General features: G+C 46.5%; 1 protein-coding gene and 1 non-coding gene across 5 annotated transcripts; both read left to right on the top strand.

Moving 5' to 3' along the window:
- Positions 1-22,954: 22,954 nt before the first annotated feature.
- AK2 (adenylate kinase 2) lies at positions 22,955-43,856 on the top strand. 4 transcript variants are annotated; one of them, XM_055397557.2, is made up of 7 exons: positions 22,960-23,121; positions 31,737-31,862; positions 34,155-34,265; positions 34,395-34,489; positions 39,607-39,679; positions 40,769-40,964; positions 42,983-43,856. In XM_055397557.2, the coding sequence occupies exons 1-7, from the start codon at positions 23,023-23,025 to the stop codon at positions 42,985-42,987; spliced, it is 705 nt and encodes a 234-aa protein (XP_055253532.1). In that variant the 5' UTR covers positions 22,960-23,022; the 3' UTR covers positions 42,988-43,856. The 4 variants fall into 4 exon arrangements, with proteins under 4 accessions (XP_088700833.1, XP_088700827.1, XP_055253532.1 ...); XM_088844701.1 differs by lacking the exon at positions 42,983-43,856 and having other exon boundaries at positions 22,958-23,121; positions 40,769-42,959; XM_088844706.1 differs by lacking the exons at positions 22,960-23,121; positions 42,983-43,856 and adding an exon at positions 23,151-23,626 and having other exon boundaries at positions 40,769-42,964.
- A 4,006-nt stretch (positions 43,857-47,862) lies between these two features.
- TRNAG-CCC (transfer RNA glycine (anticodon CCC)) lies at positions 47,863-47,935 on the top strand. Its single transcript has one exon. It is a non-coding gene; the product is annotated as a tRNA-Gly (tRNA).
- The last annotated feature ends 6,835 nt before the right edge of the window (positions 47,936-54,770 follow it).

Raw genomic sequence — 54,770 nt, 5'->3', positions numbered from 1 at the left:
ACTTCTTCCTTAGTCTCTTGGAAACTCACTCCGTAGACAGTCCCTCTTGAGACAGTCCCTCTCCAAGAACCCAGCGACTTTGTTGTGAGAAGCCAAGCCACGTGAACCGGCCATGTGTTGTCCCTCCGGGTTAATTTCAGACATGTACAGAAATAAACAGCAGCTTGCAGCAAGCAGCAGTGAGCGGTAACTGGAAGCAGGGTCTCAATTTACCAGCAGTTAGGGCTAAGGTCGGAGAAGGCAATGGCAAACCACTCCAGTACTCTTGCCTAGAAAATCCCATGGATGGAGGAGCCTGGTAGGCTGCAGTCCATGGGGTCGCTAAGGGTCAGACACGACTGAGCAACTTCACTTTCACTTTTCACTTTCACACATTGGAGAGGGAAATGGCAACCCACTCCAGTGTTTTTGCCTGGAGAATCCCAGGGACGGGGGAGCCTGGTGGGCTGCCGTCTGTGGGGTCGCACAGAGTCGGACACGACTGAAGTGACTTAGCAGCAGCAGCAGCAGGGCTAAGGTCACTAGTCTTGCTTGCCTAGTCAAGAACAAAGGCGAGGAGGCAGAAGGTAAAGTAAAAAGTTTATTGAAAAGAAAAGTATATGTAGAAAGGCACATGGGCGAGTTCACAGAGAGAGAGTCTGCCTTTGAAAGTTTAACTCCTTTATACAGGGGCAGTTTTTCGGGTCTTCGTCTTCCCTCAGGCCAATCGCCTTGCTGCGTCCCCCACCCACCCAGTTAATTTGTCTCCGGGACCCTCCCCTGGGGTGCCTGCACACCTTAGCCAAGATGGATCTCAAAGTGAAGGCTTCTGGAAGGAGCAAGACTCATTATGGTCTGGAATTATCCCCTGATTTTTGACTCCAAGAAGCCTTTCTGCACCTGTGTAATGTCTTCCTTACCCTTTACTCTGGATGTGAGAGTTGGACTGTGAAGAAGGCTGACCGCCGAAGAATCGATGCTTTTGAACTGTGGTGTTGGAGAAGACTCTTGAGAGTCCCTTATACTGCAAGGAGATCCAACCAGTCCATTCTGGAGGAGATCGATCCTGGATGTTCATTGGAGGGACTGATACTAAAGCTGAAACTGCAATACTTTGGCCACCTCATGCGACGAGTTGACTCACTGGAAAAGACTCTGATGCTGGGAAAGGTTGGGGGCGGGAGGAGAAGGGGACGACAGAGAATGAGATGGCTGGATGGCATCACGGACTCTGTGGACATGAGTTTGAGTGAACTCCGGGAGTTGGTGATGGACAGGGAGGCCTGGTGTGCTGTGATTCATGGGGTCGCGGAGAGTCGGACACGACTGAGCGACTGAACTGAACTGAACTGAACTGAACCCTTTACTCAGACAGGGTTTTTGTCTCTCTCCACAAACAAGACAGTTTGTGGAAAATTCTTAAAGAGATGGGAATACCAGACCACCTGACCTGCCTTTTGAGAAACCTGTATGCAGCTCAGGAAGCAACAGTTAGAACTGGACATGGAATAACAGACTGGTTCCAAATAGGAAAAGGAGTACGTCAAGGCTGTATATTCTCACCCTGCTTATTTAACTTATATGCAGAGTACATCATGAGAAATGCTGGGCTGGATGAAGCACAAGCTGGAATCAAGATTGCCAGGAGAAATATCAATAACCTCAGATATGCAGATGACACCACCCTTATGGCAGAAAGTGAAGAAGAACCAAAGAGCCTCTTGATGCAAGTGAAAGAGGAGAGTGAAAAAATTGGCTTAAAGCTCAACATTCAGAAAACTAAGATCAGGGCATCTGGTCCCATCACTTCATGGCAAATATATGGGGAAACAATGGAAACAGTGACAGACTTTATTTTCTTGGGCTCCAAAATCACTGCAGATGGTGACTGCAGCCATGAAATTAAAAGACACTCCTTGGAAGGAAAGTTACGACCAACCTAGACAGCATATTAAAAAGCAGAGACATTACTTTGTCCACAAAGGTCTGTCTAGTCAAGGCTATAGTTTTACCAGTGGTCATGTATGGATGTGAGAGTTGGACTATTAAGGAAGCTGAGCACCAAAGAATTGATGCTTTTGAACTGTGTTATTGGAGAAGACTCTTGAGAGTCCCTTGGACTGCAAGGAGATCCAACCAGTCCATCCTAAAGGAGATCAGTGCTGGGTGTTCATTGGAAGGACTGATGTTGAAGCTGAAGCTCCAATACTTTGGCCATCTGATGGAAAGAACTGACTCATTTGGAAAGACCCTGATGCTGGGAAAGATTGAAGGCGGGAGGCGAAGGGGACGACAGAGGATGAGATGGTTGGATGGCATCACGGACACAATGGACATGAGTTTGAATAGGCTCTGGGAGTTGGTGATGGACAGGGAGGCCTGGCGTGCTGCAGTGCATGGGGTCGCAAAGAGTCAGACATGACTGAGCGACTGAACTGAACTGAAGTGAACTGTCCTTGCCATGATTATTCCCTTGAGGTATTTACAAGAGGTAAAGACTGGCTATTTACCTGTTTCTGTTGTTACTTCCATTTCTGAAAGCAAACAGGAGGCTGATTATAAATTCCTCAACTGGAGCCCACAGATCTCTTATCTCAGGAAATGCAAACAGAAGGGTGGCTGATTATAAATGTCCAAACTGGAGCCCGTCTATCTCCTACCTCAAGGTGACATTGTCCATTGATCCTTCAAGCCATCCATGCTCAGGCGCCAGCCCCATGAATGAAGCAGCCTCCAGGTAATTCCAGCCCCACCCATTTGCATCTTCCCAGCAAAGGGTCCAGAAGTCATGGAGCAATGTATTAGTTATCTATCGCCGTATAACAAATTATCCCCTAAATGCTACAGCTTAAAACAACAAACATTTGTGATCTCACAGTTTCTGACAGTTAGGAATCCGAGAGGAGCACCTCTAGATGATTCTGACTCAGGGTCTCTCATGAAGTTGCAGTCAAGCTGTCGGCTTAGGGCTGCAGTCATCTCTCTCTGGGTCATCAGGAGGCCTCAGTTCTTCCCTAGATGGGTCTCTCCATATATGAGTGTCGTCACTCACGGCAGCTGGCTTCTTGCTGGAAGAGAGAGGCACAGCCTCTGAGTGTATTCAACACAATTACCAGGTTTCCTCAGGGAGGAGTCTGCCGAATTCAAAGCCATTTCTATTAGCTTTATTGGGATGTGCTGGGAAAATTCTCTGTATTATATTTCATTGGGAGAAATAGCAGGGTTTTGACTTGAGAGTATTAAATCTGGAAAAGGTCAATCAAAAAGAGGGAGAGAGGCAAAAACCACAGTATCTTTTATAACCTAGACTCCAAAGTGACATCCTGTCACTTCTGCCATATACTGTTGGTTACACAAACCAATCTGATGGAAAGTGAGAGGGGACTACACAACAACGTAAAAACCCAGAGGCAGGGGTCATTGGGAACCATCGTGGAGGCTACCTAAGGCAAGCAGAACCTAGGCATCTCCCCTGTGCCTGTAACATTCTTGACCCACAGAATCCTTGAGCATGATCAAATGCTGATTGCTTGCCCCCATGAAGTTCAGGGTGCCCTATTGCACAGTCGTAGGCTTCCCCAGAGGCTCAGCAATAAAGAATCTGCCTGCAATGCAGCAGATGCAGGTTCAGTGTTCCTGGGTTGGGAAGATCCCCTGGAGAAGGAAATGGCAACCCATTCCAGTATTCTTGCCTGGAAAATTACATGAACAGAGGAGCCTGGAGGGCTACAGTCCACGGGGTTGCAAAGAGTGGGACGCATCTTAGCAACTAAACAACAAGATAATGAGAACAGAGCCAAGAGAATTATTCATCTAGTTCCAGGTGCCACTAGAGGGCGTCTGACTGCTCATTCCCCGTGGTTGTCAACTGTTCTGTTCTGTTCAATCGCTCAGTCGTGTCCGACTCTTTGCGACCCCGTGGACTGTAGCCTACCAGGCTTCTCCATCCATGGGATTCTCCAGGCAAGAATACTGGAGTGGGTTACCATTTCCTTCTCCAGGGGATCTTCCCGACCCAGGGATCGAACCCGGGTCTCCCTCATTGGAGGTAGATGCGTTAACCTCTGAGCCACCAGGGAACTGAGTCTCTGCCATTTGCCAAAATAAAGGGCACTGGAGAGAAATGACCAAGGAGGTGACCAGGTAGCAAATGGGCAAGAAGACGAAGAAAGGCTAATTCTGCCCATGTCCATGGGCCCTGGGATTGGGGCTGCACAGAGCAGACGCTCGGGGGCAGCAGGCCAGTGGGGGTTAAGAGCAAGCCTTGTCAGGGAGTTCGGGGCTGCCAGCAGAGGAAGTTATTTGTCACAGAGTCCTTGAACAGCATGGCCTTGCGGAGGGGCGGGGGGAGCGCCTCCACGCACCGTGTCTGTAGATAATGAATGAGTTGAGCAACTGTGATGACGGGAACACAGCCATGCTATAAGCAGTCACCGAGGGGTCAGCCAAGGGTCAGCAAGAGACACCTAAGGAAACAAGTCTTTTTTTTTTTTTTCCTTCTCATTCCTCCACCAGAGGGCAGGGAAGAGACAGATCAGAGTACACCAGTCTCCTCTCCTGCCACAGGTCCTGCCTGCTGCAACTTTGAATCCAATAGAGACTGATCTTTAAAAAAGGAAAAACCAAGGTAATGCCTCAAACTAAAGACTGCACTAAAAACTAGGGAATTCCCTGGCAGTCTAGTGGTTAGGAGGCTGGACTTCCACTGCAGGGAGAGGGAGTTCTATCCCTGGTTGGGGAATTGAGATCTGGTATGCCCTTGGGGCAGACAAAAAAAATAGGAAAACAGGAGAGAGAGAGAGAGACTGCACTAAAAACCAAAAATGGCTGAAAGTTTTGGAACCAGCTGGCAACGTCATAGGAGGTGGGGGAAGGCAAGAGCCCATCAGGAAAGGAGGAGTGATAGATTAGAGCTGGTATTTTTTTTAACTGTCTGGTTGCTGCTGCTACGTCACTTCAGTCGTGTCCGACTCTGTGTGACCCCATAGACGGAAGCCCACCAGGCTCCCCCGTCCCTGGGATTCTCCAGGCAAGAACACTGGAGTGGGTTGCCATTTCCTTCTTTGCCTTTAAATGTTGATATTCCTCAAACTAGTGGCTGAAGCCATTATTACTGTTGCTGTTCTTGACTCCTCCTATTTCACCTCATTCATTCACTCACTTTTTCACTCCCCTTTCACTTCATGTATTCACTCACTCATAAGCGTGTATTGTGTGCCAGGCACCGTGCCAGGCACAGTATTATGATAAGTACAGTGAATTAGAAGTACAGTCAGTTGTGATCCTGTCCATTCAACTTTCAAATATCTCCTAAGCCTTTTTTGTCCACTTTTCCGACCCTCGATGTCTCTGCCTTGGCTCAAGCCTCAGTAGCTCCCTTTGGATTATACTTCTGGCTCTGACCTCTTACCATCCAGTCTATTCTCCACCCTTCCCAAGAGAGACCTTTCCAAAAGACAAATAGGATTATCACTCCCTGATGAAGACAGCTCATTGTCCCCCAGCGCCCATCGTTCCTTTAGTAAGAGTCTCTACATTTTAAATGAACGTATGTCTGTCTAGAATAAAAACTATGTTTCCTGGCACTCTGGCTGCCAGGGGTGGCCATGAGACTACATTCTGGATGAAGCAATGAATGACGGTGATATGTGCAAGTTGGAGGTGATGCCTTTCAAGGAAAGGGGTGTGTCTTCCATAGTCCCTTCATTCCTCCTGCTGGCTGAAATGCAGAAGTGATGATCGGGAGCTGGAGCTGCTCTCTTGGACCACTAGAAGGAAGCAGTATATTAAAGGATGTCTGGGCAACAGGAGGGAAGGAGCCAGGCAGGGTCCCTGAGGATTGTGGAACCACCATGCCCACTCTGCCTTACTTACTCGGGTTTTTACATGAGCGACAAGTAAACTTCTATCTTGTTTAACCCATAGTTATTTTGGAGTCTTTGTTATAGTAGTTTAGCCTGTTTTCTAACTAATAAACATTCCAACTCAAACTCTTCCTATGGCTCCTACTGTTTTCAGGTTAAGTCCAAGCAAGTGAACCCGGAACTTAGGGCTCTGAGATAAAAAGCGCCTGTCAGACTAGTTTCTCACCTTATCTCTTCCTCCTCTTTAGTGTAAACTATGTTTCACTCACACCAAACTACTTGCACTTACTAAGTGCACTAAACTGATTCATGCTTCGAGGCCTTTGCTGAAACAGTTCCCTCTTCCTGGAATGCCCTTCCTGCTTCTTCTTTGCTGCCTCCTTCCTGCTCATCCTTCAGGACTCAGTTCTGGAGTCATGTCCTTTGTAAAGTTATCCCAGAACACCCACCCCAATCCCAGACTATTCACCTCTACTAAATGCTTCCTTAGTACATTGTGTATATTTCTCTGGTGTCTGGTAGACTAGAAACTTCAGCAGGGCAGGGACTTCCCTGGTGCACCTGCCAATGGAGGGGACGCGGTCCTATCCCTGGTCTGGGAAGATTCCACATGCTGCGGGACAACTGCGCCCATCCACCACAACTACTGAACCTGCGTGGCCTAGAGCCGGTGCTCTGCAACAAGAGAAGCCACTGCTACGTGAGGCCTGCACACGGCAACTAGAGAGTAGCCCCCGCTCACCACAACTAGCGAAAGCCCGTGCACGAAGCCACGAAGAGTCCGTGTACCACAACAAAGACCCAGTGCAGCCAAAAGTAAAAAAAAAAAAAAAATTAAGCATAAAAAAAGTCAGCAGGGCAGTGAGAGCTCCTGTCTGGTTTGCACTAAATGTCCAGTCCCCAGCATATCAGAAGAGCATACGCATCAGATGAATGGATGCCTAAATTAACCAGCCCACCTCATCCGTCACACTGTACTATCTTCCTCTGCTCTCTTGTCTGTGTCCACTGTCATCCGAGGTCCCTAACACAGGGACCACAGGGTTCTGACCACTAGGCACAGTGGGTGCTCAGTAAATGTTGTTCTAGGAGCAATTCCAACCCACTGCCCTCGGTTCTGCGTCATCATTTTCCAACAGAACTTCTGGCTCATTTCTCACAGGCAGTATCCAATGCGCAGCCCTCCCTCCAAAGTGTGTATTGGTTGCTTTTAACAATATAAGCCTTTTCTTGGTAGGCTGAGAGCATTTATGGAAATTAACATTTGGCCACAGTGACCTCAAAGCGCTGCGAGCTGAAAGGCTTTGCTGGTTGAAGTGGCTTGGGCTTAGCCAGTTCGTTAGAAAACTACATCTCAGCATTATGGTTTGGATGGCAAAGGGACAGGAAGCAAGTTACAAAGACTGGGAAGTGGGTACCAGGTCAGGGGAGGTTGTGAAGCTCCAGGAAGGCACAGAAGAAGGGTGGGTATGCTCTGGTAGATAGGGGGTGGGTAATTGAAATTCAAAGTCCATGGTAAGTAGGTCTTGGTTTACTTGGCAAGAGCCTCTTGTCCAGCCACTTTGTTTTAACCCCAGTGAGGGATAGATCAGTTTGGATGGACTTGGTTTCGCTATAGTAAGAAACAACAGGGGCAACCTCAGTAGCCTGAAACAACAAAATAAATTTCTTTTTTTATATAAATCTATTTATTTTTGGTTGTGCTGGATCTTCACTGCTGTGCACAGGCTTCCTCTGTTTGCAACGAGCGGGGGCTACTCTTCATTGCAGTGTGCGGGCTTCTCATTGCAGCGGCTTCTCTTGTTGCAAAGCACAGGCTATAGGCTCTAGGTGCCTGGGCTTCAGGAATTGCAGCCCGTGGGCTCAGTAGCTGCAGCTCAGGCTCCAGAGTGCGGGCTCAGTAGTTGTGGCACAAAGGCTTAGTTGTTCTGCAGCATGTGGAATCTCCCTAGACCAGGGGTCAAACCTGTGTCCCCAGCACTGGCAGGTGGACTCCTATCCACTACACCACCAGGGAAAGTCCACAAAATAAATTTCTTGCTCATACTCTACACTCATGTGCATCAAATAGGGGTTTTACCTCAAGGCAGGTTCTCAGAGACCTAGTCCAAGAGAGGATCCATCTCAACACAGGCTTCCGTGTCTACAAAGGCAGAACAAAGAGAACATAGAAACCCTGCACTGGCTCTCAAAAGCTCTGCCCTGAAGTGCCATGTATGTCACTTCTGCCCACATTTCATTGGCCAAAGCAAGTCCTACGCTCTTGCTGGAGTTTCACAAAGCAGGGATATGTAACAGGGAGAGGCAGAAAGTATCTGCGACCGACAGTGATCTATCACCAAAGAAAATGCCATTTGGTGGGAGCTTTCACTAACTGCAGGATTTCAAGCAAGCAATCAACCAGGCTGGAACTTGATTTTCCCAAACAGAAAACAGGATAGTGACAGTTCTGACACAGCCCGAGAAGTGTGATGACTCAGTAAAATTATATGCAGAAAGTTGAACACAGGGCTTGGGATAAATACTTGCTCAATAAATGATTCTTCAGGGAATTCCCTGGTGGTCCAGAGGTTAAGACTCCATTGCTAAGGGCCTCAAATCAATCCCTATGTTAGAGAATTAAATCCTGCAAGCTTTGAGGCCAAAAAATAAAAAAAAAAGATTTTAAAGTTAAATTATGGAGAACCATGATGGCCAAAAAGCGAGAGTGAAATGGAAGCCCTGTGATCATGCAGGATCACTGAAGCTAGAACAGTAAGAACCCTGAGCTGCATTTCTCTCTCTTTTTTTTTTTTTTTCATACATGTAGCAGCTGGGATCAAAGGCTGCTGTTCTGCCTTGAGAAGGTCTTTGACCTTTATGGGCCCAAGCAGGCATAGCTGACCTCTTGGCCTGCTTTGGTTCTTGCCAGCTGGGCCAATGTGGCCTGTGAAACAGAACCGTGATTGTGGCCAGCCAGCCAGGCCCTCTGGAGGTCAGCATTGGATTTGGGAGTTTCAAGGAGAGCTCTCAGACTGACTGAAGCCTGGTCCTCCTAGGCCTAAGAAATTAACTCTGAGATGTATATTTTGTGCTAGTTACCTGCACCAGGCAGGCACATAACCAGCCCCTGTCTAAGCAGTCAGCCAGGAGCCAGGAGGAGATGGGGGCTTCTCACACCTAGCAGAACCCTCTTTCTGTGGGGGAGCAGCAGCTTACATCTCAGTGTGGATTTGGGAGGCCTCAGCTCCCTGTACCTCTATCTGGGAACATGCATAATGTCTCCTGCTTAGTGGACTTCTAATAGATAGACTTCCATGGGTGCTAAGTCACTTTGGGCATGATTGACTCTTTGTGACCCTATGGACTGTACGCTGCCAGACTTCTCTGTCCATGGGATTCTCCAGGCAAGAATACTGGAATGGGTTGCCATGCCCTCCTCCAGGGAATCTTCCCGATGCAGAGACTGGACCCACGTCTCAAGCCTCCTGCATTAGCAGCGGGGTGCATTGGCCACCAGGAAAGCCCAGGTTTCCATACTCTGGGCCATTAAAGAAAAGTTGGCATTCTTCAGTTCTGCCGGTGTTTTCATTAATCCTTTCAGTCTCCTGATGGAACACCCCAGCCAGGCCAAAAGTTTGCATTCTAGAGCAGCTCCTCTGAGAGCAATACCGGGGAGAAACTGGAGGCTATAAGAGGTCAGCCAGAGAGCAGCTGAGATAATCCTGGTGAGAGGGGAAGGTGGCCTGAACCAGGATGGAGCCAGAGGGATGGAAGGAAGGACACAGACATGAGAGGTGTTAAGGAGATAGGGCAGATACAACTTGCTGACCACTTAGATCTGGGGGAGGGGGAGGAGGGATAGGACTGAGGCAGGCTGACTCTCAGGACTGCCTTGCTGCTGCTGCTGCTAAGTCACTTCAGTCGTGTCCAACTCTGTGTGACCCCATAGACGGAAGCCCACCAGGCTCCCCCGTCCCTGGGACTCTCCAGGCAAGAACACTGGAGTGGGTTGCCATTTCCTTCTCCAATGTGTGAAAGTGAAAAGTGAAAGTGAAGTCGCTCAGTCGTGTCTGACCCTTAGCGACCCCACGGACTACAGCCTACCAGGCTCCTCCATCCATGGGATTTTCTAGGCAAGAGTACTGGAGTGGCTTGCCATTGCCTTCTCCGCAGGACTGCCTTAGGAAAGATTTTTTAAATTTGGCACCAAAAGTACCTTGACAGAAAAATCTGACCTGAAAGACGTTCTGACTTGAAGAATATGAGCCTCTATTATAATCTTAAGGCATCTCATATATTTTACTGCAGAAATATTCATGTATTTTATTACGTGGGGCTGCCCCCAACCACAATCACAGCGTTACACAATGCACTGCTCTACCCCGTGACACCTTTGTCTAAAGTCCAAAAGAACTCCAAATTCTGAATCACATTTGGCCCTAGATAAGGGACTGCAGGCCTATAAAAATAGCAGTGGCAGCAGCTGACCGCCACACTAGGCTCCTCCTGAGAGGGCCTGCAGGGCTATCCTTGTCCCCGTTTGCTTTCCAGTCATCAGTCACAGAGGTCTCTCCTTTGAGCTCCTTGTAACTCTCTCAAGGCCTCTTCTAATCCAGCAGTCACCAGTGTCCACTGCCCACCAGCCCCGAGTGGGCAGCTATACATTCTAAAGCCCCTACCGCACACTGGGTAAGGAGGGGGCCAAGGGTGTCTTGGTCTCTGGCCTTGGTGGGGGGGTAGGGCGCTGAGATCCTCTGGTTTCTTTGCCCCCACCCCACCCAACACTCCAGTCCCCAGAAAATTGATAGCTCTTCATCTGCTCCAAGATTTCCCACACCTCCTCTCATTGACACTCCTTACGCCACTGGCCCCCAAGGTTCCCCATATTTATGAAAATGCTTGGTTCTGGCAGTGGGGAGCTAACTTTGCTTCTTCTATTTTTCTTTTCCCTTAGGCAGGACCTCAACATTTAGCATCCTCAAATGAGACTCATTCTCTTTTGCTCTTTGGCTTCCTTACTGTCATCCCTAGCATGAAGGTACAAAAACTACAGAGGCAGAAAGAGATTGGTTGATACTAAAAATGACACTCAGGCTAATAAACAGGTTACCTCTTTCTAGAAGACACCTTCCCTTCCACTTGGCCACTCCTCAGGTTACCAGCTCACTGTCTCCCTCCTTTCCTGGACCAGCCACAAGAATGAAGAATCTTGACTCACACTTCCCCCACCTCAAACTACTCCCTTGTTAAAGGTAATGGACAAACTCCTTGAGACCAGTTCCAAGGAGCTTTTCTCAGTCTTCATTTTGATTCCTTCAGGAAGCAGATTATATTATTGTTCATGAATGTTCACTGCTCCTCCTACTGGGACCCTCCCAGTGAGAGAAATATATCCCAGTCTCCTTGGCTGCTGTATGGCGAGGAGACTTGCTTTTGCAAATAAAATGTGAGTACATGTGACCTGTGACACTTCCACAGCCTGTGCTATTTCTGGGCAGAAGCTTTAAGACCCAACATCATTGTCCTTTTTTAGTGCTGTGCTTCAGTTAAGTTCAATTTCTCAGTCATGTCCGACTCTTTGCGACCCCATGGGCTGCAGCACGTCAGGCTCCCCTGTCCATCACCAACTCAAGTATTAGTTCAGTTCAGTTCAGTCGCTCAGTCGTGTCCGACTCTCTGCGACCCCATGAATCACAGCACGCCTGGCCTCCCTGTCCATCACCAACTCCCGGAGTTCACTCAAATTCATGTCCATAGAGTTAGTGATGCCATCCAGCCATTTCATTCTCTGTCGTCCCCTTCTCCTCCCACCCCCAACATTTCCCAGCATCAGAGTCTTTTCCAGTGAGTCAACTCGTCGCATAAGGTGGCCAAAGTATTGCAGTTTCAGCTTTAGCATCAGTCCCTCCAATGAACACCCAGGATTGATCTCCTTTAAAATGGACTGGTTGGATCTCCTTGCAGTCCAAGGGACTCTCAAGAATCTTCTCCAGCACCAGTTTAAAAGCATCAGTTCTTCGGCGATCAGCTTTCTTCACAGTCCAACTCTTATATCCATACATGACCACGGGAAAAACCATAGCCTTGACAAGACGGACCTTGGTTGGCAAAGTAATGTCTCTGCTTTTTAATATACTATCTAGGTTGGTCATAACTTTCCTTCCAAGGAGTAAGCGTCTTTTAATTTCATGGCTGCAATCAGCATCTGCAGTGATTTTGGAGCCCAAAAAATAAAGTCTGACACTGTCTCCACTGTTTTTCCATCTATTTCCCATGAAATGATGGGACCAGATGCCATGATCTTTGTTTTCTGAATGTTGAGCTTCAAGCCAACCTTTTCACTCTCCTCTTTCACTTTCATCAGGAGGCTTTTGAGTTCCTCTTCACTTTCTGCCATAAGGGTGGTGTCATCTGCATATCTGAGCTTATTGATATTTCTCCCGGCAATCTTGATTCCAGTTTGTGCTTCTTCCAGCCCAGCGTTCCTCATGATGTACTCTGCATCTAAGTTAAATAAGCAGGGTGACAATATACAGCCTTGACGTACTCCTTTTCCTATTTGGAACCAGTCTGTTGTTCTATGTACAGTTCTAACTGTTGCTTCCTGACCTGCATACAGGTTTCTCAAGAGGCAGGTCAGGTGGGCTGGTATTCCCATCTCTTTCAGAATGTTCCACAGTTTATTGTGATCCACACAGTCAAAGGCTTTGGCATAGTCAATGAAGCAGAAATAGATGTTTTTCTGGAACTCTCTTGCTTTCTCCATGATCCAGCGGATGTTGGCAATTTGATCTCTGGTGCCTCTGCCTTTTCTAAAACCTGCTTGAACATCTGGGAGTTCACGGTTCACATATTGCTGAAGCCTGGCTTGGAGAATTTTGAGCATGACTTTACTAGCATGTGAGATGAGTGCAATTGTGCGGTAGTTTGAACATTCTTTGGAATTGCCTTTCTTTGGGATTGGAATGAAGACTAACCTTTTCCAGTCCTGTGGCCACTGCTGAGTTTTCCAAATTTGCTGGCATATTGAGTGCAGCACTTTCACAGCATCATCTTTCAAGACTTGAAATAGCTCAACTGGAATTCTATCACCTCCACTAGCTTTGTTCGTCATGATGCTTTCTAAGGCCCACTTGACTTCACATTCCAAGATGTCTGGCTCTAGGTCAGTGATCACGTTATCGTGACTATCTTGGTCGTGAAGATCTTTTTTGTATAGTTCTTCTGTGTATTCTTGCCACCTCTTCTTAATATCTTCTGCTTCTATTAGGTCCATGCCATTTCTGTCCTTTATCGAGCCCATCTTTGCATGAAATGTTCCCTTGGAATCTCTAATTTTCTTGAAGAGATTTCTAGTCTTTCCTATTCTGTTGTTTTCCTCTATTTCTTTGCATTGATCTCTGAGGAAGGCTTTCTTATCTCTCCTTGCTATTCTTTGGAACTCTGCATTCAGATGCTTATGTATTAAATATTATTTCCCCTAGCCACCAGGCCCCACACTAGGGTCAAAAGATGCAGCCAGAGCAGTCTTTCTGTCAGGGAGTTCATTCACAGTCTGACGCAGCAATCACAATAAAAGCAGAAAATCACAACAAATCACGACAGGTGCAAGAAAAAAAAGGAGTATCAGCTGTTGCATTGGTAAAGAACATGACTGCCAGTGAAGGAGGTGCAGGAGATGAGGTTTCAATCCCTGGGTCAGGAAGATCCCCTGGAGAAGGAAATGGCAACCCACTCCAGTATTCCTGCCTGAAAAATCCCACAGGCAGAGGGACCTGGCTGGCTACAGTCCACGGGGTTGCAAAGAGTCAGACATGACAGAGCGCATACAAATTCAGCACACATGAACATGCAGCACGCTGTGGGGGCCAGAGCGTCAGGACAATTAACTCAGAGTGTGAGGCTGTGGTCAAGTGCCCAGGAAGACGTCACAGAAGGGGAATAAGTAACTGGGCTTTATTTTAAAATTATGGTCGCGCTGGGTCTTCGTTGCAGTGCACGGACACGGGATTCTCTCTAGTTATGGCACACTGACTTAGCTGTCCCATGAAGTGTAGGATCTTAGTTCCCCGACTGGGGATGGAAGGTGATTCCCCTATATTGGAAGGTGATTCTTAACCATTGGACCACGAGGTAAGTCCCTCAAGTTTTCCTCTTAACTCTCTAATCATTCCCTTAATCGTTTGCAGGCTACCTTTTTCTCCTTAAAGTTTGGTTTCCCCGATTTAGTTTTCATTCCCCTTCTCCTCTCTCTACCCTCTCCCAAGACAAACTCATCTGCTCCCTGGATTTGATGCAGGTAGTAATAGTTTAGACACTGTGATAAATAACATGACATCCATTATCTAATTCCCCCTTCATGGATCACAGCTTCGTTGTGGTGAATAACTTGTGGACTTGCATAACTCAATGAAGTTATGAGCCATGCTGTGCCGGGCCACCCAAGTTGGATGGGTCATAGTGAAGAGTTCTGATAAGACGTGGCCCACTGGAGAAGGAAATGGTAACCGACTCCAGTATTCTTGCCTGGAGAACCCCATGGACAGTATGAAAAGGCAAAAAGATATGACACCAGAAGATAAGCCCCCCAGGTCAGAAGGTGTTCAATATGCTACTGGGGAAGAGTGAAGAGCAATTACTAATAGTTCCAGTAAGAATTAAGCAGCTAGGCCAAAGCAGAAATGATGCTCAGCTATGGATGTGTCTGGTGGTGAAAGTAAAGTCCAAATACTATAAAGAACAATATTGCACAAGAACCAGGAATGTTAGGTCCGTGAATCAAGATAAATTGGAAGTGGTCAAGCAAGAGATGGTAAGACTGAACACTGACATCTTAGGATCAGTGAACTACAATGGATGGGAATGGGTGAATTTAATTCTGACCATTGTATCTACCACTGAGGGGCGTACTGACCCTGGAAAAGGTCAGTTTTCATTCTAAACCCAAAAATGTACACTGCCAAAAAATGTTCAAACTACCATAAAATTGCATTCACTCCATTTGCTAACAAGGTTATATTCAGAATCCTTCAAGCTAGGCTTTAGCAGTTCATGAACTGGCTAGCTTGTCCAGATGTACAAGTTAGGTTTTGAAGAGGCAGAGGAACTAGAGATCAAATTGCCAACATTCATTGGAACATGGAGAAAGCAACGGAGTTCCAGAAAATCATATACTTCTGCTTAACTGACTACGCTAAACTTTTGACTGTGTGGATCACAAAAAACTGTGGAAAATTCTTAAAGAGATAGGACTACCAGATCAACTTACTTGTCTCCTGAGAAACCTGTATGTGGGTCAAGAATAAAGTTAGAACTGGGCATGGGACAATGGACTAGTTCAAAATGGGGAAAGGAGTACAAGGCTGTATATTGTCACTCTGCTTATTTAACTTACATGCAGAGTCAGTTCAGTTCAGTTCAGTCACTCAGTCGTGTCCGACTCTTTGCAACCCCATGAACTACAGCACGCCAGGCCTCCCTGTCCATCACCAACCCCCAGAGTTTACTCAAACTCATGTCCATTGAGTCAGTGATGCCATCCAACCATCTCATTCTCTGTCATCCCCTTCTGTTCCTGCCTTCAATCTTTCCCAGCATCAAGTCTTTCCAAATGAGTCAGCTGTTCACATCAGGTGGCCAAAGTATTGGAGTTTCAGCTCCAACATCTGTCCTTCCAATGAATACTCAGGACTGATTTCCTTTAGGATGGACTGGTTGGATCTCCTTGAAGTCCAAGGGACTCTCAAGAGTCTTCTCTCACAGTTCAAAAGCATCAATTCTTGCGCTCAGCTTTCTTTATAGTCCAACTCTTCATACATGACTACTGGAAAAACCATAGCCTTGACTAGACAGACTTTTGTTGGCAAAGTAATGTCTCTCTGCTTTTTAATATGCTGTCTAGGTTGGTCATAACTTTCCTTCCAACGAGTAAGCGTCTTTTAATTTCATGGCTGCAGTCACCATCTGCAGTGATTTTGGAGCCCAAGAAAATAAAGCCTGCCACTGTTTCCCCATCTATTTGCCATGAAGTGATGGGACTGGATGCCATGATCTCAGTTTTCTGAATGTTGAACTTTAAGCCAACTTTTTCACTCTCCTCTTTCACTTTCATCAAGAGACTCTTTAGTTCTTCTTCACTTTCTACCATAAGGGTAGTGTCATCTGCATATCTGAGGTTATTGATACTTCTCCCGATGACCTTGATTCCAGCTTGTGCTTCATCCAGCCCAGTGTTTCTCATGATGTACTCTGCATATAAGTTAAATAAGCAGGGTGACAACATACAGCCTTGAGGTACTCCTTTTTCTATTTGGAACCAGTCTGTTGTTCCATGTCCAGTTCCAACTGTTGCTTCCTGACCTGCATACAGATTTCTCAAGAGGCAGGTCAGGTGGTCTGGTGTTCCCATAGCTTTCAGAATTTTCCACAGTTTATTGTGATCTACACAGTCAAAGGCTTTGGCATAGTCAATAAAGCAGAAATAGATATTTTTCTGGAACTCTCTTGCTTTTTTGATGATCCAGCGGATGTTGGCAATTTGATCTCTGCAGAGTACCTCATGCAAAATGCTGGGCTGGATGACTCACAAGCTGGAATCAAGATTGCTAGGAGAAATATCAGCAACCTCAGATGTGCAGATGATACCTCTCTAATCATAGAAAATGAAGAGGAACTAAAAAGTCTTTTGGTGAGAGTGAAAGAGTAGAGGGAAAAAGCTGTCTTGAAACTTAACAGTAAAAAAACTAAGATCATGGCTCCAGTCCCATTGTGTGGGCATGCTGTGTGCTTTGAGACCTCATGGACTGTAGCACATCAGGTTCCTCTGTTCATGGAATTTTCCATGCAAGAATACTGGAATGGATTCCCATTTTTTCCTCCAGAGGATCTTCATGAGCTAGGGATCAAACCTGTGTCTCCTGCAATGGCAGGTGGATTCTTTACCTCTGAGCCACCTGGGAAGCCCAATCCCATCATTTCATGGAAAATAGAAGGGGAATAAGTGAAAGCAGTGACAGGTTTTCTTTTTGGGGGCTCCAAAATCACTGCAGATGGTGACTGCTGCCATGAAATTAAAATATGCTTGCTCCTTGGAGGGAAAGCCACGAAAAATCTAGACAGAGTATTAAAAAGCAGAGACATCACTTTGCCGACAAAGGTCTGTACAGTCAGAGCTATGGTTTTTCCAGTAGTCATGTATGGGTGTGACAGTTGGACCATAAAGAAGGCTGAGCACTGGAGAATTGATGGTCAAATTGTGCTGCTGCAGAAGACTCTTGAAAGTCCTTTCGACTACAAGGAGATCAAATCAGTTAATCCTAAAGGAAATAAACCCTGAATATTCATCAGAAGGATTGCTGCTGAAGCTGAAGCTCCAATACTTTGCCCACTTGATGTGAAGAACTGACTCACTGGAAAAGACCCTGATGCTGGGAAAGACTGAAGGCCAAAGGAGAAGGGGGCAACAGAGGATGATAGCATCACCGATGCAATGGACATGAGTTTGAGCAAACTCTGGGAGATAGTGGACGACAGATGAGCCTGGCATGCTGCAGTCCATGGGGTTACAAAGCATGGACTTAGTGACTGAACATCAGCAACAAACTATCTATGTAATAGATAAATTAGTAACAAAGTTCAATGTTTACTGTGCTCCTGTGAGGCAGGTATGATCATCCTCACTCTGCAAAGAGAAACTGAGGCCCAGAGAGGTTAAGTATCTTGCCCAAATCCCATAAGGTGCCTTTAGCAGCAGAAGTCACAGCACCCAGATAAACGTGGCTTGAAATGAGGAGTTTCTCTCTCATCACAGGGGACCTAGAGGAAGGTAGTGGTAGGTATCAGGTTGTTTAACTGAGCAACTCACTGATGTCTGACTCTGGGTCAGTTTCTCTGAGTTTTGGTTCCTACCTAATTGTCCCAGGATGGCTATTAAGCTAAGCATTGCATGCTTCCCTAATATACAAAGGCAAGCAGGAAGGGACATTTTCCTCCTGGACATCTTTCTTTTTACTGTAGAAGAAAGCCTTCCATAAAAGCCCCCATCAAATTCTGAGTCCCTGCCTCTTCACCCTCTTTTTGTTTTTTTCTCTTACCCTCTTGTGGCAGCTGCAGCCAGACTGACCCTCTCTCAGCTCAGTAGGATCAGGGTTTTGATGCCTAACCTAAACAGTGAAGGAGTTTATTGAATAATGTGGGGGGTTTACAAATTCCAAATGTAGACAGGAACCAAAAGCAGTTAGGCTAAGAACACAGTCAAAGATGTGACAGGAAAAGCCTGGTTGGATAGCCACTACTGGCCATTGGCTACACACTGCTGTGGGACTCTCCCCTCCACTCCAAGAACAGGCCCTGCCACTTCACTTCTCTCTCTCTCAAAGGTCAAAGTCCTGGGCAGAAGTATCCCACTAATCAGGCCTGGTCATGTGCTCATTTCCCAGTTGCCAGGAAGGCAAGCAAGATTCCACCCTTTCAGCTTTGTAGGTGAGAGCTGGCTCCTTCTTCCTCAAGCCCTTTGCAGGACAGAATTTCCACGGCATAAAAGAGATGTTCTGCAGAGTACCAAGGTTCCCCTCAACTTTCCATAGTCTCTCTTGCCTCCAGGGCTTTACATACACTTTCCTCCTATTCCCCTCCGTCTTCTCCAGGCAAATCCTCCTCATTCTTTTTCTTTGGCTTCACCAGGTATTAGTCGTGTCACACAGGATCTTTCATTGCGGCATGCAAACTCTTAGTTGCAGCATGTGGGATCTAGTTCTCTGACCAGGGATTGAACCTAGGCCCCCTGCATTGGGAGCGTAAAGTCTTAGCCAGTGGACCACCAGGGAAGTCCTCCTCCACATTCTTGAGATTTCATGTCTTAGATGTCACTTCCCTTCAAATCTGGGCTAGGTGCTCCCACCCCATTGTGTTTCTGCTGCAGACTATACTTTCCCCAGCACAGCCTCCATCACCTTGCTGAAATCACCATCTTGTCTTTTCTCCCCACTAGACTGCAACTTTTATGACTGCTCTCTTCGTCCCACCACCAGATCCCTAGCACCCAGCACAATACTGGGCACATAACATATGCTCAATAAATGTATATTGAATGAGTCAAGTAAGGAATGAATGACATGAATTAATGGCACCACCGTCCCCCTAATTACCTCAGACACTGTCATCCCCATCTGGTCTGGTGTCAAGTCCCATTAATCTTACCTACATACTCCAATCCCATATTATCTCTTTCCTGAACCTTTACCATGGCTACTTCTGACTTGACATCTGTCACTTCTGCATGCCCGACAGCTCTTCCCTCTTATTTTGGAAACTGTCAACATTTGTTTTTGAAGAACTACTTCTCCCTCTTTGCAGTCTTGAGGGAACTGTCAGTCAAGGTACTCTCCACCTTTGGCAATAGGTGAACATGAGATCCAAAACAAGCCAGGACTTTAAATGTTGAGTGGATTGACACAGGTATAGAAGACAGTTGAACTGAGTCATTCCAATCATAGCATCCTTGAGAAACTGTTTGCTGAGTTTAGTACTTAGGGGGTAGAACTTGGTTCTCATCCAAGTTTAGAACCAAAAGAGAGAGAGCTACAGAAGTAGGGCAGAGGGAGGTCAGAATGTCAGCTTTGCTCCTGACAAAGTTGCTGGGAACCTACCTTTAGGTCTGATTGACATGTGGGTTTACTAATACTGAACCCCAAAAATAATCTCCTCTACCCAGTCTCAGGCAGTGCTGGAATATCATAGTCCTTTCTATGAGAGTCAGACCCCAAGAAATTTAGAACTTTGAAGAAGGGCACAAAAAAACCAAGGTTCTTGTGGGCAGGTAGATCTGAAAGAAGGAGGAAAAGCTGAGTTGAGCTCCATTCATTCTCCCTAAATTCACCAATCAGATAATTCATTCCTCCTCCTCCTCCTCCTCCACCTCCTCCTCCCCCTCTGGGGAAGACAGATGGGTGAAATAGGGAGGCAATAGACAAGAGTGTTATCTGAAAGAGGTCTCTCCACACAGAAAAAGCTGGAGGAGGAAATAAACATTCCCCTCTGCGTTGCCCCCTTGTTCCTGATATGTAGATTACCCAAAGCACCTCTGGCTCCTCTCATTGCTAAGGCTCGAAGGTGTACAACTGTATCCTCTGAATTAATTCCTTTTTTTTTTTTTGCTTAGTGTAGACAAAGTCTGTTTCTGTTGCTTGCACCCAAAGAACATGTTTTAGATTCCTATTGCTGCTGTTAACAAATTTGGTGACTTAGAAGAGCACAAGTGTATTATCTTCCGATGCTGGAGGTCAGAAGTCTGAAACGGGTCTTCTGGGGCTAACATCAAGGTGTGACCAGAAACTGTGTTCCTTCTGGAGGCTCTAGGGCAGAATCTGTCTCCCTGCCTTTCCAGCCTCAGAAGCTGCCATCATTCCCTGACTTGTGGTCTGCAGCCAACAATCACACTACTTTGACCTCTGCTCATGTCATCACATCTTCTCTGGCTCTCTTCCTCCCTTTTACCCTTAGAAGGACCTTTGTGATTATACTGGGCCCATCCAGATAATCCAGGATAATCTTTCCATCTCAAAATCCTTAACTTAATCACATCTACAAAGTCTGCTTCGCCAAGTATGGTGACATGATCACAAATTACCGGGATTAGGAGCTGGATATCTTTGGGGTATTATTTTGTCTACCACAGAACACTAGCAGAAAGATTTCTTAGCTTCTCTTGCATTCATCTCTTTCATCTCCCATCTTCCTGCAAGTGATCTTTATGAAATGTGAATCTGATCATGACTATCCTAAGAAAATCCCTGATTCCCCAAAACCCATTGAATGAACCCCACGGCACCCCTGACTCTCTCTCTCACTTCTGGTGGTTTGCTCCAAATGTTCTCTCAGCCTGAAAGGTACCCCCATCCCAAAGCCAAGTCCTCAGTAATCTTCAGAAACCTCTCACAGAAATCTCCATGATTCCTCTGGCTGGAACCCAGCTGCGCTGTGCGTCTCATGTCTACAGAAGCTGTCTTTTCACCTGGCAGTGCTGGGTCCTGGCCAGTCAGAAGATCTAAGCTCTCTGTGCCTTTGTTTCCTCTATTTAAATAATGCAGATAATAAGGCAGTGACCCCATATATAGTCTGTTGTGAGAATTAAATGAGACAATGGATCTAAAGTTTTGAGCACAGTGCTGGCATGCAATTTGGCACACAGTACTCGATAACAGGTAGATGACAACAGCTATTATTAAAATTTAATAGTTGAGTGAAAAAAGAATGAGGTACTCTCTTCTTCCCCTGAGGTGTCAATATTCCCTTTATGATCCTTAGTATGCCCAAAGACTAGGACATTTTAAAAACTTGAATGAATAACCCTGACAGTTTGTGTGTTTCTGTGTAATCTTAGCTGTTTTCCCTTCTGGGGGCTCTGTCCCTGGCTAGAATCATTGTAGGGATTGATGGTAGAAGGGAAAGGCTGCTCTTATTCCTTCTTGTTCTAGTGCCCCAAACACATCAGACCTTGATAAACTCTGACCTTCTTGAAGTGAATTTGAGGCACACAGAGATTTCCACTCTCACCTCCATGAATCTTATGCTCCCTGGGGTACCAGCTTGCCATTCTCAGTGTCAACTGTGACTCCACTACTGTATGGCTTTTGGCTGGTCACTGCATATCTTCCTGAAAAATGGGCATATTGGGACTTTCCTGGTGGCTAAAACACTGCACTCCCAAAGCAGGCGGCCCAGGTTCAATCCCTGGTCAAGAAACTAGATCCCACATGCTGCAACTAAGAGTTTGCATGCTGCAACAAAAGATCCCACATGCCAAAACACCTCAACTAATACCTGTGAGGCCACATAAATAATTTTTTTTTTATAAAATGGCATAACCATCATTGCATTCTCTAAAGTCAGGAACCTTGTGGAAGACGAGTATGGGCATGAGGAATGAATGTCAACTTCTTTTGTGAGGTAAAATAGAAGAAACCAAGCGGAAGAGTTAAGAAATTCATTTCCAGGAGGTAGAAAATGAGCTGTGGGACTTTCCTGGCAGTCCAGTGGTTAAAACTCTGTCCTTTCAGTTCAGGGGCCATGGGTTCAATTACAGGTTGAGGAACTAAGATCCTGCATGCCACTTGGCACAGCTGGGGGGATAAAGAAAAAAAAGAAAAAAAAAGGAAGTGAGTTGCCATAAGTCTGTGGAGAAACAAAATTGTTTCATAATCACACTCTGGACTAAAGGTCCAAAGGGGCCCTTGGGGCTGATCTTGCCAGGACCTCAGGGTTTGCTTCGTGGAGGGTGTGGATGAAACTTTCACACACTGTAAAGCTGTCTAAGAGAAGGACATTTCTTTTGAGAAAAACTCCCTTTTCCTGCTTATTACAGATTTCATTACAGAACTTTTTGAAAATATAAAAATGCACAGAAAAGGGAAGAAGCTCCGGTAATCACATTCGGTAGAGATCATCACTTGTAACTATCAAACAAAACAGTGATTTTGTTGTAACTGCAATTTTGTATCCATTTTCCCATATGATTAAATATACAACGGGGGGAGAGGGTTTCAGTATACAAACCTGCTGCTATTTATTTAACTAAGCTTATTGTTGAACATTTAGGATATTGCCTTTGTTGTTGTTTTTATGTGTTTTAGGTTTGGGGACTGTTGTAAGTGCTACAATTAATATCTTTGTTAAACAAGTCTTTACGTATATCCTAGATTATGTCCTTGGATTTCCTGGAAGTTGAATTGCTAGACCAAAGGATATTTGCTACATATTAGCCAATTTGTCTTCTAAAACTGATTTCACTCATTTGTACTCCCACTGGCAATTTTATAGGACTTCACTCGGGTTGCCCGTGCGATTAACTGTCAAAAGCCTACCTAGAACCCGGAGGCCGGCCTCTAGGCTTGCGTCACGTTTTCCCGCCCACTCCGCACACCCGGCGCGAGCCCCGCCTCTTCGTACATGGTGGTCCGCCCCTTCCTACTCACTCACCGATTCTGTTCAATCAAAAGCAGCTTTCCCCAGTCTGGCTGCCTGGTTGGTAAGCTGAAGTTTCCGTCGCGCTCAGGGGCGGGCCGGAGCGGACTGACGGACGTGGCGACGGACCAATGTGAGCGGCGAGCGAGGCGTGCGTGGCGTGCGTGGCGCGATGGCCTGGAAGCGCTGGACCAGAGAGGTGTGCGGGTGGGTTGAGCAGTGAGAGGTTTTGGCGGCCATGGCTCCCAACGTGCCTGCGCCCGAACCGGTCCCAGAGTCTCCTAAAGGCATCCGGGCCGTGCTCTTAGGGCCGCCCGGAGCCGGCAAGGGTACCCAGGTGAGCTGCTGAGCCGGGCTTGTCGGTGGAGCCCGTGGAACTCCAAGGTCAGGGCGGCCGAAGGTCCCGTTCGCCCCAGACTCAGGCCGCGCGGGCTGAGGCCTGGACGGGGGGTTCCTTGGCTGGCGTCTGGGGTTCTGGCAAGTGTTTTGGGGAGGGTCCAAGTTGGAGTCGAGGGAGTCTGAGTTAGAGTTATTGAATGTCCAAGGCCTGAGGTGCTGTGTTAGGGGATCAAAGGACTGAGTAGATTCCTTTAGGGTTTAGAAGCTGAGAAGATCTGAAGGGTAAGGGTGAGCCCTGGACTGAGGCATGTAGATCGGAACCCGAGTTGAAGACAGGGACCCTAGATTCAGTGCGATTTGACAGTGGGTTACGTTCCCGGCATTCGTGGTAGGGCTACGTTTCTGGTATTGACTAATGCCTGAAGGCGGAGGAGCATCTCCCGGACGTGGGGGAAAGCGCGAGCTGTCCTGTGCTGATAAGGAGAACTGCTCAGAGAAGTGAGGTATGACCTGTCTGAGCCAAGTTAGGTGGATGGGAGAGGGTACCTCAATGAACAGATAAGAAAACAGGCCTGGAGAGGTCAGATGACTTTCCCAAGTTAGTAAAATTGACCTTAAGGAGCCTGGAACCTCAAGGCTCTGCATGATTGGAGTGAGGTCACCTTCTGCTGACCGTGAGGCCTCTCTTGGCGCCTGGGACATAATGGGCCCATAGATCAGGGATGAGATTTATGATCTCAGGATTTGGAAGCCCGTAGATTGGGTTATTATCCTCCTGGAATTGCCCACGCCCCTTGCAGACCTCAGGATTTTGCTGGTTGTTAGGGTCTAAATAGAGAATTCCTGAAAATCTGAGCTCCTAAGGAAATGGGGTTCTGGATGCTGCTCTGTGCCCCCTCTTCTATTCCTAGTCCTTGCAAAGATTACAAAGTCTGGGCAGACAATTTGTCTTACTCTTTCTTGGAACTCTTGCGACACCCAGCACATTACTTGGCACTTGATGAGGTTACTAGATACGGATGATGGAGAGAAGGGGAGTCTGGGAGGATTCGGTTCTTTCCTGTGACTTTGCTTTTCGGCTCTGGCTACTAGATCAAGAAGGGCTTCCGAAATGGCTCAATGGTAGAGAATCTACCTGCCAGTGATCCCTGGGTGGGGATGATCCCGTGGAGAAGGAAATGGCAACCCACTCCAGTATTCTTGCCTGAAAAATCCCATGGACTGAGGACCTGGTGGGCTGCAGTCCATGGGGTTGCAAAGAGTTGAACATAACTGAGCACGCACGCACTCAGTCAAGAAAGACCACGTTCCCTTTTCTCTCTGTAGCCAGAGCCGATTTGCCCTTGATGCCCACAGTTGCCTAATCCCCTTGTCCCTTCATACTGAAGGTTCCCCTTTCCTGTTGCTGCCACCCGCAGTTACTAGGTGACCTGTGGCTAGGTATGATTAATCCCAAACTCTGGACTTCTGCTGTGAGTGACCAAGATAAACAAGGTAACTCAAATGCATTGATTTTGTTTTTTCTTTGTTCATATTGAAGTTAATAATTTCGGTGGTTGTGAAACGGACAGCCAATCTCAGTGCTGAGGCAAGAGCTTGACAGTTTAACAAACTTGTAACTTCTAGGCCTCACTGTTCTCAGCTGAAAAATGGGGATAATGCTTATGCGTTCAGCATTTGTTGAGCACCAGACATTGGAGATAGAACAGTAAACAAGACGGAGAAGTTCCTTGTCCCTCTAGACCAAAAGTTAACAAGGATACTGGAAAATTATATGTGTGTGAACCACACCTAGGTGACAACCTGGCACATAGTAGGTGTTCACTAATTGTTGACTCACTCATCTTAACTGATAATACATTCCCTCAACCCCGAACTCAGTTGTATCTCAGAGTAAAGGGTGATGTACTCAGGAAGTTTTGAGGGTAATTCTACTTAGGAGCTGACTTATAAGGGTGTATATCAGAGAAGGCCTTATAGAAGTCAGGGAGATGTGATTTTAGTTGGGACTTGAAAGGGTAAAATTTGCACAAGTTGCTTAACCTCTGTACACCTTTCTTAAGGTATTGGGAACCATAGGGATACTGGCAGTTGTAGTTTTAAAAAGTTAAAACTGTTCATAAATCAGAGGTTGCAGAATGGCAGCCTGTAGCAGCTTGTAGCCTGCAGACACACCCCAGCTTTTAGTTATGAAGAGTTAGAATACACAAAAGACGACAGGATAGTGTAATGAGCCCCAAGGTACACATCCAGGCCCAGCTGCCATCAGGTGGTGGCCATTCCTTCCCCATCTAGTCTCCCTTCACAAATGATTTTAAAGAAGCTCCCAGATATTGTAACATGTCATTTGTAAATATTTCAGTGTGTGTCTCTAAAAGCCATCTTTTTTGTAGAAAAACATAATATTCCATAAAAAATAAATAGGAGTAAATGTTTATGTTTCTATTCATTTGCGTTTCAAGTCTCATTTTTTTATGAGTATTTTTTTAAGTGTTTATGTATTTGACTGCTGCTGCTGCTAAGTCACTTCAGTCGTGTCCGACTCTGATTTGACTGCACTGGATCTTAATGGCCACACGCAGCATGTTGGCAATGTTGGCATGACTGAAATAATTGTTTCCTTTTAAAAGTTAATTTTAAACATTTTTAAACTGCCTGCTTTTGCATCAGCATGCTGCTGCTGCTGCTAAGTCGCTTCAGTCGTGTCCGACTTTGCGACCCCATGGACTGCAGCTTACCAGGCTCCTCCGTCCATGGGATTTTCCAGGCAAGAGTACTGGAGTGGATTGCCATTGCCTTCTCCATAATAATGTCTAAAATATCTGGACCACGTGGGTTTGTTATTTTGTTTAAATAACTTTATTTCCCTGTCTCCCTTTTGGGGTTGGATGTTCCTAGGGTGCGGCCAAAACTACAGCGTGTTTCCTGTTTTCCTCTGCCAGCCCCTCTCGTAGTTTCTTCCATGTGTCCAGCTGACACCGGTTCTTCACGGCCAGCGTGTGTAGGTTGTCAGCTGCCGCCTTGCAGATCAGGCTTGGTCACTTATGTCTGTGTGCTAACACAGTGCAGAAGCAAACTCAGTGAGACCCGTGTTCTTATTCCCCCTTTTACAGCTAGAGAAACTAAAGCCCAAAGAGCTTGTTCTCTAGGTTACAGGGCAAGTAATTGGCTGCTCTTGCATCTGAATGACTCTGGAGCTCCTGCTCTTTCTGCTGCCCTGGGTTAGATTTGTCTCCTACCCTGTGCATGTTTTCTTAGGTAAGCTCCTTTCTAGAGCTGCAGGGTAGCCCTCAAGAGGGTGTAGTATCGCAAAATAGTCACCCTTTCCTGGGTTCTGTGACAGACTCCCCGTATTCCCCCCCATCTCCCCCACGCCCCCAGCCAGAGATTTAATCCTTTTAATCCAGATTTAATGTCATCTGATTTAATCTTTCAGCCCTTGGAGGAAGGTCCTGTTGTTATCTTTGCCTCTTTACTGATAAACTGAGGCCCAGTCTGTATCTTGCCCTAGGACATAGGTAAAGTAGCGAAGATAGGATTTGAACTTGTGAATGATTTCTTGAACAGCATTACCATCCTGTGTTGCTTGCAGTCTAGGTATAGAAGCAGAAACGAACATACATGCAAGCAATACTTACTAGTGCAGAGTACCACAGGGGAAGTATTGATGAGGGACTGACAACTGCTCGGATAGTTCAGGGTTAGAACAAGGACTCTGATTTGCTGAGGGCTTCCCTGGTAGCTCAGTTGGTAAAGAATCTGCCTGCAATGCAGGATACCCCATTTCAATTCCTGGTTTCGGGAAGATCTGCTAGAGAGGGGATAGGTGACCCACTCCAGTATTTTTGGGCTTCCCTTGTGGCTTAGCTGGTAAAGAATCTGCCTGCAATGCGGGAGACCTGGGTTTGATCCCTGAATTGGGAAGATCCCCTGGAGAAGGGAAAGGCTACCCACTCCAGTATTCTGGCCTGGAGAATTCCATGGACCGTATAGTCAATGGGGTCGCAAAGAGTCAGACATGACTGAGACACTCACTTATGATTTGTTGAGAATCTTCTGTTCTTCCGCCTACCCTCCCAGTGAAGAATGTTCCATTCTTTCTCCTACCTACTGACTGATACACCCAGTTTATAGATGAGGAAATAGTCTCAGTCACTGACCTGAGGTTACATGGTCAGTTAAAAGAGCTAAAATTCAAACGCAAGTTTCTGTGCTTTTAAAAGACTTTAATTGAAGTATAATACATATAGAGAAAGGTGCAGACATCTTAAGAGGGCAGCTTGATGAATTTTCACATGTGAACACGCTTGTGTAGCTTGTACCCATATCAAGAAACAGAACATTGCCAGCACTGTGACGGCCTCCTTTACTCCCTTCCACACAAAAAACACATACACACCTTCCCTGAGGACAGCCACTAAGGCTTTGGGGGTGGTGGTGGCATGTTTTGTTAGGTAAGTTCCTTGCTAGAGCTGCAGAGTAAAGGCTATTTAGTGTCATGGATAAGAGCTAGAGCTTGACAGTCTTGGGACCAATTACCAGATCTACTGTTACTAACTTTGCAATTTGGGGCAACTTAGCCTCTGAAATGGAGAAGGCAATGGCAACCCACTCCAGTGTTCTTGTCTGGAGAATCCCAGGGACAGAGGAGCCTGGTGGGCTGCCATCTGTGGGGTCGCAGAGAGTAGGACACGTCTGAAGCGATGTAGCAGCAGCAGCAGCAGCCTCTGAATTTCATTTGTACAATGCAGATAAAAATAATTACTACCTCCTGTATTTGTTTTGTATTATGTGGTTTAGTTGCTAAGTCATGTCTAACTCTTTGCAACCCCATGGACAGTAGCCCACCAGGCTCCTATGTCCATGGGATTTCCCAGGCAAGAATACTGGAGTGGGTTGCCATTTCCTTCTCCAGTTATGTATTATACATACTGTAAAACAATGCATGGAAAAATTGCTTGGCATCTTGCAAACACCCAGTTAGCTGATGATTCCTTCTCAGAGGAAGAAAGGATAGTTGGGGAGGTTTTTGGTGGGGGAGAGATGCTCAGAAGTTGACTTTGGAAGGGGGAGGGTAGAACTTGGATCATTCAAGGGAAGGGAGAGGGTATTCTTGCATAGAGAGGACCTTGAGCTAAGGTCCTTGGAGAGTCTTATGTATTTGGAAATCAAACATAGAGCAGCTGTTAGCAGTGGTGCAGGGCATCCAGGTAGGGGGCTTGAGGCAAATTTGAATAGCTTGGGAGGTAAAGGAAATTGGTTGGGGAGGACATGGAGCACGCTACTAAGCTATTAGAACTTCTCCCTCGTTGCCCTGGGGGAACGCTGAGGCTTCTGAATGTGTGTGTGTTTTGCGGGGTGGGTAGTGTGTCCAGCAGTATTTTAGATGATTGCAGCTGTATGTGCAGAAGCACTGGAGGTGACAGTGGGAAGGACTGCACAGACGATTTTGAGGTGAGAACACAACTGTGTGTGCTCAGTCACTCAGTCTGACTCTGCAACACCATGGAGTGTAGCCCACTAGACGCCTCTGTCCATGGAATTTTCCAGGCAAGAGTTCCGGAGGGGTTGCCATTTCCTCCTCCATGGGATCTTCCCAACCCAGGGATCAAACCCGTGTCTCTTACATCTTCTGCATTAGCAGGTGGATTCTTTACCACTGAGCCACCTGGGAAGCCCCCGAGAAGACAAGTGATCTTGATTAAATCAAATCTTGACTATCATTTTCCCTTTATTTCCCTAAATGCTGGGCAATGTGCTGAATTCTTTTGTGGATATATAATCTTACCAAGTCCCCATAACAGGTCTGAAAGTCGTTCAGTCATACACTTTAAAGATGGGCCTGGCTTTGTATTTTTAGCACGTGCCCTAGATGATTGTGATGACACACTGAAGCTGGAGAGCGCTAGCCCCACCATGCTGCCTCCCATGCTAACAGTTTGAGCCTTTCTGACCCACACCTTCCCGAACCACAGGTTTCTCACACAGGTGGGGTGCCTGTTTCTTGGGTTCAACGGTGACCCGTGGCTGGTGAGACATGTGGCTTAGGGCTTCAACTGTAGCAGAGTATGGCCCAGGGGCCAGAGCATAGCCAGTCCTGAGGCACGTTTAAAATCAGATGCTCAGGCCCCATCCTGCTGAATTAGAATCTGTATTTTAGCAGCACCCTTAGCTGGTTTGGAGTAGAAGAAGCATTGCTTTAAAGTATATGCATGAAGTCAGGGGAATATAATGCAGCCATTTCATCAGGCTTCTTCTGTAGTTTGCAATTAAAGAATAGTGTATAAAATAAAGACCATGAAGGAGGTCTTCTAATTACTGAATGCCTACAGTGTCTGGGGCTTCTCAGGTGGTGCATTGGTAAAGAATCCGCCTGGGAGTTGCATAGAGCCAGACACAACTGAGTGAGCGCACACACACACAGTGTGTCTGATGTTTTGGGTACTTTGTTTCAGTTTATCCTCACAACAGCCCTGTGAAGTAGACATTGTCCCCCGTTTAACTGGTGAGGAAACAGATTCTGAGAAGTCAAGTAACTAGCCAAAGGTCATACAGCTTTGGGGGGCCGCCAGGTTCATATGCATATCTGTCTGACTCCTCAGTTCATGCTCTTTGCAGCCCACCACAATGATTCCTGTGCAGCCAGCAAAACATGAAGGAGTTAGTCTTCCTCCATGCCACCCCTTCCCTCTGGGAGTGTTGTTCCCCAGAGCTGCAGAGTCCAGTCACCTGGAACAGCACAAAAGTGTCCTGTGGTTTAGGGTGATAAAAATAGGATGATTAGTTTCTGTGCTGACCGTGCTTCACTGGTGTTTTGGTTAGTCTCTCCCTTGGGAAAGGCATGACCTCCAAATTTTCCACGCAAGTTAATTTCAACAAGAAGAAAGATCACCAGAAAAGCACAGCCTTCTGGTTTTGTGGCCACTGTGCCAGCCCAAAGGACCAGAGACTTTCCATTGCCAGAGGGGCCTGACCTTCACTGCTTTTCTAAAGTGCTATTTTTAACACCTCACCTGAATTCTGTTTTGCTCAGAAGTCAGTTCTTTGCTTGAGCTGAATCAGTCCGTGACTCACAAATCAGCACTTGTTGCACTGAACCCTGTCTATTTAGCTTTTATCATGTGCATCTAAAAAAACTCCCAACAAACTGGTTTGAACAAGGTCCCCACCCTCCTTATTTCCTAAAACAGTTGAACCAGAAAGGTAAATGTTAGGCTTTTGAACTGCTTCTATTCCTTTTGAATTCTGCGGGTTTTTTTGCCTCTGCAAAACCAGTGTGGAGCTGTCCAGGGTCTCTTCTTTTGGTATTCGTTCAGTTGTGAGGTCTACTGAACTGTGAGCTCACAGAGGACAGAGGCAGTGTCTCCTATTCATCTGTTTCACTGGCTCCCAGCAAGGTTCTTAGAAGAGGCGTATGAGTGAACATGGAATTAAGGCCAGGGTCACAGTAACAGTTGATGCTTCCTGAGCACTTACAGTGATTCTCCATAATCTCGTCAGTCCAGTGATACAGGAGATGACAGTACCATCTCCATTTTACCTAGAGGAAATTTAAAATGTACAAAATTGATACAGTTTTTCTCAAGTCACATATCCAGTCTTGATGGACCTGGTGTCTGAAACCCAGGCAGTTTGACTCTGAAGCCCATGCGCTTAACCAAAAGGCTATCCTGCCTACTGAAACTACTAAGAGCTTACTTTGCCAGGTGCTGTACTGTTATAAGTCGCTTCAGTCATGTCTGACTCCACGATCCTATGGAATGTAGTATGCCAGGGTCCTCTGCCCATGGGATTCTCCAAGCAAAAACACTGGAGTGGGTTGCCGTTTCCTCTTTCAGGGGATTCTTCCCAACCCAGGGATCAAACTCACATCTCTTATGTCTCCTGCATTGGCAGGTGGGTTCTTTACCACAGCACCACTTGGGAAGCCCCACTGCTTGTCAGGTGGTCTTCATATATAGCTCATCTGATGCTCACTGCTACCTTTTGAGATGGAGCCTTTGTGCTTTCATTTTAAACAGATTAGAAAACTGTGCCTCTAGAGAGGTTAAGTGATTTGGCCCAGGTAATGCAGCTACCTAATGGCAGGGAAGGGGAAAACTGAGTCTGCCAGGGGGAGACTTCTGCATCTGGCTCCAGTGGCCTCCCACACTAGTGAACACAGTACTTGACATCCACACATCCATTCCTTTGGCAAATATTCATTCAACATATTACCTGCCGGGCATTTGCCAAGTGCTTTATATACATGAACTCATTTAAACTTCAGAGCAACTGTCTGTTTCTATTCCCATTCATAACGGGGAAGCTGAGGCTTATGTGTCACTAGTGTGTCTAATGAAAGCAGTGATAATAGCTGATATTTATGACAGTTTCCTGTGCTAGGTGCACTGTTGCAAGCGCCTTCCATGTATTATCTCATGTAATTCTTCCTGCAACCCTATAATCATAGGTTAGAATACAATGCAAGGTAGTTTTATCCCTGTTACAGGCAAGGAGATTGGCATTTGTGCACACAGCCAGTAAGTGGCAGAGTCAGGTTCACACCCAGGCAGTCAGACTCCAAGGCCTGCACTGTTAACCATATCCTGTGTTTTGTCCTCCCTTCCACAGGCGCCCAAATTGGCTGAAAACTTCTGTGTCTGCCATTTGGCTACTGGAGACATGCTGAGGGCCATGGTGGCTTCTGGCTCAGAGCTGGGAAAGAAGCTAAAGGCGACTATGGATGCCGGGAAGCTGGTAGGTTCAGTGGGACCAATAAATGTTGATCGCCCTCAGTCCAGGTCTGCCCTGCCAGGGTGACCACCAGCCACATGTAGCTATTGAAATTCATTTTAATTTAAAATTAACCTTCTCAGTTTCACTGGCCACATTTCAGGTTTTTGCTATCCAGCACAGATATGGAACTTTTTAATATTTATAGTTTTATTGATTTATTTTCGGGTATGCTGCATCGTCTTTGCTTCTCAGGCTTTTCTCTGGTTGTGGCAAGTGGGAGCTACTCTCCAGTTGCGGTGTGCAGGCTTCTCATTGCGGTGGCTTCTCTTGTTTTTGAGCATGAGCTCCACAGTACTTGTGGCATGTGGCCTCAGTAGTTGTGGCTCCCGGGCTCTAGAGCACAGGCTTAGTAGTTGTGGCACATGGGCTTAGTTGCCCCACAGCATGTGGGATCCTCCCGGATCAGGGATCAAACCTGTCTTCTACATTGTCAGGCAGATTCATTCAGGCAGATCACTGTGCCACCAGGAAAGCCCCGAGATAGAACATTTTAATCATTGTAGAAAGTTCTGTTGGACAGCCCTGTGCTGTGGGGTGTTTTAACAAACTGGAAGATTATATGAACTTTTACATTAGCAAGTCTACTTGGTTCATTCAGAATTTATGGCAATGATTTTATTCACAGTATTCTTGAAGTTCCTTTGTGCAGGCGTATTTTGTGATATACCCCTAGTTTTTAGAGCCAAAAACAAAACTGACATCCCTAGACCAGAACTCAAGGGTCCTTCAAGGGAGGACTCAAGAAGGCACAGAGTGCTTCTACTTACTTTTGTGACTCTCTTCTGTGTCTCTTAACAGAGGGGTTGCTTGGCAGTTAACAAAAGTATCCTTCTTATTTGGAGAATATAATAACATTTTTTCTTGTTTTTAGTCCAGTTGATCTGATAGGAGAAGTACAATTTGTTATCCACTAGATCGTTTTTGGTTAGTGTGTGTGCTCAGTGGCTTCAGTAGTATCTGACTGTGCGACCATATGGACTGTAGCCTGCCAGACTCCTCTGTCCATAGAGTTCTCCAGGCAAGAATACTGGAGTCAATTGCCATCCCCTCCTCCAGGGAATCTTCCCAACCCCAGGATCGAACTCCCATCTCTTATGTCTCCTGCACTGGCAGGTGGATTCTTTACCACTAGCACCGCCCGGGTGCCAGAGCTTAATTGTAACTGCGTTTTTCTGGGACTTGGTCTTGGGAAGAATCATTTTGTGCTTGGGCCTCTGGTCTTTATATATCTTAGTATGTTGGTTAGGGCAGGTGCTGGGCTGAGTTACCTCCCGTCAGGCTTTGAGATTCTGGAGCTGGGGTAGCTCTGCCGACACGCCCACTGCCCCTTTACTTCTAGGTTGCCCTTTGTGTGAGTGAGGCCGTCAGTCACTCCTGAGAGCTGGGTATTTTGGATTTTGGACCTTGATAGAAGATCCTGTACTGAGAAAAAAATGGGATGTGGCAATAAGATTACTTATCTCCAGCCTTCACTTAGTCGTAGAGCTTATACTTTGTCCCCAAGTTCACAGCTGGTCCCAGGAGATAAGAGCATTAGCTACAGCCTTCACTTGAACACTGGCAGGGAGCTTTTCTTCCAGTGATAACCCAGGAGGAAAACCAGTTTTTGAAAGGCAAAGAGGATCCTCACTAGGGTTTTCAGAAAGGCTCAGAGGGTGTTGGGCTGGCTTCTTGGTTCTGACCCAGTCTCGTCAGGTCAGTAAACTTCTCTGTTGCTTCATGTCCAAGGTGGCCTGGGTCACTTTACTGTTAGCCTAATCAAAATTGTGAAACAGGTTAAGTTGGTGCCTTTTGACATTTTGGTCAACCCTCATTCTCTCCTGGAGCCTTCCTCAGGTGGTCTCCCAGCCTTGTACCCTCACTTTCTTGTGTCTAGAGGATAGCTAATTGCTGAGAAGCTGTTATTTGATGGTTAGGACTCTGACTAATAGCCAGAGAGGCCTTTGGGACCTAAGACTTGAAGGTCTCCAGGTGGGGTGACAGGCCCTGGAATCCTCTTTCCTCTCCCGGATTACTGGGACACAGGAGAGTCTCAAGGGACGAGAATATGTGTGTGGCAACTACAGAAATAATCATGAAACTGAATCTTCCAAAGGGAGCCACTCCATAGTTGCTCTGATTTTTGCTTCTTTGGGATCAAGAACCTGTTTAGTAATCAGGCTATACAGACACAGACTTGTAACCCTGGAGCTGGGCTAATGCTACCTAGTTAATGGATATAACCCCAACAACTGTTTTGTTCTTGACTTACAGGTGAGTGATGAAATGGTCGTGGAGCTCATTGAAAAGAATTTGGAGACCCCTCCATGCAAAAATGGTTTTCTTCTAGATGGCTTCCCTCGGACCGTGAGGCAGGCAGAAATGGTGAGTGACTAGGTTTTGGTTCACCAAGGCAGGAAAGCAAATCCTGGCCCTTTATCTCTTTATTCCTTTGAGGGAAATGGGTCTTATCAAGCTCTGGTAGCTTAGGTGGGCCACATGCTCTTTTTACAGCTTGATGACCTCATGGAGAAGAGGAAAGAGAAGCTTGATTCTGTGATTGAATTCAGCATCCCAGACTCTCTGCTCATCCGGAGAATCACAGGAAGGTATTTGTCCCCTGAAGGTCCCTTCTTTTCATGCTTCTTCAGAGCTTTGGCAGACCACGGGATCTGCTCTGGCCTAATCCCAGCCACGAAGCTTAGTGCCGTTTCCACGTGGATTGATCTTATTTGGTGACATGGGATGGGGATGTGGAAAGAAGAGCAAGGGATCCGAAGTCCAGCAGCAGCTCAGTCCTGTCACCTTTTAACTCTGACCCTAGGCAAGTTTCTTAACCTCTCTAAGGCTGTATCCTTATGTTGCATGGGGATAATAGTACCGGCTTCAAGGAACCGCTGTGCATGATATATAGCATGTTGTGCATAGTCAGAACCTTGCTCATGTGGGTGCTTAAATACTAAATTGCTTACAAGTGTATCTCCATTTTAGTGCTTTTTAAGTTTGATTTCAGTTGGAGTGGCCATACCTTGCTGTAGGCTTTTTATTTGTTATAAAAATAGTAGGACCATCTTCACAGACTTTAGAAAATTGAAGAAAATGTTGTTCACGGTACAGCCATTTTAGCAAAAAACACTAATTTATTTGTGTGTTTTGTTTTAAAGTGCTGACTTCTCTCTGGGAGTTAACATTGAACACAGAAACGCTCCTGCTTCTGACAAGTGGCTCTTAAAGAGTGCCGTTGCTCTAGGCCATGGTTTACTTAACCCTTTCACCATTGCTCTGCATCTGCTTTGTGCTGCCTTCCAGATATGTGGGAAGCTTCCAACTGCTAATAGACCCGCCCATTCTTATCTTTATTATAGACCATAGCTCATTTTTATCCCTTAGTCATTTTATTTACTTTTTAAAAAATTCATCTATTTGTCTATTACTGTACCAATAGTACACTTTATTTTTAAAGGTTTTTTTTTTTTTTTTGATGTGGACCATTTTTAGTCTTTTATTGAATTTGTTACAATATTGTCTCTGTTTTATGTTTTGGTTTTTGGCCACAAGGCTGGGGAATCTTAGCTCCCCAGCCAGGGATGGAAACCACGCCCCCTGCATTGGAAGGCAAAGTCTTAACCACTGGACCGCCAGGGAAGTACCCCTTTAGTCATTTTAATGGAATTTCAGGAAGGTGGTCAGCTTTCCATCTTGAACCAGACTCCTGTGACCATTATTTCTCACTGCTGCATGTTATTTCACAATAGATGAACCATCCTTCTTCATTCACTTCATTATTCCCTTGCTGTTGTATGTTTGTGTTTTTTCTAGTTGTCTACTGTCAAACTGATGCTCTGACCATTGTAGTACATGTAAGTTATGTAATTAAGGGGGACATGATTTTTTTTATTATAAATGTACTACTTTGATTTCCTAATGAGGTGGAGCATTTTCCCCCATGTGTCTGCAGTTCATGTCTTTAAGGAGAGAGGCAGCAGAATAAGTGTTAGAGGTGTTCTAGAAGGCGGTGTTAGATACAGGGGAATGCACCTTGTATTAATTCCCTTTTCAAATGTCCAGGTTTCATACTTCCAGCTATTACATAGCTTCCCTCAGTGCAGATTCTTTGTTTCTTTGCACTGGCACAGAGTAGGCAAAGTTGATACAGTCCAAGAAGCAGTAGGGTTGATAGGAAGGGACATCACCAGGGCAGGAGTCCCAGACACTGCAAAGTAAATGTTAACAGAACTAGATGACACAAGGGACCTTTGATCTGATTGGCCCAGCTTCCTAAGTGCCTGCTTTGTGCACAGCACAGCTCTGGGAGCAAGGGACCAAGAGAGGATATACCAGTGCGCATCTCTGACCTCAGAGTGTCCACAAACCCTAATGAAACCTGGGCTGTTTAGTGCAGTAGCGGTCCAGTAAGAGAGCTGCAGGCAGGTTGGCTAGGAGAGAGGCATAAAGTGAGACTTGACCTTCCTGGATAGAGAGGATTTTCTTGAGGCTTTCCCAGAAGAAAGTAGAGGCAAGAATGTCCAGAGCTGGAGAAATGGCCTGGGAGGCTGGATGGTAGAATGAGAGAGGTTGAGAAGGTACACGGTCTGCCAAGGAGCAGAGAGGACCTGCCTGAGTCAGGAGTCATGGGATGTTCTTAAGCCACTAGGTGCTCTGGCCAGTACAGCATTGTAAGAATATTGGCTTGGTCCTGGTATACAGGCTCAATTGAGGGAAAGAAGAAACAGACAAGGACCCCACCAAGGAGCCTCATGTGATCCACCTGTGGAGTGACGAGGCTGAAGGTGGCTGGTGGGGAACGAGAGATTCTGAGAACGAGCTCCAGCATTGTGGAGGGCAAAAGAGGGACAGCTCAGTCTCTTGGTTTGGAAGTGAGTGCTTTCACAGAGGAGGAAACAGAACAGGTCAGACTGTGAAAGTGCTTTTCCAAGTCCATTCGCATGTATAACTAGTCATGTGGCAGAACTAGTGATGTGGACTTCTTGAGTTTTAGACATTCAAAAGTGAATGGGCTGTATCTCATGCCTTTGTTGGCTTTCTGTGAGCTGTAGTTTCTGGGAAATGAGCAGCTCTCATTCCCGTAACTCTTGTAACCCAGTCATTCGTGTGCCTCCTTCATGAGGATTCAGTGTGGCTGTGGTGCGGTGATCCCTCTGATAGGAACTCTAACTCAGTGTAAAGCCCCAAAGATCTGTTACTTATTTTTATTTTATATTGTACTATATTTTATTTACAGTGTTGTGTTTGTTTCAGGTGTATAGCAAAGTGATACAGTCATGTATATATATATATATGAATTAACAAAAGCAGTTCCCGTCTTTTGATGGGGAGCTTGTGGTTTATAATATAAATGGCATTATTTTGAGAGAGGGATAACTTAGGTATGGTATTAGGTTTTTTTTCTTTTTGCAGCTTGAGCCAGTTGTAAAATAACTTAATGTAGCTTTTTGCAACTGCGTATTCTATAGTATTTTTTTCGTTTGGTGACATTTTAACTGTTAATGTTTTTGGCATTGTGCTTTGTACCATTTATTAAATAAAAATTATTTAAATTGAAAAAAAAAAAGCCTGCTTTCTGCGTCATCGTCCACTGTGCCGATGGTTGCCAGAAAGAGTCAGGAACTAACCAGTTTAATATGGATCTTATCCGACACAATAAGATTGAATTGGCTGAGGCCTCACTTCTAATAATTGTATGGGTGATTATTTTATTCCTTGTTATAAGTATGGCTGGTGGGTTTTGTTTTAACCCGTTCAGTGTTGGCTCTCTGGTTTCATTGGTTTCTTATGTCTTATGCCATTGCCATTCTGTGGATGAGAACACAGGTGTCTGAAGTATCGCAGCCAAGCCAGCAGTGGTTGTCGCTTCCCAGCCTGGTCCCCCACATCTGCACCTCCAGGCCAGGCTCAGTGGCTCTAAGAGCTGTTTTGGTCCTTGAGACCAATCACATTTTAAGAACTTGGAGATTGGTTTCTTTTGCCTTCTAGGAAATGCGTCTTGCATCCTTAAAATGATGTTTGGGGGTGGAGAAGGAGCAGTGTGTCTATGCATAACTGGAGGGCTGAGGGAACCTGAGAGTGAGCGAGAGCTGCTGTAGAGATGTGGAGAGGAGAGAGCTGTGTTTGTTGCAGCCTGGCTGCTATGTGCCCTGTGCATGGTCCACGGACTTCCCTGGTGGTCCAGTGGTTAAGACTTCCTGCTTGGGGGCATGGGTTCAGATCCCGGTTGAGGAACTAAGATCCCACATGCTGCGAGGTTCAGCCAGAAAAAAGAAATATGGTCCCCATCTCATGCCCCCAGCCCTTCCCAAAGAGAAAGCTGTAGCCGAGCCCAGCTCCTGCTCTTCCTCTCTCTGGGTCTCCCAGTGGGCCTCATTTCCAGTGAATGCACCAGAAGAACCCCTCCAGCAACTCAAAGAAAGGCTCAAACTTGGGCTGTGTGATTGCAGTCACTTGTCCCCCGACCAACCACCTTATTCTATAAATGGACCCCTTGGCCCCCCAAAAGTATGCTGTCATGAAAACACAGTGCTGCATTTTGCAAATGTGTGTGTCTTCAGAAGTCTGACCCAGACTCTCCCAACTGCTGTGCTGAAATACTGACCCCCTCCGCCACAAGAGCAGCACGCTGAGTACTTGCTGTGCCTGCCAAGAGGGAGAAAACGTTGCGAACTCTGGTCTAACAGACTTCATGAGGAGAGCAGCCGTTGGTTAAATAAGCAGATCTTGGTTGGCATGGAATTGGGAGACCACGGGAACCCAAGAGGGCCCCAGCCATGGAGCAGCATTTGGCCTGCCTCCTTCCCTTCTTAGGTTTCGGGGCTCCTGTGATGTGGCCACTGCCAGTCAGGGGCATGGGCTTATTGCTTAAGGGGACATGGCAGAGATGCAGCTGCCAGCTACATATCCTGTGCCAGATAAAAGCTTCTTCTTGAGCTCTTTGTTCTGTGACTTAATGTGTCAGTTTTCTTGACACCTTGAGTTTTGCCCTCTGATGGCTGGGCTGTCTGTGTCTCTGTGGTCACAGAGGTGTGTGGCATTGTCTGGTGGCATCTGCGTCCAGAGCACATGTTTTTTCCTATAGCGCCTTTCTTGTTTTTTACCCAAAGTAGGTTAGAAAATAAGGATAGTCTCTCTGTCCTCTGTCCCCCATGGCATGTTGTCCAAGTCTCTGTTAAAGGATTACCACGTCTACTGTAGTTACTTATTTCCACATTGTCTCCCTATGAGTTTGAGTGAACTCTGGGAGTTGGTGATGGACAGGGAGGCCTGGCGTGCTGTGATTCATGGGGTCGCAGAGTCGGACACGACTGAGCGACTGAACTGAACTACATTAAGCACTGTTTGTGACCAGGGATCTTGACTCATTTCTCTGTAGCCCCTGGATTCAGCTCAAGACCTGAACTGGACTAGGCAGTTAGTCAGCACTTGTTGAATGAACAGGTGAATACATGGGTGGCTGTGTGAGACCTATAGGACACACAGCCCACAGGCTGTCGTGCCAGCCTCCAGCCAGCCAGACACTTATTTTAATGTTAGGTCAAAGAGAAAAGATACTCACTCTGGTCTAAGCCCAGTTACTTTCCTAAGCACAGGATGCCTGTAATTGGTTTTTCTGCTGGATTAAAGTCTTTGCATCCAGCTTCTCTGTCTATGCCTGTGATCTTGGAGACCCCTGGAGTTCCAGCAGCCTGATTGATGTTCATTTGCTGTCTTGCAGACTGATTCACCCCCAGAGTGGCCGCTCCTACCACGAGGAGTTCAACCCCCCAAAGGAGCCCATGAAAGATGATGTATGTAAATTCAGGACGGGAAATGTCCTTTTCTTTCCTTCTTCTTTCTTTCTTCACCTTTTCTTCTTTTTTTCTTCCTTTTGTTCTCATCTTCCCTCTATTCCTACCAGCATCATTAAACTATGATAAGTATCTCTGTCACGTAAATCACATGGACTGTGGCTCATCTTTAGAGTGTCCCTCCAGGCGATCTATTGTTTGACCTTGAGGTAGCCACCAGTGCCAGCTACTTGATGGTGCCCAGTTTGTACCTGTTTTGTCCAGAGCAGCCCCTTCCTGGCATCATGGGAACCTCAGTGGTAAACTAATCAGGAGGAGAAGGCTGCTTGGAAGCCCGAATTAAAGCCAGGGTTGGGAGGACAGAACTGAAGAGAGGTTTGTTGATCAGCCCCGCTTTAGAAGAATATCCTCTCTAATGACTCTACTATGCCCTACAGATTCCAGAAGAGCTTGGCCAGGTGAACACTGCCAAGTTCCTATGACAGTCTTCAATTGTTTGCAGATGTAAAAGGGAGGGTCTCATACATAGTCGCTGTAATATTTGCCATAAATAGTTCATTTCGTCTGTTTTAGAACATGCAGGCCACAACAGAACAAATTTCCTGAAGTTAAGCTTTGTCAAATGAGACAAGTTTATCAGGGAGCACCCCGCCCCGACTTGCCACTTTTAGAACGTTGATGGCCTGGTAAAAAAACTGAGGCAGTTAAGGTCGTAATTACTACTGCAGCTCTGATTTTGATGTTTTCTCCTGGCCTCTGTCTTTCTTGTTTCTGACCCTCGAAGTGTTTGTCCTGGAAGCTGAACAGCCTGAGCACCAGCTATGAAAGAAAGACATTGCCCATCGCCTCCCTCAGCCCTGTTCTCACAGTTGCTGTTTCAGGCGCCCCAGTTTCTCTGGACCAGGTGGTCTCCTGGGACCAGCTTGCTGGGAATAGTGAAGGTCTTCATAGTTCCCTATTGAAGGAAATCTAGATTGTCTTTCTCTGTGATGGACTTTGGGATCAGACAGCATCTCAGATCTGCATCTGGCCTTGGATTAGGAGACCTTGCCAAGTCCCAGCCTTTCATCGCCCTCTTCTTGTTCTCAGATCACTGGGGAACCCTTGATCCGCCGATCAGACGATAATGAGAAGGCCTTGAAAATCCGCCTGGAGGCCTACCATACTCAAACCACCCCGCTGGTGGAGTACTACAGTAAACGGGGGATCCACTCTGCCATCGATGCATCCCAGACCCCTGACGTCGTGTTTGCAAGCATCCTAGCAGCCTTCTCCAAAGCCACATGTAAAGACTTGGTTATGTTTATTTAATGTTGGGCCCAAAAAGGAATTTCTTTCTTCTTCCTTTCCCTGTTGACCGAGTGGGTGGGAATGGCAGAATAGGCAGAGGGAAGCTTCCTCAGGCCAGCAAGTATATCATTTGATGTATTGATTAAAAAAGCACTTGCTTCATGTACCTTTGGCGTGTGTGCAAGTCTCATCTCATCTGTGTGTATGTGTGTGTGTGTGCACACGTGCACACACGTGTGTCAGTATGTGTACACTCTTATATTTCTTAAGTTGTAGACGAGACTGTTTACTTCTTTAGCCATACACTTTATTTTTGACCAAAATAAACTAACTCAGGTATCCACCAGGCAGACAAGTTCCTGGGTATTTTTCCATCTCCAGCAGCTAATTAGAAGTCCTGAGTCACGTGCAGTCAGGCAGGGCTACAGTTCCTAATGGCAGACTTTTGGCCAGAAATTCCACTTGTTTTCTCACCCATAATGAAAAGTCAATGAGTCAGTGTGGAAAGGGATCATTTATTTCTTTCCCCTAAACAGGAAGGAAAAGGCACTTACTTTATAGATTCCAGAAATTACTGGGAGAGTGTATCACCATAGAAAGAGCCTGACCAAGTTGAATTATTTTTGTGATCTGCACCCTGGTTCTGTAAAGTAGGAATCATTCAGCACCTGTGTTGAATACTAAATTGATGCCAGAGAATTAAACCAGGTGAAACCTGGTTTAAACCTCTTGAATTCAGACTATCTTCTGAACATCCAGGCTGGACATCTGAGAGCAGCCAGTCCACTTCCCCAAGACAGCAGGATAGATTTGTCTTTATTTTTAATGTTTGCTCTGTTTCCAGGTGTGAACAAAATGTGATTTTGACGATCATTTGGGGATCATGTTGATTAGAATTTATTCAAGCCCAGTCTCTACAGGATATGAAATCAGATATATCCCTTTTGAACTCAATCCTCTCCCTTCCATGTCTAGCCCTTCACCCCTTATGTCATGACCAGTGGTGGCCACCGTCTCCCCAGGAAAGGACCACCCCCAAAATAAGATCACCTGGCAGTAACCAACTTTTCCTCCTAACCTCAGCTCCCCGCTCTGAGACATTTCCTGAGGTCCATACTGTGCCTTTTGGTCTCTGGTTTGATCTGTGGCAAACAGAGGAATTAATAGACTGCTATGAGGGACCACAAAAGCAGCAGGCTCTGGAAAAACCATTAAAAAGGCAGTGACAGGAACAGTAAATAATGCCACCTGCCCAGGGTGCTCTGGTGACTCAGTGCAGTGGCCTCGGAAGTGCCCAGTCCCCACCTGACCTGAGCTCTCCTGCTGTCTATGGGACCACCAGAGGGCTTGTCCTGGAAACTGGCTGCGGTACGTGGCCATCTGTGTCCCTCTTTGTCTGCTTCAAGTGAGTGTCTGCTGGCTCTGCTCTGCCTTGTTTCCCTGGTTGGAAACTAACTCCACCCATTCTTAACGGAAACCCAGTCTGGCATGGGATGTTTCTGGGAAGCACATGATTTCTGAGAACGGACAAGGAAGGGGAGTGAAATCAAAACTGTCTGCTGTGTCTGTAGGGATCTGGGCTTCTCTGGGTGAGGTGGCCTCATGAATCTTAGAGTTGACTCCCCTTTGACTGGGGACAGTTGCAGGCACTTGGCCTCAAAGTTGAGGTCCTTGAATGATTGCTGATAGAGTGTGCATGATCCGTGCTCAAATATTTGTCATCCGTCCGCGTGCATTCACACGTGCACACACATACGTGTGATATTTGGGCTGCCAATGGGAAAGGGAAGGTCATTGGAGGTACATATGTCCTTTTGGGGGTGGGTAGAATTCAATTTTTGCTTTGCTTAATTCCAGAGCCTTAACCTCAGCAGGCATGAGAGCTTTCACCTGGCAGAGAAATGTCCAGTGTTTAATGCATTTGGTTGCTGGGGTGTGCATGCCAACCTTCTCTGATGTTTACTTGGTTTTTAAAAACCCATTTTGTTTTCTCTTGTCTTCTCTTTATTTCAGCCTAGTAACAGAAGGCCAGGCGAGACTGCACCACTACTCATCACCCCACGGCATGATCCCTGCTCTTTGGTGCTGGGCAGAGGGAGGGGCGGTCAGGGTAAGGATGGGGAGGGAGGAGTGGTGAGGGCCCAAGACGGGGAGAGGAGCTGTGTTGCCGTGAAGCAATTTCTTTTACATGGAGTAGGACTCTTAAAAGTATAAGCAAAGGGAAAAATTAATTTTTTAAAACACTTGATTGGAGGGTATAAATAGAAACAAGGAGGTGCAGTATTACTTCTAAGGAATCATGTTTTCATTTACTTTGGACTGGTGACAACTGGACAGGTCTCAGTGCCCTGAGACCTCAGCTTTTATCAGAACCTCATGCCAGCCCAGGAATGCAGGAAATCACACTGTTGTCCTGTCTGTCCCATAGCTTGGAACAGGGCAGGAGTTGATTACTAATCCTGGTTACCCATACCGTGAAATCAGAACATCATCTCCCCACATGAAAGAGACATGGAGTGTGCTCCTGGGGGCAGCGTCTCAACAAATCCGGCTTCCTGGAGTCATGGGGCAGGCTGGTGTCCCTCCCTTCCATACTCACCGCTGATTTACCAGCACACCAGCCCTCATGGGTGAGCCCTCAGCAGCCACCCAGCGTACGCCACAGTCCTGCACTCTTGCCTTCCTCTATCCACATCGTGTGAAAGGACTCTTTTTAATGAATGAGCAAGTGTCCTAAGCAACATTATCCAAAGACTGTCCTTTCCATCCTCAAATCCTATGACTGGGATCACTCTACAACACTGTGATGTATTTTCAATGAGGTGCCTTTCTTAACTGTCCAAATGCTGCCTTGTTTGGCCCCTAAATAAAGTGTGTTAAAAGTTTGTATCCCCTGTTGTGGCATTTTTTAAAGGAGATGTGGGCTAGTAAGTGACGCTGAATTCTGGATCTGACTTGGAAGCCCTTTCTTTGGGTCACTAGAAGTCGTGAGAAGAGTCTGCTCCCTCTTGGCCTTCAGCTCATCTGCAGGATTTTCTTGAGCCCAAGGACAGAGGCAGCTTGGGCCAGTGGAGACAGTGCTGTGCTTTGGGTTCAGGGATGTACAACAAATCCCAGCCAGTCATTTACTCTGCTCCTGTTTCCTCGTGTGAAAAAGAGACTAGTGGTGGTCCAGTGGTTAAGACTCTACCTGCCAATGCAGAGGACACTGGTTCAATCCCAGGTCTGGGAAGATCCCACATGCCGCAGGGCACCTGGACCCATGTACCACAGCTACTGAACCTGTGCTCTGAAGCCCGCAAGGTGCAACTATTGAGCCCACATGCAGCAACTACTGAAGGCCACGTGCCCTAGAACCTGTGCTCCACGACAAGAGAAGCCAGCGCACACAACTAGAGAGTAGCCTGTGCTCTCCGCGACTGAAGAAAGCCTACGGGCAGCAACAAAGACCCAGCGCAGCCAAAAGGTGATAAATACTTTTTAATAAAAGGTTGGTGATGCTACCTTCTCAGACTCATTTGGCAGTAAATGAAGTTTATAAGGAGAAGGTTTCTAACTTGGTACCTGGCACACAACAGACACTGGATAAATGCTAGCTGAACCCAAGGATACATAGAAAAATAACCTGTTTCCTGCCAGGGTGGATGATCGTTAAGCAAACCCTTGTCCGCAGCCTAGAAAGCCAGTGCTTCTAATCCCTAAACCAGATTTTGGGCTGCCTTTTCAGCTGCCTCTTTAATACCCTTGGTTGCTTCTTTGTAAATCCATTTCTTCCCCTGCAAAAAGGAGCATAAATCATTTGTCCAAACTGAAGCTCTCGTGCTCTTTGAATGGACTGCCTTTGCACTGGGGTTTCTAAGAAGTGACTGCTGTTCCTGAAAGCGGATGGAGCTGAGCTGGAAGCACCATCCTTCTCCAGGCAGGCATTCCTGCTCTACCACGTGCCCTACCTCTGCAGGGTCATTCTCAGGTGATTTATTTGCCCTGATCTTTTCATTCCCCAAAGTATTTAAATGCCCCATTAAGGTTTTCTTCCGTTCCTTGATCATCATGCAGCAAACAGGGAAATCTTTGTCAGAGCAGCCTGGGAGGGTACGTGGTATGGGTGGAAAGGATAAACTAGAAGAAGACCAGGTGAGCTCTTGCTTGCTCCTTTGGGCTTGGCCTCCTCTCTGGAAATCGAGATTGGATGAGGTAAGAGTCGCCACCGTTTCTGGAGGACTGACACATCAGGTGCTGTGCAGCACCCCCACACCCACGACCTTGCTTGACCTCTCCCCAGCCCCTGCAAACCACCCTAGGTGGTCAGTGCTGTCTTCTGTCACAGGTAAGGAGACCAGGCCTCAGCAGTGGTCACATTCCTGAGGGCACCGTGAGCAGAGTCAGGACTCGCACGGTCTCTGACACCTTGCTGCTGAAGTGATCCAGTGACTTGGTGCCACTGCAGCAGAAAGGGCCCTTCCAGATGGGTTCTTTTTCGTGGACGCCCCACACCACCAGAGCCAGGTTGGGGGAAATCATTGACAGTCTGAGGACCCAAGGTATGTGCTTAGGATCTCATGTGCACAAAATGTCGCAGACAGGACGGAGCGGGGTGAAGAGCAGGCTCGGTCCTCCGGAAGCCTAACCAGCCTTTTCTCAGGAGGAAGCCACATGAGTCAGAAATGAGGTTTCAGCAGCAGCTCCTCCACCACCAGCCTTCCAGCAAATCATTGCACCTTAGCCGTTGAATGGGAATGATCCCCAGCCCTCAGATGTGCTGACGACACTGGTGACCCAGACTTTGCATGGGCACACAGCAGGTGCTCAGTGTGTGCTCACAGAGCCCAGTGAAAATGTGGGTGTGGGCAAGAGCTGTCGTCTTCCTGAGTCAGGAACCAGACTAGGCTAAAGATTCTTCTGTTTTTTTTCTTTTTTTAAATTGACGTGTAGTTGACTTACAATGTGCCAATCTCTACTATACAACAAAATGGCTGATTATACACACACACACACACATATATATACACATTCTCCTTTTAATATCCTTTTCTGTTACGGTTTATCCCAGGAGATTGGATAATTCCCTGTACTATCGAGTAACACCTTGTTGTTTATCCATCCTGTATATAATAGTTTACATCTGCTAATCCCACACTCCTAGTCCTTCCCTCCCCCACCCTCCCCCCGTCGCGGCAACCACAAGTCTGATCTCTATGTCTGTGTGTCTGTTTCTGTTTTGTAGAGAGCTTCATCTGTGCCGTGTTTCAGATTCCACATAGAAATGATATCATAAGGTATTTGTCTTTCTCTTTCCTTCTTTACTTAGTGTGATAATCTGTAGTTGCAGCCACGTTGCCGCAAATGGTGTTATTTCATTCTTTTTGTGTCTGAGTTGTATTCCATTATGTATGTGTACCACATCCTCTTTAGTCATCCGTTGATGGACATTTAATTTGTAAGAATTCTTAATCTGGAGATCTGGAAGTCTATGGATGCCTGAAATTGTATGTAGAATTCTGTATTTTTGTATATTCATAATTAATAATAGATTAACATATTTCATGCTTACTGTTTGGTAGGTTCTGCATATATTATCTCATTTATTCTTCTCAATAACCATGTGGAAGTAAGTACTATCATTATCTCATCTTATATGTATTCATTTTGAGGCTCCTATACCTATGAACGGCTAAGCCTGGTCTGTGACTCCGTGCAACACCATTGTGCCAATTGCTCTGACATTTTTCTGGAAGACAGAAAGATTCTGAAGGCACCTGTGATACAGAGAAGCCTGGATGAACAGAGAAGAAACCTGAGTAGGTTTGCTCTACCCCAGTGAAGGGCCTGGGTTAGGAGTGCCCCCTCAGGGTAAAGTTATTTTCTGTGTTGCTTTGCTTTCTTGCTTCCTTGTTAGAGGCACGAAGGCACCAATGTGTTGGATTTGCAGAGCTCTTGGAATAACCCCTGCTTCTGGGAAGGGTGGCAACAGGAGGCTCTGCCTTGCAGTCTTTCAGGCTGCAGCTTCACACGTCTCATGGCTCCCACACCCCAGAGGGAGCATTGTCCTGCTGATGTCTTGAGAATGTGGCGGCTCTGTGTTTGGAGTCATCCAGGGCACTGCGATGGTGAGCTGCCCTCACAGAAGGCCCCTTCCAGGTACCCAGTCTGGATGAGATGCCCCCAAGCAGAGAGCAGAAGAGAGGAGAAAGACAGGTGTCAGAGAGCAAGGGCAAGACAAGACCTAGGTCCCCCAGCCTATGCTGGTAACTCAGGCTAAATAGATCTGCACTTTGAGGGTAACATTGCTGCATAGAAAATGATGTATGGGGTCCCTTAGATAAAGACTTTAGGGACAAACCTCTCCGAGCTTGGAGCTAGGAGATCCTTTTGCTTCCTATTTAGCTGGTCTGCACTCTTCGATTAGATAAGGAATGCTTCATTTTCTACTGTTTCCTTTTTGCCCGCTGTAGGAAAGCTCCCCTAATGTTCACTTGCTATGCTTTCCTCTGCTACGGTTTCTTAATGAGATTCTTACTCCACCTCACCCAAACTCTGCTTTTGTAATTTTAGTGTTCTGTGCCCCAATGTGTGTTGTAAACTGCCTTGAGTCTGTTTTGGAAAAGAAATGAGATGTGGAAAAAGTGCTAATTACGTGGTGCAGGAAGTCAGACTGCAGAGAAGTGGGTAGCTTCGTGGAGGAGGTGGGTCGGGGTGGGTCCATGGAGGGAGGATGGGCATTCCAGGCAGGGGTCATGGCCCAAGGGGAGGTACAGAGGCCACTGGCACTTACTGGCAACTTTTACCTAGTGAGCCTCTAGAATTCTTGGGAAATCTGCAACTGGTTAGAAATATGCTTGAAACCAGGCATAAGGAAGAGAAGGTTTTCAGCTCAAGAGTAATGTCGAGGGATTTCCCTGGTGGTCCAGTGGCTAAGACACTGCACTCCCAGTGCAGAGGACCCAGGTTCGATCCCTGGTCAGGGAACTAGATCCCACATGCCACAACTAAGAGTTTGTATGCCACAGCTAAAGATCCCACATGCCGAGATGAATATCAGAGATGCTGCAACTAAGACCTGGCACAGCCAAATAAATGAATAATAAATATTGTTTTCTGTAAAAGTAATGTCAAAAACACAGAAGAGCACAGGGGCATGTATATGTAGGCTTGAGGACCCACTGAAGCTCAACCACAGGCCACTGTTCTTCCTGCTTCCCCCAAACTCCGGATGGGTGCTTTGACCGTGAATTGGGTGATCCTTTGCTGTGGGACACAGCAGTCCCTCAGAAGAGGGAGAAACCCCTGTCTTACTGTAGCTCAGTGTTCAGTCATGTGCTTAGTGGTTGTGGGCCTGGGTTGGGGGTGATGAAGATGACCTGTCGTTAGATCTTGGCACTGACTGTAGCTCCCTTGTGTGCCTTGGGGAGACACTTCATTGTGAAGCCTCAACGAACTTACTGTAAAATGAGGATCATAGTACCTGTCTATGGCTGGGCAGAGTCAATATGAAATATAACAGCTGCCCAATAAATCGGAGAAGGCAATGGCAAGCCACTCCAGTACTTTTGCCTAGAAAATCCCATGGACAGAGGAGCCTGGTGGGCTACAGTCCATGGGTCGCTACTAGTCGGACAAGACTGAGCGACTTCACTTTCACTTTTCACTTTCACACATTGGAGAAGGAAATGGCAACCCACTCCAGTGTTCTTGCCTGGAGAGTCCCAGGGATGGCGGAGCCTGGTGGGCTGCCATCTATGGGGTCGCACAGAGTTGGACACGACTGAAGCGACTTAGCAGCAGCAGCCCAATAAATGACCCTTTTTTTCTCCCTTCCCATGGTCACTTGCTGAGGATAAAAGGACCTTACCGTAGCCACCAGGTGTATTTCAGAATGTCTGTCTTAACCCTTTCCTACTCCCCAGTGCCACCTCCACCCACCATGGCTACCACACCAAACCAGGAAAGGCTGCTTGACACTGGAGTGTTTGCCAAAACCACCTCTGGTACCTGCCCTTATTCCACAGACCACCTGTTGGCTGCTTGCAGGAACTGCCCTTCTGGAAGCCAAAATGAGAAGGAGTGCAAAAGAGCAAGAGAGGTCTGTGTGTGTCCACGGCAGGGTTACCTTGAGGTGCTGAACTAGGCTGAGTGTGCTGAGAATTTGTCGGCTCATCCTTTGAAAACCTTTCAAAATTGCCCTAAAGGAATGAGAGCGGTACCTCCCCCTTGTGGTTGGCGCAATCAAGTTCATGTATATCAGACACTTGCAGTTCAGTTCAGTCGCTCAGTTGTGTCCGACTCTCCGCGACCCCATGAATCACAGCACGCCAGGCCTCCCTGTCCATCACCAACTCCCGGAGTTCACTCAAACTCATGTCCACAGAGTTGGTGATGCCATCCAGCCATCTCATTCTCTGTCGTCCCCTTCTCCTCCCGCCCCCAACCTTTCCCAGCATCAGAGTCTTTTCCAGTGAGTCAACTCGTCACATGAGGTGGCCAAAGTATTGCAGTTTCAGCTTTAGCATCAGTCCTTCCAATGAACATCCAGGATTGATCTCCTTTAGAATGGACTGGTTGGATCTCCTTGCAGTCCAAGGGACTCTCAAGAGTCTTCTCCAACACCACAGTTCAAAAGCATCGATTCTTCGGACACTTTAGAACAGTGTTAAAGCCTGTGGTGCTCCGTATGTGTTCCCTAGCTGGCAGCTCCGCCTCAGCAATTCTACTTTGTTAAATATCCTAAGGAAATGACTAAGTATTCACAGCATTTGTATGACAGGGTAAGAATTGGAAACAACCTAAATTTCCAACAATAGGGGAGATAGGCTATGATTCATTCAAGGGATGAAATAGAATGCCATCATGAGATCATTCCAAGACAAAAAAATTTCATGATAAACTATTAAGTGAATAAACAAAGGCCATTAAACAATAAAGAATGGGTCCATTTTTTAAAGTAAACATTTGATTTGTAATAATTTTAAGTTTACAGAAAGATTCCAAAGATAGTACAGTTTCTGCGTACACTTCACCTAGCTTCTCCGAATGTTAACATCTTACATAACCATGGTACACTTGTCAAAACTAAGAGATTAACGTGGGTACATTATTAGACTCTGACTTTATTTGGTTTTCACCAGTTTTTCCACTAATGTCCTTTCTTTCTGTTCCAGGATCCAACCCAATATATTACATTGCATTTAGGGTTTTTTTGGGTTTTTTTTAAGTTTATACACACAGAAAAAGCATGGGAGGTTACAGATGAAAGTATTTTAACTGTGATCATAGCTGAGTGTTGGAACTATGGAGTTTTTAAAAAGCTTTCTTGGGTCTTCTAATTTTTCTGTGTATAATTATCGCATACTTAAAAACAGAAAACTAATGCCTTCAGGCTGAGGTGGTGTCTCTCTGGTTACTCCTAGTATGGCTGTGCTGTGTTGTGATTATTTATTCATTTGTCCCCTTTAGTCTGACCTCAAAAGGAGGGACCGTGTCTTCTTCATCTCCTTTTCCCCAATCTTGCAGCTTGGGTGGGGGCACTGAATTCTGGTTGAATGAATGAGTAAAATCAAAGAATTTTATTGCTACCAACTCTCACAACTAGTCTTAGCATTCTCTCAACTCAAGGAAACCCCAGGCTTATGTTTCTCCAGTTGCGTGACCCCTGCAGAAGTATTAGAACTGTTTTTAAAGTCTGCAGCGCCAGAGTTGACTCTAATGCCCATTACTGATTGAGTCAGTATGGGCAGAGTCATGGACTATGCCAAATAGCCAGACCTCTAGGTCAGTTGATCAGGCATTTATATGGTGTCCAAAGAAAAGACAGAGTTCTGTTGTCCAAGGGAGTGGGGTTGGATGTTAAGCAGGTTAAATACAACATCAGAGTCAGGTCCCAAAGCAGTTGCTTAAATTCCTGATTCTTTCCACTAAACTATAAACTTGAGGAGGATAGGTCCACATCAATACTGTTTACTGTTAAATCCCTAACACCTAGCATAACACTTGATATGTAGCAAGGGCCTAATCAATATGTAGTGAAAAAAATACATCTCTTTGTAAAAGTAGTTAATAGTGTTTGAATCAGAATGATTTTAGTTGCAAATAACAGCAAACTGGCTTTGAAAAGGAAATTTGTTGGCTCATGCAGCTGAAAAGTCTAGTGTAGTGGAGCCTGGTAGGCATGATTTGATCTATTTCTCTGCTAGTCCCCTAGCTCTGTACTCTCAGGATCATCCTCAGGTTGGCTACGCTCATGACAGCAAAATGACTGCAGCAGTTCCAGATTTCACATCTATATTCTATACCAACTGGAGCCAGAAAGAGAATCTATCCAAGAATTCCCAGCAGGATTCGCTGTGGACTAAGATCATCTGTTGTTCAGTTGCTAAGTCATGTCCAACTCTGATTCCATGGACTGCAGCACACCAAGCTTCCCTGTCCTTCAGTGTCTCCTGGAGTTTGCTCAAATTCATGTCCATTGAGTCAATGATGCTATCTAACCATCTCATCCTCAACCACCCTCTTCTCCTTTTGCCTTTAATCTTTGCCAGCATCAGGGTCTTTTCCAATGAGTCAGCTCTTTGCGTTTGATTAGCTTCTTCACAAAGATCTTCTGATCATTTGTGAACTGGCCATTAGTGGGAGGGGTTATTTATTGGCTTAGCTTAGATCATGTGCTCTACCATTAGAACAAGTGCAGGAGGGAGTAGAATCAGCTTCCCTGAAACCATGTGGAACCCCAATGAAAACTGAGATTTTTGAGAAGGCAAAAGCAATCTAGGTCCTGGAGAGGTAACAAACAGGCATCTGACTCAGTTGCTGAGTTGTGTGGCTTAGACATAGGCTGCAAGAGTTAAGAGAAGGCAGTGAGTGAGGGCTGCAGCAGCAAGAGAAGGGAAACTTCACGGAGGAGGAGAGACTGAACTGAGACCTGAGATGAACGATTTAGGCAATGGGGAGTAGTGGGCTGGGGGCAGTGACGGGGAGGGAAGGACCTCTTGTGAGGACATCATGAACATTTCCATGTGCCACGCTGCATGCTAACCCCTCTTTAGGCATTATCTCAGTTAATCACCACAACAACCTGCAAGTTTAGTATCTTCATTGTCTCCATTTTACAGGTGAGAATCTGAAACCCAGAGGACACACGGTAATTGTTGACGTTGGGCCTTGGGCCCAGCCTGTCTGGCTCTGGAGCCATGATGCTAGTGAGTGAAGAGGGCCAAGGCCACCTGAGGTGTGTGTGCACTGGTGGAGTGGCCTGACCTCAGAGATCAGCACAGAGGTAGTTAAGAGTGTGAAGCGAGGCTCCAGAGTTTCATCTCCCAGCCTGTGTTTATGCTGTCTCCTCTACCTGGAATTCCCTCTCCACATCCCTCTCTAAATCCTACTCCTTCACGGTCTGAGCCCCATAGTACATTGTAACACCTAGCCCACGTGAACTGATGAGACTGTGTTCTCACTAGACTTCTGTGAGCTCCTCACAAAAACTGCACTTCACCTTTGTATTTGGCGGGGCTTGACACAGTGAACTGCCCTTTACGGTTGCCATGGTGACCTCCTTTTCTGGGGACTGGAGGGATATCAAAGACACAGATTGTTAGAGCCCTCAGCTTTACCTTATCTAATCCTCTTGCTTTATAGGAAAAGAAATAGGCCAGAGAGGTTGGGACTTTCCTAAGGAACCACTTGAGTCTAGAACCCAGGAGCCTGGGATTCCAAAACAATATGACTTGAAGAGCATTATTAGCTCTGGAGCCAGATTGAACTCAGATCCCAGTTTCTCTGTGCCAGGCTATGTGACCTGGGCAAGTCACTTAACCTCTCTTGAGCTTCATTTCCCTGAGCTGTATAGTGGGGTTATAATGGAGCCTCCTCCCAGGGCTGTTGTGAGAAATAGTTCTTTTGAGTTTCCAGCACAGAACCTGGCACATGATGATTCTGCAGGAAATGCAGGCTTTCGTTATCCAAGTTATGGTCTGTGAGACACAGTGACACCAGCCCCGCCCAGAAGGGCCTTCAGAATCCTTCTGTCCTCTTCCACATCCCAGTCCACACATCTTCCTTTCAGAACAGCTGAGAGACCAAAAGGAAGTCGCTGTGATGACTTTGGGGTGGGGGTGGGCCAGAGTCCCCTCCTTTGAGATACTGGCTTGGGCTAATATGACTCCCTTGTAGGTCAGAACCCTATCCGTTGCTGCCCCGCTGGCTTGAGGCCACCAAGGCCGGGCCCTGAGACTCCCTGCTTCTGCCTCAGGCTGGCACAGGTGTGGAGCTGCAGTGTGGTCCCTCGCATGCTCTGTGCCAGACCAGGAGAGCAGCAGGAATAACAGATAGCCCTGGGCACACACCCAGAATGCAAGATCCTTTGTCTCTGGGGTGGAGGTGCTCCCAGGGCCGGATGGCACAATCACACGACTGGGCCCCCCTATCCAAAAGATGTACTAAGTCATCCCCTTTTGGGAGCTGCCACCCCACCCCTTCTCCTGCTCACATGAGCCCCTGAGTCCCCACCTTCTGCATCTCCCTGGCTGGGGATGGTGGACAGGTCGCTTTAGTCCTGGGTGCTTCAGCTTCCTCCTCTGTACTATGGAGACGGTGATGCCCTCTTCAGAATTAAACAGAGTCCCATATGTGAGCGTGTCCCATGCTAGGTCTTCACAAGCAGGTGCTCAATATGTGCTTCTCCCCTCCTCACTCAGCTGTGCCATTGTCCGGGCAGCAGGGATCAGAACTGAGGTATGATGCCTTTGAAAGTTCGCCAAGCCCTGACCACAGCTGTCTGAATGATACCTTCTGTTCCCACTGGATGGACTCCCAACACCTGGGCTTGGTCCTGGTTCTGTCCCTTACTCGTTCCATTCCGTCGCTCAGTCGTGTCCAACTCTCTGCAACCCCATGGACTGTAGCCTACCAGGCTTCTCCGTCCATGGGATTCTCCAGGCAAGAATACTGGAGTGGGTTACCATTTCCTTCTCCAGGGGATCTTCCCAACCCAGGGATCGAACCCGGGTCTCCCGCATTGGAGGCAGATGCTTTAACCTCTGAGCCACCAGGTCCCTTACTAGGCAGCTTTTATTAATATGTATCATTCACATTCTATGGGCCTCGGTTTCCTCATCTTCAAAATAAACACATTTATTGATTTGATATATTTACTCTTTATACTGGGCTCTGGGCACCAAGAAACAAATAAGATTGCTTGCCTTCAAGGACCTCCCGGTCTGGTAGAGGAGACAGATGTAAAATCAGAGACACGTGGAGGGAGCAGTAAGTGCACAGCAGGGGGTGACCAGTTTAGCTTAGGTGGATCTGGGAAGACCGCAGAGGAAGGGACATCTGAGCCACACCTTGAAAAATGAGTTGAAATTTGCCAGACAGACATCGGGGACAGGTTTAGTGTCAAATGTGTTTTATTAATTGGGCTGCCTGGCCCTGCTAGCTCCTACCTCAGCCCACCTTGCTCACAGAGGAAACAGAGAAATGCGCTAGAAACTCATCTCCAGGCCAAGAGCTTCTAGAACAAGGGGCAAGGGAGGCATAGCCACCTGCAGGGCAAAATCTAGACTCACCAGCCCGCCACACAGAGGCCCATTCACCTTCATATCCCCCTTGTATTTTACACTCTGGCACAACAGAACTCTTAAAGGTTCCTGAGATAACATAGTCCTGTCTCTTCTCCCTGAGTCCCCTCCCTCGCCACACCACCTGGCAACCTCCAGTTCATCTCCTGGAAACGTGATTGGACCCACAAGCCACCTGGACACCTTTTTATTTATAAATACGAGGACTCAGCCTACCTCCGCAAATGACTGAGGAT

The sequence above is a fragment of the Moschus berezovskii genome, chromosome 2 (genome assembly GCF_049115385.1).
Source record: "Moschus berezovskii isolate FMDL1 chromosome 2, NW_MosBer_1.0, whole genome shotgun sequence".
Classification (NCBI taxonomy): domain Eukaryota; kingdom Metazoa; phylum Chordata; class Mammalia; order Artiodactyla; family Moschidae; genus Moschus; species Moschus berezovskii.
Note: the sequence above shows the minus strand (reverse complement) of the source record. Positions and strands in the feature narration are given on the sequence as shown.

Bases quoted from the DNA above. Each gene is read 5' to 3' on its own strand.
- AK2 (XM_088844701.1), top strand. From the start codon at position 23,023: ATGGCTCCCAACGTGCCTGCGCCCGAACCGGTCCCAGAGTCTCCTAAA. The intron at 23,122-31,736 runs GTGAGCTGCTGA...TCCCTTCCACAG, and splicing joins GAGCCGGCAAGGGTACCCAG to GCGCCCAAATTGGCTGAAAA. The intron at 34,490-39,606 runs GTATTTGTCCCC...GCTGTCTTGCAG, and splicing joins ATCCGGAGAATCACAGGAAG to ACTGATTCACCCCCAGAGTG.